The 71727-nt window shown below is 44.6% G+C and overlaps 2 protein-coding genes across 2 annotated transcripts in view; one reads left to right on the top strand and one right to left on the bottom strand.

Annotated features, from left to right (window-relative positions):
• The window catches only part of LOC115643590 (anomalous homeobox protein-like), a 12322-nt gene extending 11151 nt beyond the window's left edge, over positions 1 to 1171 (bottom strand). The window contains 2 exon segments of the mRNA XM_030547603.1: positions 1 to 111; positions 827 to 1171. The exon segment at positions 1 to 111 is cut by the window's left edge and continues 14 nt beyond it. Coding sequence (XP_030403463.1) covers positions 1 to 111; positions 827 to 1171 — 456 coding nt within the window.
• A 21930-nt stretch (positions 1172 to 23101) lies between these two features.
• Positions 23102 to 62207, top strand: LOC115643589 (E3 ubiquitin-protein ligase TRIM71-like). Its single transcript, XM_030547602.1, has 4 exons — positions 23102 to 23824; positions 30416 to 30583; positions 57879 to 58013; positions 60756 to 62207. The coding sequence occupies exons 1-4, from the start codon at positions 23102 to 23104 to the stop codon at positions 62205 to 62207; spliced, it is 2478 nt and encodes an 825-aa protein (XP_030403462.1).
• Positions 62208 to 71727: the final 9520 nt, after the last annotated feature.

Below are 71727 nucleotides of genomic sequence, written 5' to 3'. Positions count from 1 at the left end.
GAATTTCTGCATCGATGTCAGGGAATCTGTGTGGTTTTTCTCCATGTCTTCGTGGTAGTGGATCTCATTCCAAAGTTGCACCAGCTCCTTCTTCTCTTTCACCCTGCAACACTAAGACAATAGCAAGGGCTTAGCACACCCTCTCCAGACAGTCAACCAATGTCTTTTACAGAAGGGATAAAACCCCTCTGTACCCTGAAAGTACTGAAAGGGATTCACGCTGGATCAGCTGAGTTGGTAGCCTTCCCCAAAAGTATGAGTCTCTTGCATGGACCACTGTTACTTCTCAACCCTGCACAGGGCACTCCATGCAAGAAAAGAGCTCATTATGCACCTGTGGCTTTTTAAAAAAAAAAACAGCGAATTTAGACCTCATGAATGGTCCAAAGCCGACAGCTCTGGAAACTGAAGTCTCTTCTCGCCACAGAACACACACAGCAAGCTCACTAGCAGCCCAAGCTTCCTCACACCATCCCATCCATGGGCTTCATCCTACAAGGGGTTGAGCACTCAGTACCTGATCCAGCAAGACACTTAAGGACATGATGAGCTTTAAGCACTAGAAGAATCTCAATTCCAATGGGAATTGCACTTGTGTGGTCCCTGGAGTCTTTTACATTCCAAAAAATGCTTTCTTTTGCTAAGATATGTTTTGTCCATGATTTCCCTACAGAACTCAGCACTGTGTACCCCTCCCCAAAACTCCTCAGGGACCTCAACAGGGATATTCTGACTCCTGATATATATGTTATCAGAGCTTGTCTAACATCACTTCTCCACCTTCCCTGTAGTTCCACTGAAGTGACCACTGATTGCACATTCCTACCTCCAGGAGTCTGCAGGCTGTGTCATGCTGTCCCTTGTGGATAAGGACAAGCACACAGGCTCTGACTATATTGATGTTGGTGAGGAAATATTCCTGAAGTTTGCACCCCATCGTTACCTCGACCAGCTTCTCCAGGCTGCGAGACACGCTCTGAAGATCGCCACAGAGTTGTCCTGCTAGATCTAGCAGCTTGGCCTGTGGAGGGTCCTTGTTTTCATTCTTACTAAGCAGCGCCATGAATCGCTTCATGATTACAGTCGTCCAGACACCTCTTTTATGCAACAATGAAACAGCATCTGATGTGCGAGCTGCCAGACAAACACTCCCCTCCCTATCAAGACACATTGCTAGCTTCTAATCCTCCCTTATGCTATATGTTAAAATACTTCACTGCACTTCTATAGCACTTTCTACCTGACTGTCTCAAATTACAAAGAGTAATTAAGCCTCTCAATCTTCCTGTTAAGACAAGAAGCGTTCCAGGTTTGCAAGTGGGAAAACGGAGACACAGAGAGGTGCAGTGACTTGCCCCAAATGACAAGACAGTGGAACACTTTGTAATCATCAAACTTAGAGAACAAAAGCCCTTTCTTGCTAAAAGACAGGGCAAAGGAGCATCAGTAAAAGTTAGAGAGAGCAAACATTGAACATGTGGGATCTTTCAAATAATTATTTATGAAAATGATCCTCCCCCGAAACACATGGTCTGCTACATAATTATAACCACCGACCAGGTGGTGCAAAATCTAATTATCCAGCAGAATGGGATAACTAAAACCTCAGTCCGGATAAGTGAGATCAAGTTACTGGCTGCCCACTGGAAAAACACTGACTTGGAGCATCTAAAATTCCACAGTACAATAAATTACAGGGACACGTGGCTTGTAGCTGATTCACTGGTCTCTTGTATTCTTGTCAAGTATCAGAGGGGTAGCCGTGTTAGTCTGGATCTGTGAAAGCAGCAAAGAGTCCTGTGGCACCTTATAGACTAACAGATGTATTGGAGCATGAACTTTCGTGGGTGAATACCCACTTTGTCGGATGTGAATACCCACTTTGTCAGATGCATCCGACGAAGTGGGTATTCATCCACAAAAGCTCATGCTTCAATACGTCTGGTAGTCTATAAGGTGCCACAGGACTCTTTGCTGCTTGTATTCTTGTAAATGCCATCAAGTGATAACTGCCCTGCACACTGGCCTTTGGAAGGAGTACCTACAGAATTAGCCATATATGCATCTCTTGAAGGATAGGACAGAACAATGGTTCTCAAACTGTGGGTTGGGACCCCAAAGTGTGTTGCGGACTCATTTTAATGGGATCGCCAGGGCTGGCGTTAGACTTGCTAGAGCCCAGGGCCAAAGCCCGAACCCCACGGCCCAGGCTTTGGCTCTGGCTTTGCCTTTGCTCTTGCCACCTGTGGCAGCGGGGCTTGGGTGGGCTCAGGCTTCGGTCCCCCTTCCTGGGGTCATGTTGTAATTTTTGTTGTCAGAAGAGGGTCACAGTGCAATAACATTTGAGAACCTCTGGGATAGAATGCAACTGGCTAAGAACCAGAGAAAGAGTTTAGCTTAGTAGACTAGACCACATGGGCAAGTCATCCATTGTGGACCCTCAGGCTTTGTCTTCACTGCAAAAAAGGTGTGTTTTTGCATTCAGCTGGCCATCTCACTGTATAATCCTAGTGGAGATAAGGCACAAGGACTTTTAACTCGATGCAGCTAGCTGGGGTTGATCTCAGGTTTCATTGAGGTGAAAACGTCAGAGCCTGGTCTCTATTAGGATTTTACACTGAGATAACTACACTGATTTAAGCACACACTTTTTACTGCAGTGAAGACAAAACTGTATCCCCTTTCTTGATGAGGAAAAGGGTGTATTTTTAAATCTGTTAACTAATCTGTGTTAAAATCCTAGGGAAGACAAAGCAGTTGGAGGTTTTAAACGTATTAGCTGGTCAAGGTAAACCCTAGCATTGAACCATTGTTGGCCCATTCTTAAGTCTTCTCCCTCCCCTTTCTCCCCCGCCTTTTTATTTAAATGATGCCTTTATTTGGCTGCTTAGCATTAGTTTTATATTTTATTTTTAATCTATTGCTTGAAGATTAGGACATTCAAGTTTACCTTGACTAGCTAACATGAATTAAAACTACAACACCCTTGTCTTCACCAAGATTTTAAACACAGGTTAGCTTAACATGGGTTAAAAATGCACTTTTCTTTTCCTAGTGGAGACAAAGCCCTAGCTGCATTTACATTATGAAATGGGCGTCCAGTTTTCATTTTCAACCTCAAGTCATACAGGAATAAATCCAACACCAACTGAAGTCAATAGGAATCTCTCTACTGACTTCAAGGGGCACTGGACCAGGCCCTCAGCATGCACAGGAATTATAAGTGCTGATTGGCTTAGCAGCTTGTCCTTTGAGGTAGGACGTGCAATATCCGTACAACAGATTCATTTTAATAACTCATTTTGGCTCCAAAAATAATCAGGATAAACACTTCATCATCAGACAACCCCGCTGTCGATCCCAGCTGTCCTTGAACAAGTCACCTTAAAAAGAACTTCCCAGCCTGCAACAAAAGGTGAAAACTAAAATATAAACCCAAAAGCAAATAAAGGGATCATTTACAAATCAAAACAACCCCCCCCCAAAAAAAAAAACCAGGTGGGAGGAAGAAGTCATCCTACTTGCGGCCACAGCGATTAAAACAGAATGCACATCTGAAATTGTGTCTTTGACTATGTTCAAAGTTGTGAAAGAATGGTGTGGTGCCTGTCCAGTGGTTGGAAGTTCCACATGCTGTGGGCCAAGAACAGTCTCCTGGTTCTCCAGGGCACAATGGGGAAACCCAGGGCTGTCTCTAGCTATTGTGGCATGGGGGGGCGGGGGTTGGCAAGTCCTGGGGAGTGGTTCCCCACTCCCCCCAAGCCTGGGAGCCAGGGGAGTGGAGCAGGCTGGGGCCGGGTCACTCCACTTCCTGCAAGAATTAGCCAGCCCCCAGCCCCCTCAGAGGCCTGGGGCCCCAGCTTGCTCTGCTCCCCAGCTTGGGGGGAACCTCCCCCAGCACTCGTAGGGGGCACAGCTGGGAGCCAGGGGAGCAGAGCAGGCTGGGGCCGAGTCACTCCACTTCCCGCAGGAATTAGCCAGCCCTCATTCCCCCTGAAGGCCTGGGGCCCCAGCCTGCTCTGCTCCCGGCTCAGGGGGAACCCCCCAGCACTCGTGGGTGGCGGGGCTGGGAGCCAGGGGAGTGGGTCGCTCCACTGCCCATGCGATGGGTGCAGGATCAGGCCTGGCTGCAGTCTTCAGAGGAGTGGGGGCACTGGGGAAGAGCTGGAGCAGGGGCTGGAGCAGCTGCCTACGGGGAAGGCCGGCCCTGGGAACCCCCCCACCCCACCAGTGGGGTCACACAGCTCATACTGGTCTGGTGGAGGCACAGTAATTTCCCACGTGACAGCCACGCACTTAGACCCAAGAAGCTTCTCCTGTGATGCGGCAGATGCCTCGCACCCCGCGGGGATGGAGGGGCAGGTTGTGAAGGAGTCCCCGTGGCCTGGCACAGCAGGGAAGCTAATGCCGGCAGCGGGGGCAGGGGTCTCAGACGCATCCAGGACCTGCAGGCAGAAGCCCACCAAGGTGGTTGGGTGGGTCTGGAACAGCCTCTTGTCCAGATGCTTCTCAAGCGCCAGCAGAATGGCTGGTGCCGCTGCCCCCTCCTGCCCCCTCTCCCCACAGCAAGGCTGGCACGGGCCGGGGTGCGCAGCACACGTGTCCGGGCTCCCGGCTTAGGAAGCCGTACCTCCCGGGGTCGGACATCGCTGTCTTGGCGCCGCTCCCAGTCCCTCTGGATCCAGCAATGCCAAGCGGCGCCAGGACCTGCCGCAGGGAGGAGCTCTGGGCCACACGCCACCCCCCACCCAGCCAGGCGCCCGCAGGACCCACCTCAGTTCAGCCCGACTTCCTGCTGGGCCGTCATGTGTAAACGCTGCACGGACGAGGGCCGGAGCGCTCTTCCCCCCACACAGCCCAGCATGGGGCGAGACAACAGCCCCCTCGCCCAGTGCTGCAAGGGAAGCACGCGAGGCCCTAGCTGCACTGTGAGCAGAGGCTTAACCCACGTGCACCAGGGAGGTGTCAGGAGTGGGATTAAACTATGTAGATGGTTGGGTTAGGCCAGTTGAGAGAGTTAAGCCATCTGCGCTGGGAAGGAGGGGCCGAGGGGGTGATGGAGGATTAAACTATTTGCACCAGGGGAGAGTGGGTCACAAAGCTGAGGGGCACCTGCTGTGCCCCCTATAATTCAAATCCAACCAATGTTTCCATCTCATCCCCCTTTTCAGTTGTTTGCAACTTTGCATTGAGGAGCCCTGAAACTTCCCCCCTCTGGTCTCTGCGCAATGCCAGTGTTTGTCTGTATTTATTTTAAAGTGAAATTGGAGAGGAAACATTTCTGTTAGCATAACGAAGCCTGAGCTGTTTCAAACGGTTCTAGGACCTGAGTAGTTTGGGGCCTAATCCTGGATTGCATCAAACCACAACTCCCAGGTTGAACATGTGCTTCTTGGAATCATGGTGGAAATCCACCTTGATTTGCCCAACCTTAAAAAAAAAATTCCTATTTTGCTCATGCAAGTGGGATTACAGAAGGAAAATGATAATACAAATTTCAAAACATGTAAGGCACTCCGTTATCCCGATGATGAGCACAGTACATTCAGATAGGCAAATCCAAAACCAGGTCAGCTACATGGTTATGCATGGCAATTCTCTCTCCTTGTGACAATGTCATAGAATTTAATAGAAATCAGAAACTTTTCCATCATGTTTTTGAACTATACTAGCAAATACAATAAATAATGATAATCCTGTTATATAATTGTATAGGATTGTTAAAGCAGCAGTGCCCTTTCAGATTTCAATGGGGAGGGGGCAACTTTCAGCAGGAATCCAGAGGCCGTTTAGGTACCTGGAAGTTCTTCGATTATTTGAAGAAGTATAAAAATAAGTCTATTTCAGGATTGTTTGTTGTGATTATTTCCTATATGTTTAATAATTCATGAAGGTTTACTGCAACAAAATAATCAATGCAGGACAAACAAGAAACTAAGCAAGTTAAGCAATCTGCACCCAGTGCCAAATAAAACCTAATTTCAATCTTAGAAAACAACCAGGGTCCGAGCATACAGAATTTCTTCCATGGGAATGAGGATTACTTGTGGCCAGTGGCGTAGCCAGGTTCTAACATCAGGGGGAACAAACACATAAATAAGGCGCCACCAGACATATCAAATTACTAATTACATACTTTTAAATTTGTTATACATATTTATCTGTACTTCAAATAAAAACACAAGAATGATCCAGCCATGGAAGGGTTTGCACAGCCTGAATTTCACAGGAGAACTTTAGATTATACTTAGATATACTTTAGAGATTCTAGAAAGTAAATGACAGAATACAGTAGTTCATAATTGTCCCAGATTTAAAAAAAATACTGACCATTTTTTCCAGTTACTAATTTTATTTTAAAATCAATCAGTGAAATGCACTTTATTTATAATAGATCGTAATATTAAAGCCACCAAAAACACATGACAAATACAAGTTTTATGAAAATTGGTGAGCAAAGATCTCATAGCTCTTGGGGGTTGGAGGAAGCAGTAATTTCCCTTAAAGTAGCTTTATTCATGGGGGTTTTTAAACAAAAGACATCTCTATGACACGGGTTGGCAGTCTAACATTTTTGAAACACTGAGTACTGAGTCCCTCTAGATGACTTAGATGGAAGGCTCATCCACCAAGCATGGGGCGGGGGGACCAGTTGTTCCTCTTTTAAGAAACAGCAAGAAAAGGACAGAGAGAGACCCCAATGGGACTGGTTTGTGCCAACCCAGAGAGAGTGGGGCTGTTTTACTAGCTTTAGCAGAGGCTCCTAACAAGAAGGCCTCTGCAGGGGGGAAGTTCAGGAGGATTGGATTGTTTACTAGATCTGTAAACAACTCGTTATTTAGTGACTAAAGTGACACCACACCCTCCTGCCAGAGATATTAGGACCAACAGGCAGAGCCAGAGAACTTGAGACCTGCCTGTTTTCAGCCAAACGCATTGTGCAGCGCTTTAATGAGGACTGCTCAAAAATGGGTGCCAGGCTACTACGAGGCCATGTTATAAACCCCAAAGCAAAGGGAATCACTTCATATCTGTAGCTTTCAAACCACAGGGCCGTAGAAAATTCCTCACCACCCCGGATTCCGGAATTCACTCCTCGCCTCCTTTCCCAGCACCCCAGCCCGACCTGAGAGGCTGGGAATGACCTTGGTGTGGAAACCTTGTGCTGTGTTTTTTGCACACCAACTAGCAGGGAACACATTTGGGCCGCAGCCTGCTCTACCTGACGAGCCCCAAGTCCAGGTGTGTAAATCAGAAGAGAAAACAGCCCTTGATTATTTATGCTCAGACGCGTGGAGGGAAAAACAACAACAAAAGTCACTGGGTGTTCTTTTTGCGGATACAGACTATCATGGCTACCACTCTGAAACCTGTTTCCAAAGGAATGACACTCAAAGCAGACACCCCAAACCAGTAACTAATGAAGTCAACTAATAGCATCTAAAAAAAAACCCTCCAAAAAACAATCACTGTCCCCCAAGCAGAGTTTTCACACTGAAAAGAGTGAAGTGTCAGATTGTCCATATAATTTACTAGGGACTGCGCTAATGCTCTTGATTTTATGTGAGAGACAGAGGTGAAAGGAAGCTGGTGCGCCCCAGTACAGCGTACCGGCAAGAGCCAGTGCATGGCACCAGGGTGGCCTGGCTTCCTTAGGAGGCAATTTAAAGGGCCTAGGGCTCCCAGAATTGGCTGGAGCACCAAGCCTTTTAAATTGCCACCAGAGCCTTGCTGCCGGACCCCTGGGGTAGCAGCAGCGGGGCTCTGGAGGTTATTTAAACAGCTTGCTCAGGAAGGATAGACAGAAGAAAAAGGGAGGAGGTGTTGCCTTATATACTAAAAATGGACACACTTGGCCTGAGGTGGAGATGGACATAGGAGACAGAAGTGTTGAGAGTCTCTGGGTTATGCTAAAAGGGATGAAAAAAAAAGGGTGATGTCATGCTAGGAGTCTACTACATTGCAGACAACTCTTTATTCCAGAAGGTTGAAAAAGGTACCGGAGGGAAGCTGTTCTAGACTTGATTTTAACCCCTGCTTGCTCATCTCCACTCCCCCTCTGTCGCTAGCCCTAGCACTGGAGACACAGCTTGGTGCTGCAGGTGCAGATACACATAAGACAGCCAGCGGATGGCAGGTCGGCTGCACATTGATTCTGGTGGTTGCAGATCCACATTTTTCTATCCACGCAAGGCTCTATGCATCAGGCAAGGTATTTCCATGAGAGACAGGGAAATGTTATTACCATTCTAGAAGGCACTAGTGAGACCTCATCTGGAATACTGTGTGCAGTTCTCGTCTCCCACATTTAAGATGAAATAAAACTGGAATAGGTGCAGAGAAGGGCTAGTAGGCTGGTCAGAAGAATGGAAGACCTACCTAAGCCAAACTCTTTGATTCTCCTCTCCTGTTTAACCTAGCCAAATGAAGGGTCGGGGAGATAGGATGGCTTTCTATAAATACATGGTTAGAGGGATACATGCCAGGGAGGGAGAGGAGTTATTTAAGCTAGAGGCCAATGCTGGCACAAGAACAAAAATATAGAAACTGGTCATCAACACGTTTAGGCTGAAAGTAGACAAAGGTTTCTACGCATCAGAGGAATGAACTTCTGGAGGAGCCTTGAGGTAGCTCAGGCATGTGTGTGGCGCCACCTGCTGTCATGTTGGGTGATGACAGGGCCTGGAGAGTCTGGCTGAATCACCAGCAGAGCAGTGTGAGCGAGACCAGCCCAGCTTAATGGTTACGGGGGCAAAGCGATTCCCATGGCTTCCAGTCTGCACCCTGGGCATGACAATCTGACACGCCTTGCAACACCAGTTACAAAACTGCCCTGTGAATGCCTATTCCCAATGTCAGGTGACACTGTAAATAATACATTTCCTATAAATGAAACAAACTTGTTTATCTTAGTGGTTGGCTAAACAGGAAGTAGGACTGAGTGGACTTGTAAGATCTAAGGTTTTACATTATTTTGGTTTTGAGTGTTTAACCATGGGATTAAAACTGCCATTAACTCAAAACAAAATAACTAGATTGAAAAAAAGTCATGATTAATCACTTGACTTAAATGCAATTATTTGACAGCCCTACTCCCTCTTCGTTCTGACGAGCTGCAGTAGCTCCCTCTCTGCATTCCCTTCTCCATGAGTATGTGAGTGGGAATCTCCAGGTGTCCTTCCAGCTTGTTCTCCCCTTTTCTGTTCCTGATGTTTTTCTTTCTCTGTCCCAGCAGGTGCTGGGCTAGGGAGTGAGACCATGGAGCAGAATCCTCAGGAGGAAGATGAGGAGGAAGTGGAAGCACATGGCACATTATTGCAAAGATGCAAAGGGAGTGTGTTCAGGAATTGTGATCAGGGAAAAGCCCATGAAAGTCAGCACATTCCAGAGAGGTGGCAGGGAAACCAGCCAACACTGAAAGTTGGTCAATCTGCTTATTATCAGGGAACTCACAATCCTCTCAAGGAAACCACAGCCCAGCAGAGAATCTCCATGGGAGAGAGAAATAGCACGTGTGTTGTGTGGGAAAAGCATCAGTAGGAACTCACACCTTTTTGGACATGAGAGCATCCACATCAGGGGGAAACCCTCTGGATGTTGAGAGTGTGGGCAATTCTTCTGTCAGAGCTCAGCCCTTATTTGTCATCCGAGAAGCTGCAAGGGGCGTTAAAGACCATAAAAACTTTGTCTAGGGCTAAAAAAAATTTTGCTTTCCTTTTCTAATTCCCACATACTGTACTTTAAGTCAGCATTTGTGTCACCATGGTGTCTCAGCTCCTCCACCTGAGTTGTCTACTTTTTCCTTTTGCAGATCACCTTTGTTTGGGAGGAGTCCCACACTCTTTTTCATCAACTCCTTTGTGCTATGTCATGGTGGTGTGTGTCCCTCCTATAGGAATGCCCATGAGCCGCAGGTGGGGGAACTAGGAGTGACTTCAACTGGATACATGGAGGTTAAATTTACCTGGATCTTGACTCCACTAGGATTTTCCAGGGAGCTAGCTAGCTTGAGTTCACTATTCTGATATTAAAAACTAGGGCTGTGAAGCAATGAAAAAAATTAAACACACTTAATTGTGAAATTTAAAAAAGATGATTAATCGCATTTTTTAATCACACTATTAAACAATAAAATAATACCATTGATTTAAATATTGCAGCTGTTCAGTCTCATTCCAGACAAGCCCTGCAACTCCAGGTCAGCTGGCCTGGGCCAGCCACACATTTTAATTACATTGTATACATATCCTTAGGGTCAAAATTGCAGCTTTCCCAGCAGGAAATCATGCCCCAATCTCTCCTGTGACAAGTGGGCCTCTCATGATACTCATGTGGTAGGAATTTGCTGCTTCCCCCACACAGTGACTTAGGAAAACAGCCCAGGCAGCTCAGCGCTGAGCTGGCTCCCAGCCCATTGGCAATGGGAACGGCAGGGGCAGAAGCCAGAGCTGGCTGGCTGCGCCTCCACAGCAGGGAGTGGGAGGGAGCCGCAGGCAGAGAGAGACTCAGGAGTCTGTCCCTGTCAGATGGAGACACAGTCACAGCCGGTAAGCCAGGGGTGGGGGAAAGGAGCAGGGATGGGCACCCCGGGGCTGGCATAAAATACATAGGACAGAGGGGGCTTCCTGAGGAGGCTACAGAAACACTCCCCCCCTGCAGAGCAGAACCGGGCTGCGGCTGGCTCTGTCCATCCCTCCCCCCAACTCCACAGAGACCCACACAACCCTCTGCCCCACCAAGAGACCCCCAATGGCCCCTGTCACCCCCTCCGGAGAGCTCCCTCCTTGTGCCAAACAACTCCCCTCCCACACTGCCTCCCCTGCTCCAGAGCTCCCTACAATCTCCCCCTTTGCCTCCCCCCCAGCCCATTGGCCGGGAAGGTCCCAGTCTATTGGCTAGTGTGGCCAATGGGAGCTGCAACTGAGGCAGGGTCCCTGCTTGCAGATGCAGACCTGCCTGGCCGTGCTACCACAAAATGGGGAGGGGGAGCCACAGGGGAGCAAGCCCTGACCATCATCATCACAGGCCCAGCAATTCTCTGGGTAATGAATTTCACTGAGGTGAGTAATTCAGCCTACTCTTCCTTTCCAGACAGTTTGTGGCTTTTCCTGTAAGAAAACGTCCATGTTCTTTGCCAAGAAGTCCATGTATAGTTTTTTCACCTGAGATGTATATGTTCTGGTTGTTCATAAGCTCATTTATGTTGTTAACTCTGTTTCATAGGCAATTTTAAAAGTCACTTGAATTGTACCTGTTTTTTCCCATTGGTCCAAAAACACATGGAAGATGTGCAGATTTTCAGTTCTGTGGGCCAAACCACCCTGTGTAGAAATGTAAATGTCAGAGCCAGAAAAGCTCTGCAAGGGTAAGGGTCCCTCCAGAAATTGTCCTCAAGTCATTCATTCTTCTGTGCATTCCATTCCACTTGTCCCTCCTACAGCGATAGTGATCAGTGTTTCCACCCACAGGGGAGAGGCAGAAGACTGGGTCAACCCTGCAGTGACTCTGCCTCTACCCTTGTTCTCTGTCTGCTCCCTCTACCAGCCCCTTTGGTCTCCCTAGGATTCCCCCTCCCATTACTCCCTCTGTGTCTTCTTTCTCTGGAGCTTCTCATGAAGTAAAGTCTGTCATGATAGGTTCTTATCTCTGTAATGTATTTAATTTTGATGTATTTATTAAGTGTTAATTAATGCACTATGGGAGTCCCCTTCAGCCCTCTGTATAAGTTGATCCTCTTCTTTTAATATGTTTTGCCCATAGGGTTTTCTGCAGCCCTAGGGCAGCCAGCAATAACCCCTGGACCTTGGCAATGGGGTGAGGGAAGGGGACCCTGGATTCCCTAGTTATGTGATTTGCAAGAAGTGTTATCATTACTCAAGGTACCAAATGTGTTTAAATGATGTTTAAATGATGTAAGTGCCTTGTAAAATCCCAAAGCAAGCTCATTTTCATTTCTCATATAATCTCATATACAGTATACACATAAAGCAGCAAAGAATCCTGTAGTGACATGACTTGAATTTATTGTTGTTATTATTAGCTAGGTTACTGGTTTTGTTTTGGTTTTTTTTCAGTGTGGCAAAATGTGTGCTATTTTGTGGGTTGAATGATTGAATGACATAATACCCACCTGGTCCCATTGTCCATCACTAAGTCTGGTAATTTTGTCAAGTGTTCATCACATGGCATGGTGGTGCCTACCCCTGCCTTGTGCTTCAGGGGGTCACGGGGTCCAGGGTGGCCTGGGGAGTTAGCAGGGGGCCTGGCACTGGCAGCAGCAAGCAACCTAGCCCAGCCCACTCTGCTCCACCTCACCAGCTCCCGGCATTGCTCAGGGGCAGGGGCTTTGGGGAAGAAGTGGAGTGGGGGCAGGTGGGAAGAGGCAGGGTGGAGCAGGGTTGCTCGCTGCTGTCGGCACCAGGCACCCCGCTAATCCCTCAGGCCACCCTGGACCCCATGTCCCCCTGAAGCACAGGGCTCCCCAAAGTACAGGGCCTGGGGCAGTTGCCCTGGTCTATCCTATGGATGGGATGGATCCACTTGGGCATCACCAAAAATTATACAAACCCATGGCTGTGGGGAAGGTGAGTTCACTGCATCCTTTCCTGTTTGTGCCTCTTCCTCCCTCATACAAATTCTCTCAAGTTTTTCCTCTTTTCTGTCATTATCATACATGCCTGTAAAATCCAGGGAGATTCCCCCTGAATGATCAGCTCTCTAATCTCTGATTTTGCCCTGGTCTCTCCATACTTCTCAAGTGTCAATTTACAATCTCTCCAATGTGGCAGATTTCCCCAGCCTTTTTATCTGCAGCGATTTGTCCTTATTTAGGTGGGAAATTGTTGTCCTGAGTTATTCCCTGAAACATGACTACCCCTGGAGTAGGTATGGGATGGATATTGAGTGTATTGCAAAGGAAAAATCTAAGGACTAGATATCCAAGAGTTTAAGTATTTGTGCTAATCAGTTATTTCCCTGATGGTCAGGATGCTACCTTCCCTACCTTCTGTTTCCAGAACCCCCAGTGGAAAGTTGAGGCCTGTTAAGGAAAGCCAGGGCAGATTTCTGTTCTTCACTTAGCTGAATACTGCCAGATGCATCACACATCAGTAACTCTCGAATCAGTTGGATCTGCCACTCCTGTAAAATGGAAAACATCAGTAGTAGCTAGGAAAGAAAGCTTCACTTCAGATTGATGGGAGACAGGCAGACCATAAGACATTTAATACAGCTAATGCAGGTAGGCTTTGAGGAAGTCTGCTACTCCAACAGCATATTAAAAGCCCATAAAGCAGACACTGGTGTCCCAGCTTCCAACAGGTAACAAACTCAATTTAAAGTAGCAGCAGTGAGATTCTTCTGAATTAAACCACTATTCAAATGAAGGCTATACTCCCTTGCAGTAGAAAACAATTTATTGATGTTTTATTAGGTACCAGTCATTGTCTTCCATAAATCCTTTTTAGACTGCTGAGAAATGCACAAAAGGATGGCACAGTGTCAAACAATTCCAGTCTGCTGAGGAAGCCCATATGGAATCTTCCAAACAATACATTAGGATGAATTAAACTCCAGTCTAGTCTTGCCAATATGCTTCAATTCCTACCTGCATGGTTTTAAATGTCTGTAGTTACTAAACCCTAAAGAGCTGGAGAGTCACTGCAGCGAATGGCCTCACAGAAAGTCACAAGATTTCCAATGGAATTTCCTGGAATTTGTGGATGTCTCACAAGGCTGGAGTGATGCAAGAAGTCATGTGGTTCTCTGCAAATCCATGAACTTAAGCAGTCATAGAACCACACTGAACATTCCTAATATTGTAATCAGATGAAGGTGCCTCATGTGCCATTTCCTATTGCCTAGTGTCATTAAAATCAGTGGAGTCTTCCATGTTGTTATATTTGAAGGTGATGGTACTGTGGGAGACATGTATAGCTATTAACTATACTACAGGAATTAATATTTTTGTGCCAACACATTTAGGTATATAGAAGTCCTTTTTGTAACTTTCCAAATCCTTATCTGAATGGATTTATCTATAGCATGGAAACACTCATTTAGGTGAATCTGTAAGGAATTAGAGCAAAGCCTGTTTCATACAGGAGTCACATCACAGGTAGCATGATACCCACCAGCTTCTCACAGTCTGCTTCAGCTGGCTGTCTTCGCTTGATTTCCACATCCACCTGACTACGATCATGTTTCAGCTTCACATCCAGTGCATTATGTTCAGTTTCTGCTTTCATCAGAAGATACTTGTACCTGGCCAGCTCATGATCTGCCTTCTGCCACTTCTTTCGGAACTCTTAAAAGTTCTTCGCCAACTGGATAAACTCTAGGAAGAGGATGCTTAGTCTTAACAACAGTGAAGAATGGAAGCAGAAGAAATACAGCATCTGTTCCTTTATGCAGGAAGAACCTTCCATTAATGATTGCCTTCAAGTAAAGATAACAAATCAGCTGACCTGTTGGCAAATCAGCTGAAGAGAAAAAGTCTGCAGAAGAGCCTAGAGGCTAGCTCAGTGGTCTCCAACCTTTTAACATCCAAGATCACTTTTTGAATCTAAGAGCAACCCAGGACCTACTCTGCCCCTTCCCTGAGGCCCCACCCCTTCCCCAAGACCCTGACCCGCTCACTCCATCCCCCACTCTCTCTCCCTCACCCTCACTCACTTTCACCGGGCTGGGGCAGGGCGTTGGGGTGCCGGAGAGGGTGAGGGGTCCAAGTTTTTTAAAACAGTATTAAGCACAACTATAGTTAAAATTGTTTTTATCTTGGCCTGGTGGTAAACTGCAGGTTAAAGTTACTGGTTCCATGCTAAGCAGATCACACTGCAATGAAGATAGGCACCATTATTTTACTAAGACAGCATGGGCAAAGAGTGGCAATATATAATATATATTTTCAGAGTTAGAAACAGTGTACATACCATCTCTTGCAGTCCAGCAGCAGCAGCTGCCATTCAAGAAAGTTTCTGTTGAAAACGACAGTCTCCAGTATACCTGAGGTTTTTATACTATCTTAGCCCATTGTTTCAACATAGCAGCTAGCAGCTCTGAAGTAATAGATCCTTAAGGACTCTAGGCATGACCCCCATATTATACCCTTTTGTGATCTAGGGTGGGGGAACCAAGTTGTCTGCACAACAGGGCTTTTTTTTTCTTTCTGTAAGTTAATATATATTTTTCTGTAGGGCCTTCTTACAGTATTAAACAGTACCCATTTCCAAATGGGGGGGGGGCCCTTTGCAGATATCATTTAATGTCTTGGGCCTTGTTTTTTTTTAAACATGTTTCTTTCATGTGTAACCCTTCTGCCCCTCTGAGTTGGCAGCAACAAGGACTGGGTTCAGTATCCAGGGGTTCCGTTTCAATAACACAATGCATAATTGGCTCGAGCCTTCACCCAGTGACCTGGGACACTTACAGACCCCTACCCCCCCGGCACCTAGAGGAGGCAATACTTCCCCTCTCTCAAGCATGGAGTCTGAGTGTAGCAAAATCCTTTTAATAAAGGAGGGAAACAATGCAGCATCACATTGGAGAAACACTAGAAACAGGATTATAACACAAACCATAAGCAAAAACCCAACCTCCAAGTATGTTTGGCAATGTCCTTTCCCCCTTAGGGTCTTAAGTCCAATCACCCCAAAGTCCAACAACCCGAAAGCCTCTGGTCAGTGCCACCCCAGAGTTATAAAGTCTATCTGCAGAGTTTTACCCCCCCCCAGCCTGGGTGGAAATGGGGGGGGGAACCACACAGGGTATTAAGGGGCACCTTACATGGGTCAGGGCCAACTGCTCCATTTCTCCGTTGAGTTCTGCTGCAGCCTTCACCACAACCAGCTCCACTACACCAGCTGTGCCGCTCCTCCAGCCGACCCGTGAGCCACGCCAGCTGTCCCCGCAAAGTGCTCCACTCCGCTCACTGTTCCACGGGCTGCTCCAACATGCTGCAAACTGCTCCGCTCTGCCAGCTGCTTAGCGATAGGTCTTCAGGCTCCCTCACTAGTTGACACAGCACTCAGTGATCTCAGCTCAGCTCTTTTAGTGATTTCAGCTCTTAGTGATTTTAGCTTGTAGTAGGGGAGCCCCGGTGCTGGTGCACCATTGGCCCAATGTGAATTCAGCTCAGCCGCCTCTTGATGGACTCCTAATGGATTCAAAATTAGCTCTACTCTCTAACAGTGGAGAGAGAAGGATGTGCAATTGGTGTTCCAGGCCCTCAAAAGAGGCCCATACTATCAGGTACACACACCAGTCCCCAACCTCACTCACTTCACTGGGTTTTGGAACCCATGCCCCTTGTCTAGCAAGTACTACTTAATTGAGGTTGAGTCGTCTCTGTCATAAAGCAGTCTCATAGTTCCTCATTCACATAATCAGGGTGACAACACTTTATTCCTCCTGCCCCAATAACAAAGAAATTGGGGATCCCAGAGCTGTTAAAATAACCATCCCATGCTTCCGTGGGCTATGCTAGGTGGGTGGGTGTGCCAATGCAAATACCTGAAATTCTTTTCCACACTCCCTGAAATTCTTTCCACACACCCCATAATTCACCGCCGGATGTCAGGGTAGAGCTCATCCTGACTCTGCTTACACATGCTTAAAATTTAGGGTGGAAGTGTTTTCTAGAAAGAATGACCCATAGCATTCAACCAACTCCAGGACCATATTTAAACTGTCCAGTACAGTTCTGCCATCTCCAGGGGTAATATTTTAACTGTCCAATAGCATCTGTGAATTCCTGAGGTTTTATTTCTTTTCATATTAATCAGAACTCACCATCCCCCCCCACCTTACTATGGGTGCACCCCCATCAAATTTAACCCTATGGCAACAACGGTAAGTTATCGCAGTCACCCTGGCTATCCAGTGAGTGGGGTGTGTGGTTAAACCCATTCAGTTCAACAGGATAAGTCAACTCTATTGTACTCAAACACATGTCTGAACAAGCCCTGTTTGTTTTATTGTAAGCTCATTTTTTAGGATTTTTTTCCCTCCCACAACATACATTTCAGCTTTTTGCTATGAATGGGTCTCTTTTACACACACACCCCTGTCATAAACAGATAGCTAAGGGTTAATGTTCTTTTATCTGCAAAGGGTTAACACAGGGAACCAAACACCTGACCAGAGGACCAATCAGGAAACAAGACTTTTTCAAATTTGGGTAGAGGGAAGTTTTGGGTGTGAGTTCTTTGTTCTTTGTCTTGGGTCTGTGCCCTTTTGGCTATGAGAGTGATTTTTCTATCTCCAGGCTTTCTAATCTTCTGTTTCCAAGTTGTAAGTATAAGGATAGTAAGACAATAGGTTTATATTGTTTTTTTTGTATTTACGTGTGTGTAGTTGCTGGAATGTGTTAAATTGTATTCTTTTTGAATAAGGCTGTTCTTTTTTCTTTTAAGCAATTGACCCTGTATATTGTCACCTTATTACAGAGAATATTTTTAATGTATTTTTCTTTCTTTTTTATATAAAGCTTTCTTTTTAAGACCTATTGGAGTTTTTCTTTAGTGGGGACTCCAGGGAATTGAGTCTGCAGCTCACCATGGAATTGGTGGGAGGAAGAAGTCAGGGGGAAAATCTCTTTGTGTTAAATTTACTAAGCCTGACTTTGCATACCCTCTGGGTGAGGGGGGAGAGAGGTTAGCTCTCTGAGTGCTTGTGTTTCAAAGACTTGAAACAGGGAGGGTGGAATCCCTCTGTTTAGATTCACGGAGCTTGGTTCTGTATATCTCTCCAGGAACCCAGGGGGGGAACACCTGGAGGGGCAGAGGGGGAAGGGAAATGGTTTATTCCCCTTTGTTGTGAGATTCAAGGAATCTGAGTCTTAGGGTCCCTCAGGGAAGATTTTGGGGAGACCACAGTGAACTAGGCCCTGTATAATTCCTGGCTGGTGGCAGCAATTACCAGGTCCAAGCTGGTAACTAAGCTTGGAGGTTTTCATGCTAACACCCATATTTTGGACGTTAAGGTCCAGATCTGGGAAGAAATGTTATGACATGGTGTGCAGTGTTGTGGGAAAGATAGAATCCAGAAGCCAGTAGGAATATTATATTTTTCTTTTCTCTGCTAGGGGCTTTTAAGCAGAGAGGGTTTGGTTTTAAAAGGAACCAGAGAGAATTTTTTTTTCTGTTCTCTCCTGGCAGTAGCTTGCATATTAAGGAAGGAACTATCAAGCTGTGACAAAGGGTCTTTTGTCAGACAATAGCACTCTGATTGAGAGTCAAGTACCCAGCACAATACACGTGCAAATAAAGTGGTTTTTCTGGTTTACTTTACATTTAAAAGATTAGCTAGAGAAAAAAAAAGGCACTGTTGCTAGGGAGACCCCAGGAGGCAACAGAGAACCTGCAGTTCAGATAATAAACACCAGAGGGCACCCCAACACAAGAAAACAGGAACCATGACTTCTAAGGCACAAATGGAGGTGGAAGAACAAATCAAAGAAGCAGACCACAGGCAACAACTGGAAAAAAGAGAAAAAGAGATGGAGACAACCCCGACAAGAGCTAGGTTCTCACAAACTATTTATTTTTTATTTAAAAGACATTCAGCTCCTTGAAAACAAACAAGATGCTTCATTAAAACTTCTAGCTCACTTAAGGGCCAAAGGCCTTCTAACAGAAACACAGATAGTCACAAAGCCCTTTTTGATAGGATTTTCTATTTTTTTAAAATTTACAGCTACCACTGACTTAACATTTGCAGCCAAACACAAAAGTCTCTCAAGAATGCAGTTTCATAGAGCTCTATGTTTCTCATCTTATTCTTGGAAGAAAAAGTCTTCAGGCGTCCCCATGAACTAAAGATGGTCAGAACAGCTTGTACAGAAGCACTACATTTCCCATCCACATCCCCTCCACACACTCCATGCTTCAGGTAACTTGCAATATACTGTAGGGCCTCATACCCCAACAAGACAATCAGGGATTTCTTGTCGATTTATTATTTTGAGGGTATACAATCTTGTTCCAATTCCAGCCTAGGAGTAAGATAACTCTTCAAAGGACACCATTATCCATACACTTTCAGAGCTAAAGACATCAAAAATAAAACAGAGATGTTCTTGGGAGAGCTTTGGATAGATCTGGATTTTGCTTTGTTTTTTAAATGACTATTCTTATGGAAAAGATCTTTTAAAATGCTGGCAATGGCAGTACCAATTACAGCACAGAAGAGATTAATACAGAAATTGCTAGTTCAGAAGTGCAGAAATTACTTCTCTAATGCAGGTTTGTGCTGGAATGCTTATGGGAACTCTGGCTAATATGTTAATACCAAGTACAGGCCGATTATACGGAATATGATAGGGAATAGCCAGCATGGATTTGTAAAGAACAAATCATGTCAAACTAATCTGATAGCGTTCTTTGATAGGATAACGAGCCTTGTGGATAAGGGAGAAGCGGTGGATGTGATATACCTAGACTTTAGTAAGGCATTTGATACAGTTTCGCATGATATTCTTATAGATAAGCTAGGAAAGTACAATTTAGATGAGGCTACTATAAGGTGGGTGCATAACTGGCTGGATAACCGTACTCAGAGAGTAATTGTTAATGGCTCCCAATCCTGCTGGAAAGGTATAACAAGTGGGGTTCCGCAGGGGTCTGTTTTGGGACCGGTTCTGTTCAATATCTTCATCAATGATTTAGATGTTGGCATAGAAAGTACGCTTATTAAGTTTGCGGACGATACCAAACTGGGAGGGATTGCAACTGCTTTGGAGGACAGGGTCAAAATTCAAAACGATCTGGACAAATTGCAGAAATGGTCTGAGGTAAACAGGATGAAGTTCAATAAAGATAAATGCAAAGTGCTCCACTTAGGAAGGAACAATCAGTTTCACACATACAGAATGGGAAGAGACTGTCTAGGAAGGAGTATGGCAGAAAGAGATCTAGGGGTCATAGTGGACCACAAGCTTAATATGAGTGAACAGTGTGATACTGTTGCAAAAAAAGCAAACATGATTCTGGGATGCATTAACAGGTGTGTTGTAAACAAGACACGAGAAGTCATTCTTCCGCTTTACTCTGCGCTGGTTAGGCCTCAACTGGAGTATTGTGTCCAGTTCTGGGCACCGCATTTCAAGAAAGATGTGGAGAAATTGGAGAGGGTCCAGAGAAGAGCAACAAGAATGATTAAAGGTCTTGAGAACATGACCTATGAAGGAAGGCTGAAGGAATTGGGTTTGTTTAGTTTGGAAAGGAGAAGACTGAGAGGGGACCTGATAGCAGTTTTCAGGTATCTAAAAGGGTGTCATCAGGAGGAGGGAGAAAACTTGTTCACCTTAGCCTCCAATGATAGAACAAGAAGCAATGGGCTTAAACTGCAGCAAGGGAGAATTAGGCTGGACATTAGGAAAAAGTTCCTAACTGTCAGGGTAGTCAAACACTGGAATAGATTGCCTAGGGAAGTTGTGGAATCTCCATCGCTGGAGATATTTAAGAGTAGGTTAGATAAATGTCTATCGGGGATGGTCTAGACAGTATTTGGTCCTGCCATGAGGGCAGGGGACTGGACTCGATGACCTCTCGAGGTCCCTTCCAGTCCTAGAGTCTATGAGTCTATGATTACACAGTAGTAGATCCTGGCATCCAAGCTACACAATGCACCACCTCCACAATTAGAAGGGTAAAAGCAGTTCACATATAAGGCACTGTGAATGGGCATGCTTTAATCTCATTCAGAAAGGAAAATTCAAACTTTATAGAAATCTGCTGATGCCTCATAGAAGAAAGATTCTACTGAAAGAATGCTATTCTATCTGTTCTTTCACTCTACACTCTTCATTAGTAGGGACACCTACAAGAAAGGGGGACATCAGTTTTTAAATGTTAATATGTTCTCCTGCTTAATTCTCTTAGTTTCACCATGACTGATGTCAAACCAGTGGTACAGTGCAGCAAAGGCTTATTAGCAAATAATCTTTAGTTACAGTAGTAAGGCTTTGTGAGGACTGGATCTGAATTACGAGTTCAGATACCAAACCAGCATCAGAAGCAGATGGCTCCTCAGAGATTTAATTTTCATGAAAATGATCTTGATAAGGGTAAGGGGAGATACCCTTATGATAGCAGAAGCGAATGAGAATATGGCCTGAAAATTAGGACAATTTTCATAAGCAAATTTTAATTATCTTTCTATGAAAAAATTAATAGAAAAATGTTTCCATTCCAGCTTTCGACCCAGGAAAGTGGAAGTTCTTAAGCTGCAGCCATCACCTTTAGACTATTACATCCACTTTTGCAAGATGATGGTTTTAGTGAACAGTAAATGATTTAACACATTGGAGGAAGAAATGTTTTTTAATGTAACAAAAGGTTGCTGATTCAAAAATTGGGGGGCAAGCATGCTCAGCAAAAAAATCCATTAAACTATTAATTACACAGTTAAAGATAGATGAGGTGTATATGAATGATCAGTTAGCTAATACTGGAGTGTGGATATCACCACTTTTAGAGTTAAATGCAAAACTAAGTTTAGCTTTACTTCAATAATTTTTTGTACTCAAAATAAGAACCAACCCTTAATCAAAAGAAGCACCTTGCTCTGATCTTTAATGGGTAAGGAGGAGATAGAATTTCAATTTAAAATAAATTGTAGGTGTTCAGCTCTGCAGGTGATGATTGTGGCCTAAGAAACCCTGTAGGTAGCTAATTGTTTACAGCAGTTTACATGCTCTGTTGCTGAAACAGGAAGAAACTGTGCTGTAAGGATTAGAAGGTTTAGCACAAATGCAGTGGACCTTGTAAGTGTTGAGGAGTTTACAGAATGTGTGTGTAACACTGGGACCCTATTAGAGGCACTTGGAGGAGGAAGGGGCAAAATTCCTTTGTTCAAGTTTGTTAGCTGAAAAAACCAACTAGTATCAATGTGCAAAGCATGGGTGTGAGCTGTACATGGAAATAGTCCACCTTGGAAATTCTGTCTGATTAGATGATTATTTCCAAATGAAGAAGCTGACAAGATCCACTGAGGAAGCTGGTGGAAACTCTTATCTGATCTGTATGCGTGGACTTTTATGTTCTCAAGGAGTCCCACTCTTGTCATGAGACTGTGCAAGAGAGAAGGTCCTTCTCCTTTGCAAATCTCTTTGCAGCATCCAGGACCATACAGAGCAAAGCCCCTGTTCTCCAAATACTTAAACATATGCTTACTTCTTGGCACAAAAGGAAAGCGTGCATAAATATTTGCAGGACAGAGCTAAAAGATGAGGCTGAACGACATACAATCTGTTTACCCTGTTTTTCTCTTTCCTATTTTGCTCATTTATTTTATTAGCATTTGCCTTTTAGCTGTTTATTTCATACCCTGTTTATGTCAGATTTTGACAGTTTCAGCACTTTCCTAACATTTTCATTTATAGATTTGTACCCTTTCTGGCTTTGTAGCTCATTTCTAACTCTAACCCTACCTCCTTTTCATGTTTTAAAACCTCTGCGGTATTTGCTCTTTCCCTTACTATATGTAAAGCACCATGTATCTTTTCATGTCTGGTGCACTCAAGCACACCATATCTACGGAGGACAAGCAATCTAGCTGAGCTAAGAGTGAAGCAGCAAGTTTAACTCTTAGAATTTCTTGCCTTTGGAGAGTTTGGTTAAAACACCAAACCTTTTATTTCTTTATTTCTTTCTGTCTTTTGCAATCTACATATTACATTAAGGCTAGTTTGGTGTATTTACTTCTCTGCTTAACGAGTTCTTAAATACTAATCCTAGAATCCTTGCACCCACGCCTCACGTTCACACTGGAGGAGGGGCAGGAGTAGCGCCAGCCACTGGAAGAGGCACGTGGCCATCACGTTGTCGAAGAGCCCACCGGGGTAGGGGGGGACACGCAGACTCTGCTACACTGCGGCCAGGGCGCTCCCGGGCGCGAAGTAGAGGCGGCCGGGCAGAATCTGTTGCGCAGCAGCAAACTGGACACGATCCCGGGCGCTGGGCGCTCCGAGGATCCGGCTGCCCGCGGACACGGTCTAATCGTCGGTGCCAGGAAGTGATTCGCAGCTCGGCTTCTGCACGAGTCCCTGCTGCTGGGGCGCCTGCCCCGCGCCCGCCTCCCCCGGCAGCCAGGCCGCTTGCAAATGGCTTCGTCTTCCGAGGAGGACTTTCCGCGTTGCCCGCTATGCCAGGAGCTGTGCGGCCCGACTCGCCGCCCGCAGATCCTGCCCTGCCTGCATGCCGTCTGCTGCCAGTGCCTGGAGGCGCAGCGCCCAGCCGGGGCCGCGTTCCCCGCGCCCGAGCTGCGTTGCCCCCGCTGCGAGCAGAAGGCGACGCTCCCGGAGCTGCCCTCCTCCAGCTTCCTCATGGGCAAGCTGCAGGAGGCGGTGGAGGCCGTCGCCGAGGAGCAGAACCACAGCGGCGGGAGCCCCACTCCCCTCCCGCTGCAGCAGCGGGAGCGTTGGTCCAGCAGGGACTCGTCCCCCGCCTCCACCTCTGCGGCCTCCCCGGCCCCGGCCCCGGCCCCGGCCCCGACTCCCTACGGCGGGGGCGTCCTGGCCCCGCTGCTGCTCGGGTGGCCGCAAACCCGGCAGGACGAGCCCTCCTGCAGCTCCTGGAACGAGGGCAACGCTGCCACCTTCAGCTGCCTGGACTGGCCGGAGCTCCTGGGCGCCAGCTACATGCAGGCGCCGCGGGGCGTCAGCCGCACCATGGACCACGTCATCGAGCGCTTCGGCCGGGCTCCCGACCCCGAGCCAGCCGCCCGGACACCCGCCGCCGCCGCCGCCGCCGCCGCCGCCGCAGCGCCCGACGGAATCTTCGCCTTCTCGGACGGGGCCAGCTACTGCCAGCATCACACTGACGAGGTGAGCCCTGCCGGCGCCTTGGCAACTCGGGGCTGCCTCTTCCTTCCCGCTCGCCCTGGCCCCCTCCTGCCCCCCTGCTCTCGGGGAGCTGCCTTCGAACCTACCCCCGCCGGGCTCAGGTGTGCGCCGGCCGCCCGCCCGCTCGCCCTTCTCCCCGCTGGGTGCCCTTGCGGGGCGCCGGGTTCCCTCCGCCTGTACCCGGCCAGGGCTCGCCCCAGCCGGCGGGTCCCCTCTCCTCTCCCTTAGGCTGGCGATCGCCGTTAGCCCTTGCAAATACCCCGGGGCGGATTTCCCATCAGAATCAGGAGTGGAAGAGCAAAGTGTCTCTTGTGTAACGCTGGCTACGGCAAACTCCGAGAGCATCTTTGCATTCAGAACCAGCAGTTCGGGATGGGCCTGAAAGCCGGGTGAGCCTTAGGTTTCTGAGGAAGAACTTGAGTCCTGGTTGACAGGGAGAATTGCTGGTTTGCTTTCGACTGTCCTGTTCGGGAGGTTCCCGTCTCAACTGCCCCCTCCTGCCTTGAGCAAAGGGCGGGGGAGAGAGGAGATCTAACCCTTCTACTTCCATTTGGTGTCAGTTGTTTCTAGTCCCCATGAGGGTGGTTTGATTTGTGTAAGAGCGCTAGCTGTAAACTATTACAGTCTCATTGGCGCTGAACCACTAAAAGTCCCACCAATGTTCTCAACAGTTCACTTGGGATTGTAAAGGTTTCTATTTCAGAGGAAGAAGTATTGACTTTAGGATCTAACATCTATTTTTCCTAACCTAAAAGTAGGTGAAAAGTTGTCATGGGGTCCATTGCTTCCTTCAGAAGATGGTGGTGCATTTTTTAAATTTTTGTGTTTGTGGTGGGGAAATTAGTACACATAAACAAAGAGTGTAATTGTGAATCTGCCTTCTGGTCAGACCTGTGAGTTGGGGAATGTGTTATCATTTAAAAAAAATGCAGTGTTGTTGTAGCCCTGTGGGTCCCAGGATATTAGAGACAGAAGGTGAGAGAGAGTTTTTATTGGCTCAACTTCTCACCCACCTTGTCTCATTTACTTTTTTGTGGAGGAGAGGGGTGGTTGGGGAGCGGGTGGGGAACATATGCTTTCCACAGCACACACTGCTTTTATAGGCTTAAATAGTTTGAGTAACAGATTCCACTAAAACTTGAAAGCACATATAGTGAAATTAGAAACAGAGTCTTAAAGGGTCCCTGAATCTCAAGTTTATAGCTGATCAGAATTTTGGAATACATGGTAAGCTGGCTTGAAGGGATGAGGTATCATATACTTTTTTCCAATTTTTTTTTCATATCAAAATACTCTGAATGGAATGACAGTAAATTGATAATTGATGTCCCAGTGATGAGATGATATGTGCAGTTAGTTATATGTTGTTTAGGATATCTAACTTGGTCTTGGATCTCTTTTACAAACCCTTGTTCTCAGAGGAGAACATCTTAATATCTGCTCTGGGAATAAGATGCTCTGTGAAATAAAACCCAGTAATAGTTATTTGACATGAGGTGCTTGTTATACCTTTTTTCTTTTTAAGAAAGCTCTGTTTTTTAAGAATCTGATTGGTTTTTTTTTGGTGTCCTAAAAACCCAAGGTGATTGGTCTGTGTTCATCTTGTTTATTCTCAAGCTTCCCCAGGAAAGGGGGTGTAGGGCTGTGGGGGGAAGATATTAGAGGGGAGATAGGGCTCCAAGTGGTCCTCCCGAAATGTTTGTTTGAATCACTAGGTGGTGGCATCATTTACCTAAATACAAGGGAGAATTTGTGCCTTGGGGAAGTTTTAACCTAAGCTGGTAGAAATCAGTCTAGGGGATCTTTCATGTGGGTCCCCACATCTGTACCCCAGAGTTGAGAGTGGGGAAGGAACCCTGACACTGGTATTTGAAGAAGATTTGAATGTAGCTCACAATTGGATACTTTCTTCTATAGTGCCAATAAGGTAAACTAATCACCTGAATAAATGATCTCCACCAACAAACTCAGCACCTTCTCATATTTTACACGCATATAATATATTTTAAAAATCAATATAGTCTGATTGCTCCATTGAAAATGTTAAGGACCTACAAACCCAGCTTTACCACTTGTTTATGACTTAACAGTGGTACTAACTGCCAAATATCTCATAAGTGTAAACTTTCAGGGCCATATTCTCTCTCTTCCCCTCCCCTGGTATATAGAATCATAAAATCTAAGGCCAGACTGGACTTCAAGAGATCATCAATCTGGCCCCTGTGCAGAGACACGACTAAGTAAACCTAGACCATCCCTGACAAATGTTTATTCAACTGGTTTTTAAAAACCTCCAGTGATGGAGATTCTACAGCTTCCCTTTGTAAGCCTGTTCCAGAACCTAAGTATCCTTATAGTTAAAGTTTTTCCTAATATCGAACCTAAATCTCCCTTGCTGCAGATTAAGCCCATTACTTCTCATCTTACCTTCAGTGGACATGGACAGCAATTGATCATCATCCTCTTTGTAACAGTCCTTAACATATTTAAAGACTGGTATCAGGTTCCCTCTGTCATTTTTTCTCAAGACTAAATGTGCCCAGTTTTGTAACCTATCCTCCTAGGCCAGGTTTTCTGAACTTTTCATAATTGTTATTGTTCTCCTCTGGACAATCCAATTTGCCCACATCTTTCCTAAAGTGTGGCGCCCAGAACTGGATGCGGTACTCCAGCTGAGGCCTCACCTATGCTGAGTAGAATTAACAATTCCCTCCCATGTCTTACATACAGTATTGTTGGTAGTGCACTTTAAAATGAGATTTAGCCTTTTTTGCAGCTTCATGTTGTTAACTCATTCAATTTGTGATCCACTGTATCCCCCACATCCTTTTCAGCAGGACTACTGCCTAACCAATTATTTCCCATTTTGTAGTTGTACATTTAATTTTTGCCCTCTTCCTAAGTGTAGTACTTTAACAAAGTGGAGAATATTTAAAAAGAAAATCACTTATTCCTTAACTATCTTTAGAACAGAACAGCCTAGTAATAATTACAAAATCAAGCAGTAAATCCAGTAAAAATACTTCATGTGAACCCTAATTATTAGTATGATTATTTTTCATTAATTTAGGAAGAAAAGGGTATCTTTATCTCCAATTTTCCTTCTCTACACTACCCGCCCCGAACAAGATGGCCGTTTATCTCTGAGGCTATATTCACAAAATATTTGTTCTTAAATTGAGCAACCGTGGATGAATGGGCAGCAGTTAATAATGCTACCATGGCTCAGAGGTCATTCCAAAATCCTATCCGTTAAATTACAATGTGGCAATCTGCCCCTGTCCTTTCATTATCTGTGTATCTTCAAGGGGGCAAAAAATGAAGTTTCAAAGAGGGGAAAAAAATCTTATGCTTCCTGCCCTTATGGTTTTTAAAAACAAGAAAATAACAATTTAAGTGGAAGGCACCCCGAAATGTTACACCCAGTAACAGAACTTTTTGCAAAGCTACATATGTTTGGTTTCAGGGGATGTGGTTGAGTGGGGGAGAACTTGAAATCTTTTGAAACTTGTCTGAGGCAAACATAAAACATAATTCTGTACTTAAAAATGAGATAAAATGAATACATTTTGTCATGATAGAATGCTCTTCTGTAATGGAAGATTAACTTCTTATCCTTCTACAGATTGTGTTTTTACTAATCCAAGATTAGTCATAGTTTTTTAAAATGTATATGATTTCCAATAATCATGATCCAAACCCTTCCGATTTCAGTCTGGTACTCCAGAAATGGGAAGTGGGGGTGGGGTGACCAGATATCCCGATTTTACAGGGACAGTCCCAATTGTTGGGTCTTTTTCTTATATAGACTCCTATTACCCCCCCCCCACTATCCTGATTTTTCACCCTTGCTGTCTTGTCACCCTGTGTGTGGGGCAGCAGATTAGGATGGTCTTTTATATGTGGGTCTCTACAAATTTAGTACATATTTGTCTGCTTGAAAGAGAACCCTTATATGTATCTTTCTACTGGAAGAAAAAACTGGAATCTCTGCTGTGTTGGTGCAAAATCTGTGTTTGTCTGGATCTTAATCCTTCCTGATTAGAATCAATACAAAACCTTATTCTGAGCTACAGTTATCACAGTCCATTAGATTTATTGGGCACAGGGAGCCCTGTTTGGTGGGGTGGGGAAGCAAAATAAACACCACCAAAAACAAGCGAGGGATAGGAAAGTTGGCTGCTGGCCCTGAACCTTGGGGCTAGGTTCAGAGAAGGAGACTGTGAATAATAAATGATGGCAGTCAGTTTTCTGACTCTCTAATTCACTGTGGAATTGGCTGTCAGTGGGCATGGTGCTGTGCTTCTACCCACAGAGCTCCCTTCCGTCACCCAGATAGATCTGGATTCCTTACACTTATGGTAACGAAGGGGACAGGCTGGCCCTCTGATTCTTTGCGAGTACACTGGGGTGTATGCAGACGCTAACGCTCAGATAAATAAAATAACTAGTGCAGCTAAAGTGCCTCTTAATATGTTGCATTATGTTGTATGAAGGTAAAAGAAATAAAACTGAAGTTGTCTCCAAAAGAGTAATGCACTTTTTGCCTTTTCCAACTTGTGCTTAGAGCAGGGATTCTCAAACTTCATTGCACCGTGACCCCCTTCTGACAACAAAAATTACTTACTGACCCCAGGTGTGGGGACTGAAGCCTGAGTCCACCCAAGCCCCACTGCCCTGGGTGGGTGGGAGGACCAAAGCCCCAGGGAGTGGGGAGGAAAGCTGAAGCTCAAGGCTTCAACCCCAGGCCAGGGGGCTGCAACCTGAGTCCTGCTGTCAAGGGCTGAAGCAAGTTTAAGCCAGTCCTGGCAAACCCATTCAAAGGGGGTTGCAACCCACTTTGGGGTCTCGACTCACAATTTGAGACCTGGTGGTTTAGAAGATTCTAGCAGGTCATCTTGAAGTTGGCTGCACTCTATCCTCCTCCAGCTGCCTTTCACTGTCTAGCCATCTTCATTGCAGAGTGAACATATGTTGAGGTCTTTGAGGGGGAGAGTAGATTTTTTTTTAAAAGCTTAACTTTAAGAAAGGATGGTGGAGCTGGAGTAAGCATGGTCATATTAAGTGGTGGTCCCCCACTGATTCTCTTTCTCTTGTAATTAAATCTAGATTGCAAAGCCTATTGATATATCACTTTAGAACAGCGGTCCCCAACTTTTTTTCCTCATGTCCCCATCCCACCCCGTCTGCGCTCCCTCACTCCCTCCAAGCTGGGGCGAGAAGTGGGATCATGGCTCTGGGGAAGAGGGGGGACACGAATGGGGTAAGGGCCTGCGGCTGCAGGTGGGAGCAGAGCCGAGACTGGGGCCCCAGGTATGGGGCGGCATCTGGGGCCTGGGCCCAGGCTGGGAGTGGGGCTGAGTGACGCTCCCTGGATGGAATGCAAACATGCAAACAGGTACTGGTAGTGAATAAATACAGGATATGGCATATACAGAGTTTCACTCTGGAGTGAATGTGGGTTTGGGATTTAGTTTAGGTTTATTAACCAACATGATTCCATTTGTCTTAAAAACGTGGACAGGCTAATCTTTAAATTCTGTAACTAACTTACAATGTACAGTTTCTTATTCCTAATTCCAGCTTCTTCCCAGAAGTTCCACTGACACTGAAAGTGCTGGCTGGCACTGGAGAATTGCCACAGTCCTTGACTTCGACACCACCCTTGGTGATGATGGCAAGCGTTTGCATCCAGTTTGCCTTGTATGTTCTGTCTTGCAAATAGAGAGGATTGTCCTTGGTTTTTTTTTTGCTTGATGTGCCCAGTGCAACAACAGGACAGTAAATTTAAATGGCTCAGAAAGTTTATGCAATGTTTGTATATGCAAGAAAAGTTATCTGAAATGTGCAATAGGTGACATACTCAAATGGGTGAGTGTTGGCAGATGGTTTCCATTCTTGAGAGAGAGGTGGGATGGACATCCTGGTACTGTCTTGTTAAGGGTATGCTTATGTTCATTTTGGTTAAAATGTGGTTTGCAGGGTGCTTATGCATAGGGAAGCAGGCTGTTGCTCACTGCCCTAGAAACATTCTAGAGAAGGTCAGGGGGAGGGGGTGAGCTCAGCATGTGGAATGGAGAACTATGAGCATGTGATAAACAAACCCATATATGGAAAAATTAACTCTGATTGGTTAGAGGTTCATGTTATGTAGGTTGTTATGTAAGTGCCATGTGCTCTAAAATAGCAAGGGGAGAGGCTCCTTGCCGGAGGGACACTGCCTGTTTTTTTGTACCAGGGGCTCTCCTTTTGTTCACATTGAATAAAGCCGTGTTGAATTGAATCAAATCACATCAAATTGAATCGCATCAAAGTCCCTTGATTCTATCCAGCATCAGATTCATTGGGATCCATAAAATCCCAACAATTGCAAAGAAAATAATAACACTTCTATTTTATTCTTGTCCACATATGAGTGGCTGCTTACAAGAGGGATCGCTTTTCCTCTGTAGAAACTGTTGTGAACACTTGGCTTACTACCCGTAATATCACCTCTTATGGTTAAGATACTTGTTTTCTTCTGTGGGTAGCTTAGTGTGTCATACCATTTTTTCCCCCTGTGTCCTTTTCCAGGTGCCGCATCTCTACTGTGACACTTGTTCTGTCCCCATCTGCTGGGAATGCATCACGGGACCACATGTGGGTCATAACTTTCTCTACCTTCAAAGTGTCCTCCAGGATTCTGGAACCCTCACCATTCAACTGCTAGGAGATGCTTATCAAGGGCGCCAGGATATTAAGGTAAGTCACTCATGTGACTAAGGGAATGTTCCCTTTTGTCTTCCAGCTGTGCCTGCTTCTCCAATGTCCCCTGTGTGTGAAGGGCACACACCACCCTCTCTACCCCACCCTCTCCCTTGTTGTACTTGGTGATGTCTTTTCACTATTCAGGAAGGAACTTTCCTGTCAGCAGCAAAGCAAAGGAAATGCCAGCACACTATTCACATTCATCTTTGTCGCATCCTCCTTTCATAAATAGGGACATCAAGCTGTTTCCACGTGAGACTGTGCACAATTTGACTTGTAACTTGTAGGCTCTGTCATAACATATTCCCAGATTTGGACCTTAGCGTCCAAAATATGGGTGTTAGCATGAAAACCTCCAAGCTTAGTTACCAGCTTGGACCTGGTAAAGCTGCCACCACCCAAAAAATTAGAGTGTTCTAGGGCACTCTGGTCCCCCCAACAACCTTCCCTGCGGACCCCAAGACCCAAATTCCTTGAGTCTTATAACAAAGGGGAATAAACCATTTCCCCCCCTTTCTCCCTTCCAAGTGTTCCCTCCCTGGGTTCCTGTAGAGATACACAGAAGCAAGCTCTGTGAATCTAAACAGAGGGATTCCACCCTCTCTATTTCCAGTCATGGAAAACAGAAGTACCGAGAGCTAATCTCTCTTCCCCCCTCACCCAGAGGGAATGCAAAGTCAGGCTAGTAAATCTAACACACACAGATATCCCCCTGACTTCTTCCTCCCACCAATTCCTTGGTGAGCTACAGACTCAATTCCCTGGAGTTCCCCACTAAAGAAAAACTCCAACAGGTCTTAAAAAGAAAGCTTTATGTAAAAAGAAAGAAAATTACATAAAAATGGTCTCTCTGTATTAAGGTGACAAATACAGGGTCAATTGCTTAAAAGAAATATGAATAAACAGCCTTATCCACAAAGAATACAATTTAACACATTCCAGCAACTACACACATGTAAATACAAAAAAACAAACCTATGGTCTTCCTATCTTTGTACTTACAACTTGGAAACAGAAGATTAGAAAAGCAGGAGGCTGAAAAATCCTCTCATAGCCGAGAGAGTACAGGCAGAAGATAAAAGACAAAGAACTCACACACAAACTTCCCTCCACCCAGATTTGAAAAAGTCTTGTTTCCTGATTGGTCCTCTGGTCAGGTGTTTCAGGTTACTTCTTTCCAGGTAAAAGAACATTAACCCTTAGCTATCTGTTTATGACACGCTCCTCAAATTGCAGACAGTGGGGAAACTCACTGGCGGCGATTTCCTCCTAGAACTTTAAAATAAACAGATTAATACAACACATGCACCTTTACATATACCACTAAGTATATAACTAACAGACTTTTACATTTGAAGAACACTTTTTATCTACTGGATTCTGGGAAACTCTCACAGGAGAGTGCATCAGCTACTTTGTTAGAAGCTCCTGAAATGTGCTGAATTTCAAAATCAAAATCTTGGAGAGCTAAACTCCAACTAAGAAGTTTCTTGTTGTTCCCCTTGGCAGTATGAAGCCACTTTAGCGCAGCATGATCAGTTTGTAGCTGGAACCGCCATCCCCAAACATATGGGTGTAGCTTTTCCAGGGTGTACACAATGGCATAGCATTCCTTTTCACTGACTGACCAGTGACTTTCCCTCTCAGACAGTTTCTTGCTGAGAAACACGACAGGATGGAAGTTGTGATCCGTTGCTTCCTGCATGAGAACTACTCCAATACAACACTCAGATGCATCCGTGGTTACTAGGAGTGGCTTGTCAAAGTCTGGGGCCCTGAGCACAGGGTCGGACATGAGCGTTGCCTTAAGTTGGGTAAAGGCCTTTTGACACTCATCAGTCCACTTAACTGCATTTTGCTGGGTCTTTTTGGTCAGGTCGGTCAGTGGGGCAGCGATTTGGCTGTAGTGTGGTACAAATCGCCTGTAGTACCCGGCCAAGCCTAAGAAGGATTGGACCTGTTTCTTTGACCTTGGGACAGGCCACTTTTGGATAGCATCCACCTTGGCCTGTAGGGGGCTTATGGTTCCTCGACCCACCTGGTGTCCCAGATAAGTCACTCTGTTTTGGCCTATTTGACACTTTTTGGCCTTAACAGTTAGTCCGGCCTGCCTGATGCGCTCAAAGACCTTTTCCAGGTGTACTAGGTGTTCGGGCCAGGAGTCTGAAAAAATGGCCACAGCATCGAGGTAGGCAACTGCATATTCTCCCAGTCCTGCTAGTAGACCATCTACCAGCCTCTGGAAGGTGGCGGGTGCATTTTGCAGCCCGAAAGGAAGGACATTAAATTCATACACCCCCGCATGGGTGACGAATGCTGACTTTTCCTTGGCAGGTTCATCTAGCAGTACTTGCCAGTACCCCTTGGTTAAGTCTATTGTAGAGATGAACTTGGCACGTCCCAACTTCTCCAATAGCTCATCGGTTCATGGCATTGGATAGTTGTCCGGACGAGTTACCGCATTTAGCTTACGGTAGTCCACGCAAAAGCGTATTTCCCCATCTGGTTTGGGTACCAGAACCACTGGAGATACTCATGCACTGGTAGATGAGCGGATTATACCCATCTGTAGCATGTTCTGGATCTCCCATTCTATAGCAGCTTGGGCATGAGGAGACACCCGGTAGGGTGGGGTTCTAATGAGGTGAGCATTACCTGTGTCAATGGAGTGGTATGCCCGTTCAGTCCGTTCTGGGGTGGCTGAGAACAATGGGGTGAAGCTAGTGCACAGCTCCTTGATTTGTCGCTGCTGCAGACGTTCCAGGGTGGTTGAGAGGTTCACCTCTTCCACGCCACCGTCTTTTTTCCCTTCGTAGTAGACACCGTCAGGCCACTCAGCATTATCTCCCTGGACTGTAAACTGACAAACCTGTAAGTCTCTGTAATAGAAAGGCTTGAGAGAATTAACATGGTACACTCTGGGCTTTAGTGAGGAATTGGGAAATGCTATGAGGTAGTTCACAGTTCCCAGGCGCTCTTGGACCATGAATGGCCCTTCCCATGATGCTTCTATCTTATCGGCCTGTTGCGCCTTCAAGACCATACCCTGGTCTCCTACCTTGAAGGAACGTTCTCTGGTATGTTTGTCATACCAGGCCTTTTGCTCTTCCTGAGCATCCTTTAGGTTCTCTTTAGCAAGGGCTAAAGAGTGTTGGAGGGTGTTTTGTAGGTTGCTTACAAAGTCCAGAATGTTAGTCCCCGGAGAAGGCGTAAACCCTTCCCATTGCTGCTTCACCAACTGTAATGGCCCCTTAACCTCGTGACCATACACAAGTTCAAACGGTGAAAACTCTAAACTGGGATGTGGTACAGCCCTGTAGGCAAACAGCAACTGCTGCAACACTAGGTCCCAATTATTGGAGTGTTCGTGGACGAATTTACGTATCATGGCCCCCAAAGTTCCATTAAACCTTTCCACCAGGCCATTGTTTTATGGTGGTACGGGGTGGCAACCAAGTGGTTCATCCCATGAGTTTCCCACAGTTCTTTCATGGTCCCTGCCAGGAAATTAGATCCTGAATCTGTAAGGATGTCAGAGGGCCAACCTACCCTGGCAAAAATGTCTGTTAGGGCCAGGCACACAGTGTTAGTCCTGGTGTTGCCTAGAGCTACTGCTTCCAGCCATCGGGTAGCAAAGTCCATGAAAGTCAGTACGTACTGCTTTCCTTTGGGTGTCCTCTGGGAAAGGACCCAGAATATCCACAGCTAGTCGCTGAAATGGGACCTCAATTATGGGGAGTGGCTGGAGAGGGGCCTTGACCTGGTCTTGGGGTTTTCCCACTCTTTGGCATACTTCACAAGACCGGACATACTTGGCAACGTCCTTGCCCATCCCCTCCCAGTGGAAGGACTTCCCCAACTGGTCCTTGGTTCTTTTCACCCCAGCATGGCCACTGGGATGATCATGGGCTAAGCTTAAGAGCTTTCCCTGGTACTTAGTTGGAACCACCAACTGTTTTTTGTGGCTGCCATTCTTCCCGGTGTCCATCAGAAAGAATCTCCTTCTATAAATGTCCTTGGTCTATAACAAACCGGGATCGATTAGAAGAGGTGAGAGGCGGTGGGGTGCTCCGTGCCACCGCCCAAGCTTTCAGAAGGCTCTCATCTGCGTCCTGCTCAGTCTGGAACTGTTCCCTTGACGCTGGGGTCACCAGTTCTTCCTCACCCTGTGGACTTGGGCTTGGTCCCTCTGGAAGCGATGTAGGTGATGGAGTTGTTTCCGTTGCTGGTGAACCGCTCTCTGCTGATGCACCTGAGGGTATTTCAGGCTCTGGCTGAGCCTTTTGGGTATGGCTGTCTGTTGCTTCTGCCAGTTTTGGCTCGCTGGCGCCCTCTGGCGTTGAGTTTGAAGATGTGGTTGCACTTGCTGGTGCTGGTTGCTGTTCCAGTTCCGGGCCTGGGACTGGAGGTGCTGTGGCTGTTTCAGTGGTTGGCATGGAATCTGTGTCCACTACCTCTGTCTGGGTCTCTGGTAACACCGACGGGGCATCTGTGGACAGCTCAGGAACAGAAATGGGTCTGGAAGCTTGCCTGGTTTGGCTGCGTGTAACCATTTCCACTCTCTTGGCCCGCTTTACCTGGTTGGCCAAGTCTTCCCCCAGTAGCATGGGGATAGGATAATTGTCATAGACTGCAAAAGTCCACATTCCTGACCAGCCTTTGTACTGGACAGGCAGTTCAGCTGTAGGCAAGTCTACAGCTTGTGACATGAAGGGGTAAATTGTCACTTGGGCCTTTGGGTTGATGAATTTGGGGTCTATGAAGCATTGGTGGATAGCTGACACTTGTGCCCCCGTGTCTCTCCACGCAGTAAACTTCTTTCCGCCCACTCTCAAATTTTCCCTTCGCTCCAAGGGTATTTGAGAGGCATCTGGGCCTGGGGATCTTTTGGGTGATGGTGGTGTAATGAACTGCACTCGGTTGGCGGTCTTTGGGCAGTTGGCCTTGATATGTCCCAGTTCATTACACTTGAAGTATCTTCCATCTGACTGGTCACAGGGTCGAGGTGAGTTAGTGGAGTCTGGTGAGGTGGAAGAATAGTGTGTCTGTGGCTTTACTTGGCTTGTAGGTGGGTTTTTTGGCTGCCCTCGGTTGTAGGGTTTATGGTCGGTGTGCCCTCTGGGGTATTCGTTCCCCTTGACAGTAGCTTTCTTGCTTTCTGCCACTTCCATCCATCTGTCTCCAATCTCCCTCGCCTCGGTGAGATTTTTGGGTTTTCCATCTTGTATGTACCGTGTTATGTCCTCAGGAACACCATCCAAGAACTGCTCCATTTGTATGAGGAGGTGCAGTTCTTCCAAGAATTTAACATTGTGTCCTGATATCCAGGCCTCATAATTTTTCCCAACGTAGTAGGCGTGTTTGGGAAATGACACATCTGGTGTCCACTTTTGGGTTCTGAAACGCCGACGGGCATGATCCAGGGTTATCCCCATTCTGTATCTGGTCTTGGTTTGAAAAAGTTTTTAGTCGTTCATTTGCTCCTTAGGCATTTCAGCCGCCACCTCTGCTAAAGGTCCACTGAACTGTGCTCTCAATTCTACCATGTACTGGTCTTCAGAGATGCTGTACCCAAGACAGGTTCTTTCAAAATTTTCCAAGAAGGCCTCAGTGTCATCACCTGCCTTCTAGGTGGGAAATTTCTTGGGATGTGGAACCATAATTGGTGAAGGGTTGTTAGGATTGGCTGGAGCCTGTTGCTTAGCCTTTTCCAATTCCAGGGTCTGGCTGTGGGCCTCCCTCTGGAGTTCTATCTGTCTTCTGTGGGCTGCCTCTTCTTCTTCTTGTTTCCTTCTGTGAGCCACCTCTTCTTCTTCTTCTTGTTTTCTTTTGTGGGCTGCCTCTTCCTTGGCTAGTTCTACATTAATTAGTTCTATCCGTTTCTTATGTTCATTTTCTTTGTCTATGGCTTGTTGCCTTGCTCGCTCCTGCCTTAGGCTCTCCTTGGAACTCATGTTTTCTGCTTTCTTGTGCTGAGGTACCCTCTGGTGTTTATTGTCTGAACTGCAGCTTCTCTGTTGCCTCCTGGGGTCTGCCTAGCAACAGTGCCTTTTTCCCTTTCTTCCTCTAGCTAATCTTTTCAATGTAAAGTAAACCAGAAAAACCACTGTATTTGCATGTGTATTGCTGGATACTTGTCTCACAATGGGAGTGCTATTGTGTGACAAAAGACCCGTCATAGTTCCTTAATGGTTCCCTGCTTAATATGCAAGCCAGAAACTGCAAGAGAGAGCAGAGAAAAAAAATTCTCTCTGGCTCCTATTAAAACCAAACTGTTTCTTTCTGCTTAAAAGCCCCTAGCAGAGAAAAGAAAAATATAATATTCCTACTGGCTTCTGGATTCTATCTTTCCCACAAACGCTGCCACCATGTCATAACATATTCCCAGATTTGGACCTTAGCGTCCAAAATATGGGTGTTAGCATGAAAACCTCCAAGCTTAGTTACCAGCTTGGACCTGGTAAAGCTGCCACCACCCAAAAAATTAGAGTGTTTTGGGGCACTCTGGTCCCCCCAACAACCTTCCCTGGGGACCCCAAGACCCAAATTCCTTGAGTCTTATAACAAAGGGGAATAAACCATTTCCCCCCCTTTCTCCCTTCCAAGTGTTCCCTCCCTGGGTTCCTGTAGAGATACACAGAAGCAAGCTCCGTGACTCTAAACAGAGGGATTCCACCCTCTCTATTTCCAGTCATGGAAAACAGAAGTACCGAGAGCTAATCTCTCTTCCCCCCTCACCCAGAGGGAATGCAAAGTCAGGCTAGTAAATCTAACATACACAGATATCCCCCTGACTTCTTCCTCCCATCAATTCCGTGGTGAGCTACAGACTCAATTCCCTGGAGTTCCCCACTAAAGAAAAACTCCAACAGGTCTTAAAAAGAAAGCTTTATGTAAAAAGAAAGAAAATTACATAAAAATGGTCTCTCTGTATTAAGGTGACAAATACAGGGTCAATTGCTTAAAAGAAATATGAATAAACAGCCTTATCCACAAAGAATACAATTTAACACATTCCAGCAACTACACACATGTAAATACAAAAAAAAAACCTATGGTCTTCCTATCTTTGTACTTACAACTTGGAAACAGAAGATTAGAAAAGCAGGAGGCTGAAAAATCCTCTCATAGCCGAGAGAGTACAGGCAGAAGACAAAAGACAAAGAACTCACACACAAACTTCCCTCCACCCAGATTTGAAAAAGTCTTGTTTCCTGATTGGTCTTCTGGTCAGGTGTTTCAGGTTACTTCTTTCCAGGTAAAAGAACATTAACCCTTAGCTATCTGTTTATGACAGGCTCAAAGTTCTGCTCTTGTAGAGCTATCTTGTTTTGGAGGTGGCACATGCCTCATTGCTGCTGTATAGCTGCCAACATCTATCTGCAGCTTTTCAGAACAGAGACTGTCTCTTAGTATGGCTCTGACCAGTGCCAGCACAATGGGTCCCCAAGCATGGTTGGGAGTTTTGGGCAGTGCCACATGACAAGTAGTAAGCGTCAGCTACTTGGATTAGAATGATCAGAATAGGAACGCGGATGAATTTAAGCAGAGTGTGCGTGAAGGCATTTCTGCATTCAAGGATCATAAAGCATTTTGTAAGAAAGGTGGAATGCAGCAGCGCACAGCAAATCTAAATACAAGAGAAGGATGGAAGAAAATTACCATGCCCCTTCAAACTGCAGGAAGCGTTTTGGTAGGCAGAAAGGAATTTGACCAGATACACAGGTAAGGACCCAGTTCAGCTATCCTTACTCTCTCTGCGTAGTACCTGACTCTGCAGATAATCCTGCTGATGTCAGTAGAACTTCTTGCCAAGTAAAGGACTAGTCAGCGTGAGACACATGACAGAATCAGGCCCTAAACTACTATCTTCTCCTGAGCTGTAATAAGTAACACATCACTTATACAGCACTGCCCACTTCTAAAGCTCTTCAAATATTAATCTCATAACACACTTGTAGGCAGTTTAGCCAAACTCAAACATTTAAAAGTCCTAAATCAGGCCTTAAACCAGATCTTAATAAACCAGACTCTCAATACAATCAAGAGATTCAACAATTCTTGGTAGATATTTTTTATTTGCCCCATCTTACAGATGGTGGTACCGAGGCTTTGAAGATAAGTTGAATTTTTCAAAGATGGTCTCCATTTAAATGCTTAACTTTAGACATCTAGAACATCATTATCAGAGGTGCTGAAAACTTACAGTGTGTAAGTGAGACTTCAGTTAGAACTGTTGATGCTCAGGACCCTCTGAAAATCAGTCCCTGGATTTTTGCCATTGAGCATCTGAAATCCTCAAAGCACTAACTTTTATGAATGCCATGAATTAGTAGCAGAGCTTGGATTATCATTTTATATTCTACTTCCAAGTCTCGGGCCTTTGCAGTAAACCTGCTGTATTTCCTTCTGGAGATCACTTCTCTTGCCTAAGACATCGGGGGAGAAAAGCTTAATAGTTTCCCCAAAAAATACAAAAGGTGGCCAGGACCTGGGCAGTGTGAGTGCCACTAAAAATCAGCTCACGTGCTGCCTTCAGCACACGTGCCATAGGTTGCCTACCCCTGGCCTAGGCAGTCCCTGAGGCCTGGTCCACACTTAACGCTGTTAAAATCAGTTTAACAGCATAATCAATTTAACGCTGTACCCGTCCACAGTACAATGCACTTTAAATCGATTTAAAGGGCTCTTAAAATCGATTTCTGTACTCCTCCCCAACGAGAGGAGTAACACTAAAATCGGTATTAACATATTGATTTAGGGTTAGTGTGGCCACAAATCGAAGTTATTGGCCGGATAGTTATAGTGATAGCTACCCACAGTGCAACGCTCCGGAAATCGATGCTAGCCTCGGACCATGGACGCACACCGCCGAATTAATGTGCCTAGTGTGGACACGTGCAATCGACTTTATAATATCTGTTTAATAAAACCGGTTTAAGTTAATTCGAAATTATCCTGTAGTGTAGACGTGCCCTCAGTTGCCTTTACTGTGGTGTTTGACAGTAACAGGCCTGGGTCATTAGCAGAACGCAGAGGTGGTAGGCAGGGCCATTAGGGCAATGCCTTTTTGTCTTACTGAAATAAATTGAGGGGATTGCCTGTTGGCAAAGTAATAAGTAGCACCCAGATGGGATGGAACCTGACCACCTAACACTTAAGAACTTGAAAGGAATCTAGAAATACCAAAAGCAAAACAGATCAGTCTCCCCATCCCTCTTTCTCCAACTCACCAGTGAGTCTGGAAGGCCACCCTAAATGTTTACGTGCTTATCTTGCATTAGTAGGAGTGTAATGGTTGAGAGGCGTGGAACAGTACACTAGTTGGTGGGGTTCGGGGGGAGAAAGGGATTTATTTATTAGCTGGCATTGATGTCTTAGGTCTGTGGACATAAATTTTAAATCTGAAAACTCTAAAATGCTGCTGCCAATGCCCTGATGGAATAAAATGAGACTGATTTTTCAGGACAGTATTGTCCAGTACAGTTGCTAACTGTTTTTCAGTTTGATATAACACACCAGTAATTATAATTTGCTAAAGAATTGTCTGCACCACCGCTGCTGCTGCTGAACCAATTTGAGTGCTAATGTAGGCAGACAGCATTTGTTCACCAGCCTTGCTGCCTAGACCTACTCTGAGCTGCATCAAATGACAAAGGGGTGAAAATGTTGGTGCCTTGTCACATCTAGTATTAAGCTAGTGACTATGTAAGAAACGGGCCTTTAGTTTTAAGTTTTCAGATGCCACGGGCTTGTATGTGCACTGTAAAAGGGGCCTGAAAACAATAGCACTAAACTTTATTGTCGGCCAGCCTGTATTTGGTCCCAAATACAACTTTTTTGGCAAACCGGAGTGCCTTATAAAGTCTAGGACAAATAGAAACATGTCAACAATTTACAAATAAATCCACTTAACCATTTGTTTTTTAACTATCATCTCCATGTACTGAGAACCTGAAACTGACACTGATTTCGGCAGTGAAACTGGCTTGGTTTTTTCATTGCCCAAGCTGAAAGAAATGTAAAACTGTAAACACCATAAATAGTGTCACGTCAAACAGGTTTACTCAAATCACTTTTAGAGTTAAGATTTTATTTATAAAAGTGGTAGAAATGTTTGTTTACCACACATGATTTTCAGTTGATTGAATTCCTTGAATTAAAATTTTGGGGTGGGAGGAGTGTCAGGAAAAATGAATGTTGCTTATGCTGGCATTTCTGCAAATTGCTCATGGCGAAACATTTTTGGGAAAAGCTTATATATAAAAAATGCAAACCAAAGTTGTCTGCTTTCTGCTCTAAAAATGGAGGTTTGTTGCTATTTCTAGTCTGCCAATTTTCTTGCCTTTTAGCCTTATTTCCATCAAAACTCCTTGTTTTTGTTTTAGTCCCCTTTCCTTCAGCTCCCCTCCCAACTCAGAACAATTCCCCTCCACCATTTTTTCCCCTATCTGGCTGGTCTCTGGCCTAGTCTATGTTGAAAACTTGAAACTGCTGAACTAGGTCGATTTTTAGGAATAGTTTTTAGTTTAAACCCCGTAAATGTTGAGCAGAGACAAACTGATACACATCTGGGTGGTCAGTTTTTACTCTGGGGAATATCACTGGATAGGAGTTGGAGTAGGAACACACTGTGGAAGCAGTGCGAACATCCCAAATGCCAGCAAAGCATTGGAGCTTTCAGTTTTACCTTAATTTGACAAAGTATTCAAAGCCAAAACAAACCCAGAAACACAATTTGTCACTAGTTGCTATATAAAGCATCTTTGCTATTTTAACCCATCTCTTTTAGCCTCAGGCCTTACCGCTTGCAAATTAGATTTAAACTCAAAAAGGTGCCTTCTTTCACACTGTCTCCCATTGTTCCCAATAGTGATGGTGCCAAAGTTCACTCACTAAGGGCTTGTCTACACTGGCACTGTCGTAAGTCTCACCCCCACTCTGAACTTTAGGGTACAGATGTGGGGACCTGCATGAACACATGTAAGCTTAACTACCAGCTTAGGTCTGGACTCGCTGCTACCATCCAGATGTCTGAGTCATCTGGAAAGCTGTCTTCCCCTCAAAAAACCTTCCCCTCCCTGGTAGCCTTGAGAGACTCCCCCCCCCCAGTCCCTGGTGAGTCCAGATCCAATTCCCTTGGATCTGAAAAACAAGGAAGAATTACTCCTTCCCCCTCCCTTTTTCCCCCCACCAGTCCCTGGTGAGTCTAGATCAAATTCCCTTGGATCTAAAAAACGGGAAAAAAATCAATCAGGTTCTTGAAAATAAGGCTTTTAATTAAAGAAAAGAAAAGGAAAAGGAAAAGGAAGAAAAATCTCTGGAAGACAAGTCGATCTCACAGACAACAGATTTAAAACCCAGGATGTTCCCCTGGGCAAAAAACCTTAGTACACACAAGAATACCCAAGTTTGATTATTCCTCTAATTGCACAAAGACAAGTTACAAAAGATAATAAATTTACTACTCTGATAAGAGGCAGGTTCCTTGATCTTTTTTTCACTCTGGCTGAAACTGAAACTGACCAAAACAAAGGAAACTTTCCTCCTTCCTTTTGAAACATCTTGTTCCCCCATTGGTTCCTCTGGTCAGGTGTCAGCTAGGCTGTGTGAACTTCTTAACCCTTTGCAGGTAAGGTGGAGGGTACATATCTGTAGTTCACAGAATAAACACATTACAGGGGCTGTTGTTGTAATCCTCCCTAAAACAAGCATTACTAATTCAGGAAATTCAAAGTTACAGTTAAGGTGTAAATTTAAAAGAAATGCAGACATATTAAAATTTGGAAATGCTGTAGTAAAGGCACTTAGAAAATGTTGTGACCATGAGTCAAAAATGAAAAATGTTTTTTAGAAACCAGTTGAATTTAATCCAAACCAGCGAATACCATAATTATACTAATGATAATTGTAGATTTGTTTTGCATCGTGTCGTCATAGGCTAGAATTGAAGTTACTTGCAAATGCACAGTTAAGACACCTATACCTTAACATGTTTGGATTCCTTCCAAGTTTCCTGGTCTTGCAATGCTTTTTGTGGTGATAATTGTGACATCCCTGTAAGGATTTTACTCTTGAATTACTGATCCGTACTTTCAACCTTAACTCTATTTAATGTATTTTTAATATTCATAGATAACATCTATATTAGCCAGATCCTTGACTTATGTAAACTGGTATAGCTACATTAATTTCAGTGGAGCTGTGCAGATTTACAACAGCAGAATATCTGGCTCTTGAGTGTCACATATGATTCAAAAGGGACTGGAGCAAGTCCCTGTCTTTGAAAGATGCAAACTGTTTTCATGTAGTTTGTCAGTGGGATTATCAGGTAATCCTTTTATGTAGATTTTAAATGGCATATCCCTGTCAAATCTTGGAACAATAGAGAAAGACCGGTTCTAAAAAGTCAGTCATTTTTATGCAGCTGATTTAAGAAAATAAATCAAGATGGAACTGTTTTTTGGAAATGTATGCCAGCATTTGGCCCAGTTTCTAGCTTCTGGTATATTGATCAGAGAGAAGTAACAACTTGGTGCAGCATAATCGCCATATTTGGGGTCGGGAAGGAATTTTCCTCCAGGGCAGATTGGCAGAGGCCCTGGAGGTTTTTCGCCTTCCTCTGCAGCGTGAGGCACAAGTCACTTGCTGGTGGATTCTCTGCAGCTTGAGGTCTTCAAACCACAATTTGAAGACTTCAATAATTCAGGCATAGGTTAGGGGTTTGTTATAGAAGTGGATGGATAGGGTTCTGTGGCCTGCTTTGTGCAAGGGGTCAGACTAGATGATCATAATTGTCCCTTCTGATCCTGGAATCTATGAGTCTATGAGTCTATAATTTGTTATGGCATTTTATAGTGATTGGATACTGTTTTCTTCATACATTCATCTTGCCTCCTAAAGAGTGGAAAACAGATGTGCTCTGAGCTGCATGTTTGAATAATCCTAACTGTACACAACACACAGTTCATAAGCAGCTCTCTAATGTTCCTTTTGTCTTTAAAGAAACGCACTTCTTTTACTTTGAGTGTCAATCAGTTTCCAGTTTCTTCCGCCATCCAGCTGTGGCACCCTTGCCTTTATAGCACGGTGAATGTAACTGATAACACCCCTTTAATATCAAGACATCTCTGAAGGCCTAGTCCCATGGTCTCTGGAATGTCACAGTAGTAGCCTGTCTCCTATTACATTGCAGAATGCACTTCCTCAGTGTATGCAATCCAATCAGAAGATGAACTTCTCGGCTAGAGCCTAGAGTGTCCTTGAATCCCTCTGTCATAACTATAAAGGGAAGGGAACGGCTCTCCTGTGTACAATACTGTAAAATCCCTCATGGCCAGAGACACCAAAATCCTTTTACCTGTAAAGGGTTAAGAAGCTCAGGAGACCTGGCTGACACCTGACCCAAAGGAGCAATAAGGGTAGAAGATACTTTCAAATCTTGGTGCTGGGAAGGTTTTTGTTTGTGCTCTTTGTTTTGAGAGTTGTTCGCTCTTGGGACTAAGAGGGACCAGACATCAATCCATGCTCTCTAAATCTTTCTGAACCAGTCTCTCATATTTCAAACTTGTAAGTAACAGCCAGGGAAGGCGGGTTAGTTTTATTTTTGTTTTCTCAACTTGTAAATGTTCCTTTTTGCTGAGAGGAGTTTACCTCTGTTTGCTGTAACTTTGAACCTAAGGCTAGAGGGGGTTCCTCTGGGCTCTTTGAATCTGATTACCCTGTAAAGTTATTTTCCATCCTGATTTTACAGAGATGATTTTTACTGTTTGGATCTGGGCTCACCAGGAATTGGTGGGGGAAAGGAGGGGGGATGGTTAAATTCTCCTTGTGTTAAGATCCAAGGGGTTGGATCAGCGTTCACCAGGAACTTGGTGAAGAAGTCTCTCAAGACTATCCAGAAAAGGGAGCTAGTGTTTGAGAGTTTTCCAGCTAACTCAGAAATCTGGATGGTGGCAGCGAGACCTGATCTAGACTGGTAGTTAAGCTTAGAGGTGTTCATGCAGGTCCCCACATCTGTACCCTAAAGTTCAGAGTGGGGAAGGAACCTTGACAGCCTCTAATCCCCGTTTACTGTTCCTCCTTTTTGTGGCAGCTCCACTCTGGCTGTGGAGTATAGGAACTGGATGAGCAGGTCTGGATCTGTTGTCTCACCTTGAAATGGAATGTTTGATTCAAGTATTACACATTGGTCTCCTGAGCCCAGATCCTGCCTCTCACTATGTTAGTATATGCCGGGGTGTTTGTGTAGCACAAGTGCTCTGAAAATGTCAAATGTTGTCTGTGTAAGTACTGTACTAAGTAATTATGCCAATTAATAATAAAGTGAAATATTGTATATCCTCTTAAAAGCTCCCAGGTACTTGGAGAATAAAGACTGTCCCAATAGAAGCAATTGCAGTATATATAATATGTGCTTTGAAATCTGAAATTATGAACAGTACAGTATGCCCAACTTTTCCTCTGCTACTAGATTTCTGTACACTTTGCACAGTTGCTACTATGCAAGTGAGTTTGTGTCCAATCAGAGAGCTGGCAGGGCAGCAATAGCCCAGTGATTGGCAGTGTTTCAGCGCTACAGCCATCCTTCATTGAAACCAGGGGTAGGCAACTTATGGCATGTGTGCCGAAGACGGTACTTGAGCTGATTTTCAGTGCACTCACACTGCCTGGATCCTGGCCACCGGTCTGGGGGGCTCTGCGTTTTAATTTAATTTTAAATGAAGCTTCTTAAACATTTAAAGAAAAACCTTATTTACTTTACATACAACAATAGTTTAGTTATATATTATAGACTTATAGAAAGAGATCTTCTAAAAACGGTAAAATGTATGACTGGCACACAAAACCTTAAATTAAGTGACTAAATGAAGAGCCAGCACACCACTTCTGAAAGGTTGCCAACCCCTGATTGAGACTATTCTCACTTCCACAGACAGCTTGGGTTTTGGAGTGACTACTTTTGACACATGCACACGATTTATTTGTATGTGATATATTTTAAGGTTCAGGCAATGAAAACAGGAATAAAAAGACAACAGAAGCTGAGGCAGGTCAAATCCTGAAAGACCAGTCTTTGAGCACTACATTTTCATCTTCTAGGTAGGTCACTCCAAAAGAACTAGAAACAATCAATAAATAATATGACTCGGTAAACATCATTTTGGGACTCTCTATAGGAGCATATGTGTTCTATGGATCAATATCCAACCACAAATGGAGCCTATTCTTTTGTGTCCTTGACAGTAGAGTATTCCTGAGGTAATTACTGAAAACCAAGCTGATAAACGGATGCCTGAACCAAAGACAGATTTAAAAATGGACTGAACTGTGATTTCTAGAGAAGATGGATGTGTCAAAACAGTGGATAGCCGAATTTGGAAGTCTATGGAGAGCTAGGAGAGTTCGCTTCAGATAGAGTTAAAATGATTTCTTCTTGAACTGGATAATTAGATTACGAAATCAGCCTTGATTGTGTGGAGGATTCATTTTGTCTTGGATTTGTTCCTTGACTGTCTTGAGGAAAGGTAACCTATTGGAGGAAAATACAAAGATCCACATTTATCTCAATTATACACTGTGTTTAAGCAGCAGCAACAACAACAACAACAAAACCCACAAGGCTCCTAGCAGTATTAAAGTGACAGTTTTAAAAATGAGATTTCTTCTTGCTGTGGCTGGAGAACTCGAGTTCAGTTTCAGAAACAGTCACCTTTTCACTGCAGCAAAGGAAGCTGATAAGTATTTAGATTACTTGGCCAATGGTGGGTGAGGTAGAAGATGAGCAATTCATTTTGCACACCTCAGATTAGGACTGAATTAATCTGGTTCTACCTCCATAGCTTCACGGGAGAGTTACGGATGCCTTCTGCTAAGCACCTACTTTCAGATCCTCTTTAGTTTTATTGTTTGTTTAAATGTAAAACTGGAATCATCTTCTTCTGAACTGTATTCATTTGGCCAACACAGCTTACAAGTGCGCTGGTTCTTAGTTCTCAGAGGCCATTTGGAAGGCTGTCTAAAGCAGACTCCTAAAAGGAAGTAAAACTTTCTTCTCCTCTAACCCACATATTCCCGCTCTTTCATTGAAGGGGACCTCTGTCTTGCTTCTGTGGGAGAGCTCACAGACTAGCACACTGTGATTACAGGAATAAAAATGGGCTGCTCCCATCTCCATGCATCTTTCTCAGAATCCTCCTCATCACTCCATTCTCTCTGAGGCTGCAGTTCTCTGACCTAATCTACTGAGCCACAGAATCTCCACTGTTCCTACAACACAGAATATTTGTTAATTTGTTCCAAGTTATCCAGGCTTTGAGAGACCAAATTTAGGTGCCTGGAACTTTAATACCCCTCCCCCCCGTTTTGTTTTGTTTTTGTTTTCTGTTTCCTTTTTAATGTAACTTCCTCTCTTCTCTTATCAAGGAGATCTTCTACCAGTCAGGAATATTGCTCCCCTTGTCTTAAATTTAGACGTTACCCATACTTACAAGCAGATTATAGATTCTAGCATGACATTCTTTTACTGAAAATGATGTTCTTAAAAGTTTGTAACCCAAGTCAGATTTGATCCAGATGTCCTAAGATTCTATAAACATCTTTCCTACCAGCCCATCCGATGACCGTTACCACAAGACTCTCTATACCTAGTTTGAAGCCCTTACTAGCTAGATAGCTACTGTGGCAAATTGCCGGTACTGTTATGCTGGGTCTTGCGCTTTCTCTTCTTTGGGGAAGGTTCAGGGCGTCATTGCTTGCCTCTGAATCGATATTTTAATTACCCCACTAGTGTCCTTGAGGAGGGGAGTGGAGAGGGAGGGACCTGGGCCCGCCCTCTTCTCCAGGTCCCAACCCAGGGGCCCTGAGGTTTGTGGTGAACCACCTGAACTAGCGGTTCCTTCCCCTGGGCTACTTCCCTCTCCTGCCCTTCAGCTTGTGAAGGGGCTTCTTGCCCTCCTTCTACACAAGCCAGGTACCCCTTACCTAGGGTTTTTTTTGGATTTCTCAGCCAAGCGCAGCACTCCTCCAAACTTTCCTTTTGGTCTCTCTTCAAAACTGTTCTCTGTTCCAACTCCTTCAAACTACTCTCTGCTCCAACCAAACCTTCCTGCTCCAACTCCCACACTGTCTGACTGAAGCAGGGGGTTTTATCACATGACTGACTGCTGATGCTCTGATTGGCTTCAGGTGCTCTAATTGGCTTCAGGTGCTCTAGTTAATCTATAGCAAACCTTCCTCCCCTTTCAGGGAATAAGGCTTCCTGCTAACACTCTCCTGCTGCTCTCTGGCCATGCTGTATCACATATCGCCCCACCCTGCTCAACACCAAGGGGTTGGGCTACTTGGGATGAGAGGCAGTGCCGTCACGATAGGCCATCAGCACTGCCATGTTGGCTTCCAGCTCCATGCTGGACCCGAAAATGGAAAGGCTGCAGAGAGAGGAACCATCTTGTCACTCTGGCTTTCCTCTCCTTGTTCCTGTGCATCCACTGGAGCGGGGTGTGGTCTGTCACAAGGGTAAACCACCGCCCCAGGAGATAGTAGCGGAGAGTCTCCATAGCCCATTTTATCACCAGACATTCCCTTTCGACAACAGCGTACTTTTGTTCCCTGAGGAGGAGCTTCTGGCTGAGGTACAAGATGGGGTGCTCCTCCTCCCCTACAATTTGGGAAAGGATGGCACTGAGCCCCACCTCCAAGGCATCCGTTTGTAGGATGAATTCCTTTTCAAAGTCTGGGACTATGAGTACTGGATGGAAGCATAGGGCTGTCCATAAGTCTGCAAATGCTTCTTCTGTCACATAAGTGCACTTTACTATCTCGGGGCCCCGAGCTTTTATCAGATCCGTCAATGGCCCTGCTCTTGTGGCAAAATGAGGAATGAATCTCCGATAGTATCCTACTATCCCTAAAAATGCTTTGACCTGTTTTTTGTGGATTGGTCGAGGCCAACCTTGTATTGCCTCCACTTTGTTCCACTGGGGTTTTACCAAACCTCTCCCTACTACATGCCCGAGGTATCTGGCCTCAGCTAGTCCTATCACGCACTTGAGAGGGTTAGCAGTGAGACCGGCCTTTCGCAGGGCGTCGAGCACTGCTTCTACTTTTTCTAGGTGCATTTCCCAGTCAGAGCTATGTATGACTATGTCATCTAGATAGGCGGTGGCATACTTGGCATGGGGTCGTAGTAACTTATCCATAAGTCTTTGGAATGTTGCAGGGGCCCCATGGAGTCCAAAAGGGGGGACAGTGTATTGAAACAGGCCATCGGGTGTAGAGAAGGCAGTCTTTTCCTTCGCATCCTTGGCCAGGGGAATTTGCCAATATCCTTTGGTCAGATCCAGAGTGCTTAGGTATCGGACCTTGCCTAACTGATCAACTGACTTGTCAATCGTGGTATCGGGTAGGCATCGAAGTGGGATACTTCATTCAATTTCCGGAAGTCGTTACAAAACCCCAGGGTGCCATCAGGCTTGGGGACTAGGATGATCAGACTGGACCACTGGTTGTGGGATTCTTCAGTGACTCCAAGTTCCAGCATCTTCTTCACTTCCATCCTAATTTCTTCCCTTTTAGCTTCCGGTATTCAGTATGGTCTTATCGTCACCCTTACTCCGGGGCTGGTGACAATATCATGTTGGACTAGTGTCATTCAGCCCGATTGTGTACAGAATACGTCCTGGTTCCGGTGGATCATTTCAATGACCTCTGTTCATTGTTCTGGGGTTAATTCAGGAGATATCTTTACCTGTCCCTGTGGGTTGTCTGTCTGAGGTAGAGCTCTTCGAATGACCAGACACGTCTCTCTGTCATGCCAGGGCTTCAGTAAGTTGATGTGGTTGATTTGCTCTGGCTTTCGATGGTCTGGTTGTCTAACCTTATAGTTCACTTCCCCAATGGCTTCCACTATCTCATATGGTCCATGCCAGCTGGCTAGACGTTTACTTTCTGCTGTTGGTACTAACACCATCACCTGTTCCCCCCGCTGAAATCTCCGTACTTTCGCCCGATGGTTGTAATATGTCTGCTGGGCCTCTTGTGCTTTTTCCAAATGTTCCCGTATTATCGGGGTTACTCGAGTTATTCGCTCTCTCATCTGTGTCACGTGCTCAATGACATTCTTTCCTGGGTTGGGTTGTTCCTCCCAATCTTCCTTGGCGATATCTAGTATCCCGCGTGAGGGCGTCCATATAATATTTCAAAGGGAGAAAAACCCGTGGACGCCTGGGGGACTTTCCGTATAGCGAACAATAGATACGGTAGAAGGGTATCCCAGTCTTTTCCATCCTGTGCCACCACCTTCCGGATCATACTTTTAAGGGTAGAACTAAATCACTCGACCAGTCCATCTGTTTGTGGGTGGTAGACTGAGGTCCGTATGGCCTGGATGCGGAGCAGGGCACATAAGTCTTTCATTAGTTTTGACATGAACGGAGTTCCTTGGTCTGTCAGGATCTCCTTAGGGATGCCCACTCTGGCGAAAACCTGTAGTAGTTCTTTTGCTAGTGCCTTGGATGTGGGGTTTCTTAAAGGAATGGCCTCTGGATACTGCGTGGCATAGTCAAGGATGACTAGTACGTTTCGGTGGCCCCGTGCTGATTTTTCTAATGGGCCCGCTATGTCCATGGCTATCCTCTTGAAAAGGGCATCAATAATAGGCAAAGGTAATGATGGAGCCCGCGAGTGAGGTCGGGGGCTATGCAACTGGCATTTAGGACAGGAGGCACAATAACTCTGGACTTCTGCACGTATCCCTGGCCAATAAAACCTTCTTAGGATTCTATCCAGTGTCTTGTCTACCCCTAGATGTCCCCCAAATAGATGACTGTGAGCTAACTCTAGTACTGCCCTTATGTGTTTCCATGGGACTAAGAGTTGCTCTACTTCTTCCCCTCGTATTTGCTCTATCCTGTACAAAAGATCGCGTTTGAGCACATAATATGGCCTTGGGCCTTTGATCTTTCCTTCCACAGGCACACCATTTACTTCCACTACCTCCTCCCTCACATTCGCATATAATGGATCTTGAGCCTGGTCCTGCCCAAAAGTCTCACATGCAGTACCGAACTGACCTAATTCTAGGGGGCCTATTTCTGCTCTTCCCCCTGGGGTGCTCCCACTTGGGCTAGGAACCGCCTCCGAGTCTTCTTTGGCCTGAATTATCTCCTGGCCTCCTGAGTGGGTTCGCCTACCCACAGGGGAAGTTTTTTGATTCTCTGCTAGAATCCTCGTCCCTAATATTTTATCTGCCCTTCGTTCTCACCTACACTTTCGGGGTTTTCCAGGGGATGAGAATAACTCTGGAGCAAATTCGGCAAACACTGGGGTGAGGCTATCTGTAGTTGCCTCCATCTCAGCCTGGGGGTTGCTACCCTCCCCTGGCTCTATTGGAGTAAGTAAGCTCTCAAACCCGGGGAAGTCTCTACCAATTAAAACAGGGTAGGGGATCTTAGGGATCACCCCTGCAGAAACCCTGGTAGTATTCCCCTGGATCTCAATCCATACCGGAATTGTAGGGTAAAAATTCATGGTGCCATGTACACACGTTACCCCTGTGTTTTTGGCCCAAGTTAGTTGGTCAGTTCCCACCAACTTCCCCAAGACCAGTGTGACAGCACTCCCGGAATCTATTAATGCTATGGCCTTTATACCATTCATTTTTACTGGTCTGGTATATCCATGTGAGGTTGTTATGACCCCTACCAGGCCGATTAGGCCACATTGCTCCCTGTAATCCCCCAGATTACACTGCATAGGTTCTTCCTTGTTGGGGCATTGGGCTGCTATGTGCCCCAGTTCCCCACACTCATAACACCGCCCCCTTATTCCGATTGTCACGCTCTGCCTGGGGCTATTTGGCCAGCCCCCCCACCTCTCTCCCCAAACCCCCAGGTCCCTTCCTGGCCTCGAGCCATTCCTCGGTGTCTTTCCTCCCAGTTACAGCTCTCCTGTAGTTCTCGACAGCCCGGGGCATTGGGTTTGGGGTTGGCTTCCTGGATTGCCATGTCTCCCCGCCTGGGGTATGGAACAGTTCGTGGGCTGCCAGCTGTCTTTCCATGAGGGAGACCAACTCATCGTAGGTAGAGGGATCATTCTGGCCAACCCAAGACCTGAGACCTGGTGGTAGCCCCCTCATATATCGGTCCAATACCAGTACCTCCATCATCTTCTCAGAGCTAAGGGCCTCAGGGCGCAGCCATTTCTGGGTCAGGTGGATCAGGTCAAACAATTGTGATCGGGGTGTCTTGTCCTCCATATACCGCCACTCATGAAACCTCCGGGCTCGCAATGCTGTCGTTACTCCGAACCTGGCCAGGATCTCTGCCTTTAGCTGGGAATAATCTGCTGCAGCCTCTGCAGCCATATCGTAGTAGACCTTCTGGGCTTCCCCACACAGAATGGGGCAAGGATACTAGACCACTGATTCGGGGCCAGGCCTCCTGCAGGGCTGCTCTTTCGAAAGCCAGGAGGTATGCCTCCACATCATCCTCCTGTGTCATTTTCTGTAGGCAATAGCTAGCCCGTACGGTCCGGGTCCCTTCACAGTTGCGATTCTGCTCCATAAGGGCCTTCATCTGGTTCACCAGGTCTTTCAGCAGGGCTAGGTCCTGAGCAGCCTGACTCATCAACAGATGATTGGTCTCCTGCTGCATTCCAGTCACCTCCTGTTGGGCGGTTGCTTGGACCTGGGTACCCTCCTGCTGGGCTGCGGTGGCTTGTATAAGGGCCTTGACCACGTCATCCATCTTAAGGATGGGAGGGTTTTGCCTAACCCTGGTCTAAGTCCCCAGCGCGCAGATCCCACCCCTGACACCACGTGTGGCAAATTGCCAGTACTGTTATGCTGGGTCTCGCGCTTTCTCTTCTTTGGGGAAGGTTCAGGGCGCCATTGCTTGCCTCTGAACCGATATTTTAATTACCCCACTAATGTCCTTGAGGAGGGGAGTGGAGAGGGAGGGACCTGGGCCCGCCCTCTTCTCCAGGTCCCAATCCAGGGGCCCTGAGGTTTGTGATGAACCACTTGAACTAGCGGTTCCTTCCCCTGGGCTACTTCCCTCTCCTGCCCTTCAGCTTGTGCAGGGGCTTCTAGCCCTCCTTCTACATAAGCCAGGTGCCTCTTACCTAGGGTTTTTTTGGATTTCTCAGCCCACCGCAGCACTCCTCCAAACTTTCCTTTTGGTCTCTCTTCAAAACTGTTCTCTGTTCCAACTCCTTCAAACTACTCTCTGCTCCAACCAAACCTTCCTGCTCCAACTCCCACACTGTCTGGCTGAAGCAGGGGGGTTTTATCACATGACTGACTGCTGATGCTCTAACTGGCTTCAGGTGCTCTAACTGGCTTCAGGTGCTCTAGTTAATCTATAGCAAACCTTCCTCCCCTTGTAGGGAATAAGGTTCCCTGCTAACACTCTCCTGCTGCCCTCTGGCCATGCTGTATCACACTACTTACCACACTTTTTCTCTAGTCTGTTATGAGGATTGCATTTCAGAGATTATTAGCCTCAGCTGTCAAAACATAGATTCATAGACTCTAGGACTGGAAGGGACCTTTAGAGGTCATTGAGTCCAGTCCCCTGACCTCATGGCAGGACCAAATACTGTGTAGGTCATCCCTGATAGACATTTATCTAACCTACTCTTCAATATCTCCAGAGATGGAGATTCTACAACCTCCCTAGGCAGTTTATTCCAATGTTTAACCACCCTGACAATTTGGAACTTTTTCCTAATGTCTAACCTAAACCTCTCTTGCTGCAGTTTAAGCCCATTGCTTCTTGCTCTTTCCTTAGAGGCTAAGATGAACAAGTTTTCTCCCACCTCCTTATGACATCCTTTTAGATAGCTGAAAATTGCTATCATGTCCCCTCTCAGTCTTCTCTTTTCCAAACTAAACAAACCTGATCCTTTCAGCCTTCCTTCATAGCTCATGTTCTCCAGACCGTTAATCATTCTTATTGCTCATCTCTGGACCCTCTCCAGTTTCTCTGCATCTTTCTTAAAATCGTGGAATCATAGAATATCAGGGTTGGAAGGGACCTCAGAAGGTCATTTAGTCCAACCCCCTGCTCAAAGCAGGATCAATTCCCAAGTAAATCATCCCAGCTAGGGCTTTGTCAAGCCTGACCTTAAAATCCTCTAAGGAAGGAGATTTCACCAGCTCCCTAGGTAACTCATTCCAGTGCTTTTCCGCCCTCCGAGTAATATCCAACCTAAACCTCCCCCATTGCCACTTGAGACCATTACTCCCTGTTCTCAGGTACCATTGAGAACAGTCTGGATCCATCCTCTTTGGAACCCCCTTTCAGGTAGCTGAAAGCAGCTATCAAATCCCCTCTCATTCTTCTCTTCTACAGACAAAATAATCCCAGTTCCCTCAGCCTCTCCTCATAAGTCATGTGTGCCAGCCCCCTAATCATTTTTGCTGCCCTCCGCTGGACTCTTTCAAATTTCTCCACATCCTTCTTGTAGTGTGGGGCCCAAAACTGGACACAGTGCTCCAGATGAGGCGTCACCAATGTCAAATAGAGGGGAATCATCATGTCCCTCAATCTGCTGGCAACGCCCCTACTTATACAGCCCAAAATGTCGTTAGCCTTCTTGGCCACAGGGGCACACTGTCGATTCATATCCAGCTTCTCATCCACTGTAACCCCTAGGTCCTTTTCTGCAGGACTGCTGCCTAACCATCCGGTCCCTAGTCTGTAGCAGTGCATGGGATTCTTCCATCCTAAGTGCAGGACTTTGCACTTGTCCTTGTTGAACCCCATCAGGTTTCTTTTGGCCCAATCCTCTAATTTTTTTTAGGTCCCTCTGTATCCTATCCCTACCTTCCAGTGTATCTACCACTCCTCCCAGTTTAGTGTCATCTGAAAACATGCTGAGAGTGCAGTCCACGCCATTCTCTAGATCATTATTGAAGATCATGGACAAAACCGGCTCCAGGACCAACCCTTGGGGTCACTCCACTTGAAACCAGCTGCCAACTAGACTTGGAGCCGTTGATCCCTACCCATTGAGCCTGACGATCTAGCCAGGTTTCTATCCACCTTATAGTCCATTCATCCAGTCCATACTTTTTTAACTTGCTGGCAAGAATACTGTGCGAGATTCTATCAAAAGCTTTGCTAAAGTCAAGGAATAAAACATCTACTGCTTTCCCCTCATCCACAGACCCAGTTGTCTCCTCATAAAAGGCAATTAGGTTAGTCAGGCATGACTTGCCCTTGGTAAATCCATGCTGACTGTTCCTGATCACTTTCTTCTTTTCTAAGTGCTTCAGAATTGATTGCAGTCCTGCTCCATGATTTTTCCAGGGACTGAGATGAGACTGACTGGCCTGTAGTTCCCCAGATCCTCCTCCTTCCCTTTTTTAAAGATAGGCACTACATTAGCCTTTTTCCAGTCATCCGGGACTTTCCCTGTTCGCCATGAGTTTTCAAAGATAATGGCCAATGGCTCTGCAATCACATCCTCCAACTCCTTTAGCACCCTAAGATGCAACACATGCAGCCCCATGGACTTGTGCTCGTCCAGTTTTTTAAATAGTCCTGAACCACTTCTTTCTCCACAGAGGGTTGGTCACCTCCTCCCCATGCTGTGCTGCCCAGTGCCGAGAACTGGACATAATAATCCAGCTGAGGCCTGACCAGCCCAGAGTAGAGCAGAAGAATGACTTCTCATGTCTTGCTCACAACATACCTGTTAATGCATCCCAGAATCATGTTTGCTTTTTTTGCAACAGCATCACGCTTTGGACTCATATTTAGCTTGCGATCCACTATAACCCCTCGATGCCTTTCTGCCAAACTCCTCCCTAGACAGTCTCTTCCCATTCTGTATGTGTGAAACTGATTGTTCCTTCCTGAGTGGAGCATGTTGCATTTGTCTTTGTTAAACTTCATCCTGTTTATCTCAAACCACTTCTCCAATTTGTCCAAATCATTTTGAATTATGACCCTGTCCTCCAAAGCAGTTGCAATCCCTCCCAGTTTGGTATCATCAGCAAACCTAATAAGCGTACTTTCTGTGCCAATATCTAAGTTGTTGATGAAGATATTGAACAGAGCCGGTCCCAAAACAGACCCCTGCAGAACCCCATTTGTTATACCTTTCCAGCAGAATTGGGAACCATTAATAACTACTCTCTGAGTTCAGTTATCCAACCAGTTATGCACCCACCTTATAGTAGGCCCATCTAAGTTGTATTTGCTTAGTTTATCGATAAGAATATCATGTGAGACCGTGTCAAATGCCTTACTAAAGTCTAGGTATACCACATCCACTGCTTCTCCCTTATCCACAAGACTCGTTATCCTATCAGAGAAAGCTATCAGATTGGTTTGACATGATTTGTTCTTTACAAATCCATGCTGGCTATTCCCTATCACCTTACCACCTTCCAAGTGTTTGGTCTTCCTCTTGCTTCTAATGTACTGATAAAAAGTCTTCTTGTTTCCCTTTATTCCCGTAGCTAGTTTGAACTCATTTTGTGTCTTTGCCTTTCTAATCTTGCCCCTGAATTCCTGTGCTGTTTGCCTATATTCATCCTTTGTAATCTGTCCTAATTTCCATTTTTCTATGACTCCTTTTTATTTTTTACATCATGCAAGATCCCATGGTTTAGCCAAGGTGGTCTTTTGCCACATTTTCTATCTTTCCCACCCAGCGGAATAGCTTGCTTTTGGGCCCTTGATAGTGTCCCTTTGAAAAACTGTCAGCTTTCCTCAGTCGTTTTTCCCCTCAGTCTTGATTCCCATGGGACCTTACCTATCAGCTCTCTGAGCTTCCCAAAATCCGCCTTCCTGAAATCCATTGTCTCTATTTTGCTGTATTCCCTTCTACCCTTCCTTAGATTTGCGAAATCTATGATTTCATGATCACATACACCCAAGTGAGGCCCTAACCATACAACTCTGGTGTATTATACCTTTCATGCTTCTGAAAATGGTATTTAGATAGGAGTTTATTCTTATTGTGAAATCGAATGGTCCTTCACAGAGTAAAACACATTTTTTTCTAATTTTTCAATTATAGTAACATTTAGGTGTCACTTGTCTGAATTTTTTTCTGTCTCCTGTGTGCTCCAAGTTTGCCTTCTAAGTTGACTCTTCTTTTAATGTTTTCACCACACTTCTCTGACTGCATTGTATAAATGCTGATAGTTTCACTTTATTAAATAGAAAACAGGAAAGTTGACTACACTTGTGTCTAGAGGACTTGAAGTTTCAGTCTCTATCTAAGACTTGCTCATGTCTCTCCAAGTTTCAAGTGCCAGTAGGCTTAATTTTATTTTCATGTGCCACCACTCCTTTCTCCAAGTCATATATAAAAAGTATTGCTGTCTACATAGAATTGACTTGCATAGATTAATACAGTGGTCCCCAAATTTCTGCAGGTCGCAGCTCCTAACCCTAATCCTTACCCCTGTCCGTGCCTCACCCTCCCCAGGTCCGGGAGCAGAGCTGCCACTCGGGGTAGTGGTGATAGTGGAAACACAGACAAGGGTAAGAGGGCTGGGGGTGGGTCTGGGGCCATGGCCAGGGGCCGAGGTTGGGGGTGGGAGTGGAGCCACAGCTGGCCTGCGACAAGGTGTGGCTCCGTTCCCAGCCTCTGCTCTGGGCCAGGAATGGAGCCGAGGTTGAGAGTGAGGCCAGGAGCCAGGGACAGCTGGGAGCAGGACCGAGCAGAGCTGGGGCCGGGGAGGGACTGAGTGGCACACCCTCCCTACCTCTGTGTGGACTGGCCCGAGCCCACTGCACTCCCTGCAACTGGACGTTCCTTCATAGCCCCCTGCGGGGACATGCTCCGCACTTTAGGGACCTCTGCATTAGTGGAAAGCAGAAGTCTTACTAGAAGACTAGACTTGTATCTTGTAGCAAATGTATTGTTAGTCTAAAGTACTTCGGGATAAGAAGGTCATTTTGAATTCTCAACACACATGTCTAAAAAATATAGGTTTGATATCGGACTTAATCAACATGTACATTAACTTGAATCCTGTGTCAATGCTAGTATCAGTGGCGTTTGCACAGGCTATACTGAGGAAGCATTTGGTCCTATGTAGTGAATTTTGTATAAATTCCAGGATCTAATATGTGAAACTGACATGAACTCAGGAAAACTACATGAAAACAGCTGCTTTGAACTTCGTAGTACAGCAGCATTGTGAGAGCCCATTGACCTGTTTCTGTTCTAGTGCTGGAAGCATTGGATTAAGTGTAAGCACCATCACCTAATGCAGCTTAAGTTGGTTTGACTAAGCAATATGTGTGTTCTGTTTATTCTCCAGCTGAGTATTGAACAGGTCCAAGCTGTGGCAGAGCAGGTTGAAATGAAAGCAAAGACGCGACAGTCTGAAATCAGAGCTATGACATGTCGACATAAGAAGGCCCTGGAAAACCGGGAGCGTGAGCTGCTGTGGAAGGTTAAAAGCTTTTTATATAGATATATTTATCTGTTCTAGTTACTAACAATTAACCTTTAATATGGAAGTCTGACCTGTCTTTAAGTTAGAATAGGGCCATGTTATGATACCCTTGTGTTGAGTTGTATTTTGCATGGTATTTACAATACAGGTAGTCCCATTTTAAAATTGAGTTGAGGTTTAAGGTATTTTCATCATGAATGAGGATGGTAGAATCTGGCACATGCTAAATATATATCGGTTAAATTCAAAATATGTACTTTTAAGAACAAAAATTTACTGTGTCAGAGGAATGAATAGGAAATGCGGTAGCCCTGATTATTGCTGGATCCGCAAACAGAGTTGGGCAGAACACAGAATTCCTGGTTCACAGAGAAATACTGAAATTCAATTTCTGTTGGACTTTCTGCGTGGCCCTGCAGGAACACTGCACAACTCTGGGAAAAGGGCTTCTTCAGTTATTAAACAGAGGAATTCTGACTTCTTCTTTGAGTGATGGTCCCTGTTATATTCCACTGAGGATTTAAACAGGCGCACCATGCATCTGCAGCTGGAGATTTTGAAATTCATAGTATCCATTGTTTCGCACTGAGCCCTTGTCTTGCCTCATAGGTTCGTCCAAGGTGCTAAAGGGCAGGGCGGACCGATCACATTTCCAGTTCCTTCTTGCTGCTGCATGGTCTGGGTTGAAACTTTAGTGTCCTCTTCTGTGTGTGATGCACTGAAAAAATACACAATTGCACATAGCTAGTTTTAGAGTGGTTTATTGTTTTTATAATTGTTTTATAGTTTTAGGAGTAGAACTGCGTTTTTGGAGTCATTTCATTCTCTTCCGCTCCCCCTCCCCTCCAATGCGGAGATCTCAGGCTTTAAAATATGTGCCTCCTGCCTGTGTTCCTCCTCAGTTCAAGCCTCTAGGGTGATTGCAGACAATTTAGTGGAGGACTGTAAATGACACAAGTGATAAAATTAAAGACTTTGCTCAACCATTTTATATTAAATAAACAGGCTTCACTATGTAGCCATTCATTGCATTTGTACTCTCGTTCTAAGGTGAAACGATCCATTCATGGGTGATCAGTCTCTGAATGAGAAGAATAGGTATAAACCTTTCTCGGATGGATGGGTGTACCTATCCAAAACCAGTGTAGTACTCTTTTTATAATCAGTAACAATAACGGCGTAATTAGCATTAAATCCAACTTTTTTACCTTAATTAAACATTTTCTATTTTCTCATTGGCTATTTATGCCTTAATTAGCATCTGAATAAATACATGTCAGTAACTATCAATGTAACATTTTTCCAAAATATTTGCATTTTATCTAAAACACTTGTAAAAACCAGTTAGGAACAAAACATGTTTACAATATGACCTGGGGTTATTTCCTAACTTCTCTTCAACTTGCCTCTGAGCTGTCTCACTTATTTCATCCAGCATTAGGCCTCACTGTTGTCAAGCTCCAAACTCCAGCCCAGCAACATGTTCTTGACTTCCATGATAGCACATTTCTATTTCAGAAAAACAAACACCCCTTTGACAGGCTACACATCTCTAACTTTTGAATGTTGCTATTGTGACATAAACTAAGCTTTTGATTTTCCTCATTTAAAAAAACTAAACAAACAAACAACAAAACCCAGCAGAGAATATGTTTTCCACTTCCCTGCAGTCCTTTGTACAGGTATGAGTCCACATGTTCACCAGACACAGACACCAGAAACATTTTCAGAATTAATTTTAAAATAGCTTGCTTTTTTTGAAATATATCTGTAAAAGAGGAAATAACCAACTGCTGACAGCTTTGACAAAGTTTTTCTTTTAACTCAGTACATCCAGGAAAAAAAAATGTAAGTAGCATTTTAGGCCTAACTTTTCAGAAGTGATTAGTGACTTTCTAGTCACTTTTGAATATTAAGCCTTTGGGATCTGTTCTGAGGAAGGGAGAAACTGCACGCCTTGTAAGTTTAACAACACATGTCCACACTTCACCCTTGCAGGACTTCTTCCTTCATCTGTTAATCAATCAAGCAAACATATAACTGCAGTCGTCAAACACTATGCACATTGAGCAGCTGGACACACTACTGGACATTTCTGAATGTTTGCTTGGCTGCATAACTGTTGGTGGAGTACATTCTGCAACAATGAAATGATTGCACATATCATTCACTTTCCAAGGCATGTGTGTTTGCCATTAACATCTTGAATGGATTGCTGAAGTACTGAAGAAAAACATGTATTAAAATAAATGGGCAAAAAAATTGTCACTCTGCCTATAAATCCTATTATGCCAGTAACTTAGTGCTCCTTGTGACTGGAAGATGGGAAAACTGCAAAGCAAGGAGACTATTTTTAGTTAATAATAATAATAATAAATAATTAATAATAACCTTTGTTTTAAATAGCAAACTGTTGCAGCAGAACTTAATGGCAGAAGTGTGTGTTGCTTTTAATTAAGGCTGTATTTGTCAGAGGAGGGACCAGTGATTCTCAGCAGGTTCATTTTGTAATAAACATCCACATTTCCCCTAATCATTTTCCTCATATGGACCACATCTTCATAGAGAGTTTGTCCTGCAGACCACTTCCCCTTCCATTCATGATCTCTTAACATCCCTGTGGCAACTACAACAGAATCTTTTATGTAGGAATTAAAAAAGCACCACTAGAAAAATATTTCTGCACTGCTAGCTGTCTTTTAATATTAATGTAATGCTTTTGTTTTGTTTGTTTTTAAGGTGGAAAAGATTAACCAAGTCAAAGCCAAGTCCCTTTACCTGCAAGTTGAAAAGTTGCGTCAGAATCTAAATAAACTGGACAACACTATTAGTGTGGTTCAGCAGGTCCTAGAGAAGGGTCGTAGCACGGATATTTTCTTCGCTCGGGATTGCATGCTGGCTCAAGTGCAGGAGCTGAAGAATATGAGAGGCCTTCTACAGCCGCAGGAGGATGACAGAATCATGTTCACTCCTCCTAACCAGGCTCTGTATACAGCCATTAAATCAATGGGGTGTGTCAGCAGTGGGGCCTTTGCTCCTCTGACCAGAGCCACTGGGAAAGGTCTCAAACGTGCACTACAGGACAAAGTGGCCTCCTTCGTAGTGAAATGCTATGACCATGATGGTGACCCATGCCTTTCAGGGGGCGATATGATCTCCGCAGTGATGATGGGTCCTGATGGAAACCAGTTCAGCACAGGTGTCCATGATCAGCAGAATGGAACCTACCTGGTCAATTACAGACCACAGCAGGAGGGAGAACATCTAATCTCTGTCATGGTGTACAACCGTCACATAGAGAACAGTCCGTTCAAGGTCATGGTAAAATCTGGGCTCGGTTACGTTGTCATTGACCTACCAGAGCTTTCATTTGTCAGCGAGAAAAACAACAATGGCAAGTGGTGTCACCCCTGGGGAGTTTGTGTAGACAGAGAGGGGTACATTATGGTGGCTGATCGCAGTAATAACTGCATTCACATGTTTAAGCCCTGTGGCAACTTTCATCACAGATTTGGCATGTGGGGTTCTGCGCCTGGTCAGTTCGATCAGCCTGCTGGTGTTGCCTGTGATATCTCGCATAGGATTGTCGTGGCTGACAAGGATAATCATCGCATCCAGATCTTTACATTTGATGGGCAGTTCATTCTGAAATTTGGGGAAAAGGGAAACAAGAATGGACAATTCAATTACCCATGGGATGTGGCAGTCAACACTGATGGCAAAATCCTGGTCTCCGACACAAAGAACCATCGGGTTCAACTGTTTGGACCTGATGGTGAGTTTCTGAATAAATATGGCTTCGAGGGGGCACTCTTAAACCATCTTGATCATCCCAGAGGTGTTACCTTCAATCAAGAAGGCTACCTGGTGGTAACGGATTTAAATAATCATCGCCTTGTCTTTATTGATCCAGATTTACAGTTGACACACTTCCTTGGGTCAAAAGGCACCAGCAACGGCCAGTTCCTGCGCCCGCAAGGCGTGGCGGTGGATCAAGAGGGGTGCATCATTGTGGCTGATTCTAGGAACCACCGAGTGCAGATATTTAAGTCAAATGGTAGATTTTTGTGCAAATTTGGCAGTCAGGGAAGTGGCGTTAGTCAAATGGACCGACCTTCAGGTATAGCTGTCACCCCTGATGGCAGGATTGTTGTGGTTGACTTAGGAAACAATCGAATTCTCATCTTCTAATCTGTGTTACCTGAATTAGGAAGAAACTGTCTCATGGAAATTCTTTTTAAGAGAACAAAAAAATACTTTAATTCCAACCCATTTCATCTTTAATTTTTTTTACAGATGAATGTACTTACTTTTTCTGCAGGGAATTATCCTGTAAAGTTATAAATTCTGTTTACCTCATTATCTTTGTGTTCTCCGCCTCACTCCTGCCCCCCAGCAGTAAGTTTGACCTCTTCCGCACATGGGGCATCATGCACAAACGTGTTACTGTGCACATTAGGTAGTTGTGTGATGAAGGATTTGTATTCTTGATCATACTGTGGTTTTGTGGGGGGCAGGTTGTTGGGAGGGGTTTGGTTTTGTTTTAAATGCTGCTGCAGGAGATAACTTTTTCCTGTTCTCCTTTTTATAACTCATTGTGTTTTTAGCATAGAGATGTGAAGTCTGGTGGAATTTCTGTTGACCTTCGCCATGTCATATTATGTTGCTGCACAAGACTGGAGAAGCCCACACACCTGTCTTTATTTGTGGGAGGCATACTATCTTCCTTTACAGTTTCTGTTTACTTAATTCACTGGATCTGATTACAGGACAACAAGACTATTTGATTTAGAAGTATTTCACATCACGTTGGGAAGCTTTTGGTTTTTCTTTTTTTAAAGGGCTGTGTGGCTACCCAAACAATTTCCTGTACTGTTACTGTAATAGATAGTGCTTAAGCACACTTGCTCCCGTTTAAAAATATTAGTGTAGCATATAAAATGGAGTGCTTATAATCCAATGAGAATAAGTAGTGTAATATTATTATAGGAAAAGTTTAATACCAACATCATATGCCCCATAGGGGCTTGGTTATTTGGTGTATCATTGGTAGGATTTCAAATCGAGTGCAACATTTATTCTGTGTATGTTCATGGAAAATTGTTGGATAATGCCTCCGGTGTCCTGATACATGTAGAAAACGGGCGAATAGACATACAGGACAGGAGTGTAAGGAAGGTGAGCAAAGGTCTGACACTGGGTTGCAAACTCCTGCATTTTCTTAAACTGCTCAGTATAATCTCCTGAACTGGTAGAAGTGGATTAGGGGAAGGAGAAGCTTTGTTTGTCTCTTCACCCCTACCCCAGGCTCTAGCTTTGGAGAAGAATAATTGATTTTGATCTACAGACTTGTACACTGAATGCTCCCAAAGGAATGTAACTGTACCAATGTTGGCTGTCAGTACATTTTCGCTTTGTGAAATGTTATCATCAGTTAACTCTCATCATCTCCTAATTCAGCCATATGAAGCAGTCCTGTTATTTCAGAACTGTTTTAGTGAGCGTTTCAGTGTTGTCCTAGCTGAGGATTTATGAGGTAGCCATGGTGTTAGATGATGCAGTACCAGTCACTCCTTTAATTTGTACCCTTTAAGTATAACTGATGTAGGGAAATCCAGAAGTGCATACCATAAAGAAGGGAAAAACCTAAAATTTAATGTATATGAGGGCCAAAAATCATCAAGTTGGAAACAGAAGGAGCCACTTCGTTGTGGCATTCCATTGGAATTGCTGGCGATTGACTCAGTCTAGTTATAGTTAAGCCAAATTCATTTATTTCCAGAGCAGTCTTTAGGCTTGATCCAGCCAAAGGTTTTACTTCTTTTGAAGTTCATAAAATTTCTATGTTCAGTTCTGGGTTTTAAAGAAATGTGCCAAAGTGGTGGTGTTTTTATTTGGTAAAAGAGTGTATCCAAATGGTGCCAAAATGTAATAGGGTATTTTTCTTAAAAAAATAAAAAATAAATAAATAAAAGAGAGACAGAGAGAGAGAGGTATTTAGAGAAACAGTTTAGAGCTGTCTAAAAAATTCAGCACTGGTACTTGCGTTAGATATTGTACCTCAGGTCCTCAAGTCCTTTGAAGATTGGTGGAACCCAGTTTGCTGTGGTACAGAATGCACAAATAGAGACCCAGTTGTTTTTGTTTCTTAAAGTTCTACCTTACCATGGAGAAGTGAAGCATTTACCTCAGTTTAGTATCAGATGGTCTCAGACAAAAGTGTAAGGCTGCATGCAGGGGAAGGGCACATCCTGTCTGTAGGATACGCAGTTTTGTTTAAATGGAAATATTAGATGTGTACAGGTGGCTATTTTTTGTTGTTGTTGCCTCCCTGTGGAAATAGTAGGCTGTCCTGGCTAAAGAACCATAAATAAAAAACAAATATTCTTACACTCGGGCAAATTAATTCTAATCCTCCTCCTGTTAATTGGACTCATTTTCATTAGGAATTATGCAAACTGAAACTGATTTTTTTTTCAGTAGTATGACACTGCCAGTTGAAATGACACATTTTGTGTCTTTATTTGCAGAGTTCCTATGTCCTTAAGACCTTTACGTCTCTCTACAAAAGAAAAATATTTTATCTATTTTTGCATGCCCACAAATGTATCCTGTCAGAAAAGACTCTAAGAGTATAATTTCTTTAAACACCATGCTATACCAAATGCTTGAAGGGAATGAGATAGATTACAAGTTTCTGTTCCTGGAAGGCAATTCAGACTGAATGTTCTTACCAGAGGCAGCCCTTGTATTGAATGTGTATTTGACTTTAATAGTGGCTTTCAATAGATCCATGATTTTACATGTGGAATAAAGTTTAGAGAAGCACATTATCATTTTACTGTATTAAAAATTCTTGTTTTTCTCCCCTAGTCATTGTTGAGTGACAAAAGTTGGAAGAGGTGGGTATAGAAAACCACTAATGGATATATGCTGTGTTGGGTTTGGTAAACGTTATGATGGAAAATGTACCTTGATGTCTTTCTAAGTGATCTTAGGGGTTAACAAGCCAATTTGGCATCTTCTTCCTTCTCTTAATGATTTTATCAGCTTGCAAACTCAGGTAGATATTTTTGTTTTAAAACTCTTTTTTACAGAGCCTTACTGACTGTTATATGTCTGCGTAGTGAAGTAGGGTAGATACTTTTTTTTAAATTACCAGACCCGTAAACTCCTTTATAGATTTGTAGAATACTTCTCAGTCTATGTAGTAACTTCCTTATGAAGAAGAGATGTCTTGTTCCCGAGTTTTGCTCTGTTTCCCTCCTAAAAGGACTAAAAAGTTTTTAACTAGTCTGTAAAGTGTGTTTAGTCACCTTGATTGGAGGGGTGAGGGGAGGGTTCTTACTGTATGTGACTATTGTTTGTATTGTGCATTACTTGTCATGCTTATCTTGGTTGGTGGTTGATATATTTTAAGTAAGAAGAGTGAGGGCCCATACATACTATTTAATTTGTTACTTTTGTTGAGACATAGATTCCTAGAAAATGGAAACATCAAAAGCAAATAGAAGCTCTGTCCAATTAAGACCAGTGTAACAAATTCTGTAGACAGTTTTAGTCCTCGCTTGATTTACTGCAGATACAAGCCCATCTCATAAAATGTAATTACTCAGTTAGAAGTATTTGTCATCTTGATCTAGTTCAGCACAGTAAAGCCACAAGCTTCAAGAATGATTCTGTCAGTTCTTGGCAGTTGTGCACCTTGAACCAATTGCTCTTGTAGTTTCCTGTTCTGCTGCTCTCTACTTTTCTATTTTGTGATTAATCGTGCTGTTTTCTTACTAAGAAAAAATGCTCAGTGGGACAGACATTGCTCTGAGCAGCTCATTAAAAACAGCATTTATAACTGTTAATGGAACAGGTCATGTCAAAAAACCCTGCCATTAACACAACCCCCTATTATCCAAAAAAGGGTTCACTTGTCTATTTCGACAAAAATTGCTGGGCTTTGTAACTTAAAATGTTACGTACTGCAAAGAAGAAAGCATGACAGGTTATGGGCAAACTGTTACGTAGAACAAACTAACAGTGTTAGAGAACTCTTGTGTTAATGGAGGCTTCTGAATGTATCTTTGTGATCCATAGAGAAGGCTGAAGGATGTAGCAAGGGGATGATGTATCAGCTACTGGCAGCCTTAAAACAAAGTCAGTGTCTCTGTGGACTTTAAAATGTTCCTATGCAGTTTTTTTTAATTTTTGGTTAACCAAATAAATATGAGGTTTTTTCATGGCAAGGTTGGGTCTCGTGTATGTGTGTGTTATCCATTTAAAAAAACGTTCTGTTGCATCCTATAAAAAAGGACAGAGCACATTGTGGAGAAAGTGAAACTGGTTCTCTGTAAACGATAAAGCTTCTAAAACAAAAATTGAGGAAGTGTATGTCGTGTTCTGAAAGACCAAAGGAATAAAGTATAGGAAATATGAGACCTTTGTTAAAAATACCAAACTCTTTTTCCCAAAAATATGCAGGTAATAGTAACTTGTTGCAAGGCCAAAATATTTTCAATTTAACAAATAGATTGGTTTTGCACCGTGCCTTGATAAATCAATATCACTTTTGTGAATGAAGGACGATCTTTGGCTAAGGCATGGGCCTTATATCAGAATATATTCTCAGTTCTTCCAGAGATTTCCAGTGTAGCCATGGGCAAGTCGCTTAATTGTGGTGCCTCCATTTCTTCATCAGTAAAATGTGGGCGATACTCCTTTACCTCTCGGGGTACTAAATTTGTTGTTTGTGAAGTACATTGGGGATCCTATGGCAGGCACAAGTGCCAGGCAGCACAGTCTAGTTTAAAAGTTGCATCATAATTGGTTATGCAGGCAGCAGCCCTCTTTAGCCCCCATGGCTTTGGACAAATGTTGGGGTCTGCAGTATACTTGGAGATGAGAGACAAACATCTACCCAAGCTCCTCTGTCCTCTAGACCCCCTGCCCACCCCCTCTTTCCTCCTCTAGCCTTCAGAGATGAAACGGGTCTCGTGTCTGGGGCCTCTGCCATCACCCCTGGTGGTTTGAGGACAGGCTGGCCCGTGGCAGGGAGTTCCCAGTACAGTTTAACCAGCTGAGACTGAGGTGGAAAGGGGGGGGAGTGGACCCTGTCAGTAAGCGGGGGAGCCATGGTGGGTGAGTGGGGCAGGGGTGGGGGGGAAGCTGGACATCATGGCGTAGTGTGGGGTTGGTAGGAAGGGCTGGGGTTGGATGGATGGTGTGGCATAGTGTAGGGCGAGGGTCTGTCTGGCTAGGAATTAATGTCAGTTTAGAATACAGACATCAAGAGCCAAATTCTAAATGGCTGTGTACTGTACACACCTTCCCAGAAAACGGATCCATAGGGTGTGTGCCCGGCTCGCTCCTCTGAATGTGAAGGGCCTGTGCCGCAGGAAAGCTGAAAGAACATTCTGGTCTATAAGGAGTGAAGGGAGGTCTGGTTGTACGTGTGTGGCTGTCTACATCAATGAGCTCTCTGTCTACAATCTAATCTCTTTTCGAGTATAGCTCAGTGGTAGTTCTTCTAATTATTAACAGGAAGCACCTTAAACTATTTGAATTTTCAAAGCTTTTTGTATACAGGCAACAGAGATCACTAGTACATAGGTGTGCTCCTATGAGTGATGTGTTGCCTTGGCTAAATGCTACATATTCCAGGGTTCATTTTTCACGTCTTCTACCCTTTCTTTGACATGCTCTGTGAAATTCTTCCAGTCAATTTCTCCAGTTATTTCTTCTCCATCCCCCCGCTTCCTTTAGGGGAATGGATGTGAGATTTATGACGTCCGTTACAGGCCCTTTTACACGATTATGATGAGACAATACAAATAACTGTGTAGAGAGACCGACACCCTTGCATATTAGTTATGATTGGCTATCACTGCTTCAGGGCCACAGTGGACACTAGTCATTGCTTACTAATGTTCTTCTTTAATAATGGAGTCAGACCACAGGTCTGTTACCTCTGCTCAAGGTGCATTATGACACAGACCAGAACATAATATGGAAAAAAGCAGGATTTCATACTTAAAAAACACAACAACAAAAAAACAGAGTCCAGGCATTCACAGTACAAAGTCAAGGAAGATCACCACCAATTAATTTTTAAAATGGACTCTGTAGCCTTGCCTATATTTTCACAAAAGAGAAGCAGGACATAATTTCATTGAACTGAGTCCTTGCAGACTGAACTGTGTTTGAATACCTCTTCACGCTGTGTATTTAAACCACCCTCTTGTCTTAGGTTGGTTTTTTGCCTTTTTTTTAATTTAATAGAAATATGTTTTGCTTTTAATTGTATTAAAAGATAAAATGAAATTCACAAATCAGTGTGTAAGTTTAGGCTTATAAAGAATTATGCAATGTTTTTATAAACTCGAATTTTAAAAATGTGTTTATAATATTTTATTTTCTGTGTTTAATTACATTTTCTTCATACTATTTTTGCTATATAAAATTACAAAACCCCTCTATGTTAAAAGAACATTCATGTTATGAAGTCAAATACTTGGAAGTTAGCAAATGCCAGAATACTAAAGTTGCCTAGGGTCGACTAAAAATATTTCAGCCCCCTTTACTTCCCAGTCCATGAGAAACTAATATTATCCCAAACCCAGGGATAAAACAAAATACAACAGAATTAAAAAAAAAGGCCCTGAACCTATAGAGTGTGGCAAATTTCTTTGAACCCAAGTCCTTGGTACGTATATCGCACATGCAGTTTTTTTTATTAGGCCTGCTTTCCATCCACAAAGTCTACCACTGAAGCTGATAGGGGCTGCAGGCATTCAGCACCTTTGAACATCAGGTCACTTTTTGTAAGTACTGAGTATCTGTGAGTCTCACTGACCTCAGAGGGATTTGTGGGTGAAAATCAGACCATTGTTGTTTACGTGCCTAAACGTGGTTTAAAGTGCCTAACTTTTAGGCAGACAGGTTAAATATATACTGTGACAAAGTTCCTCCTCTATCTTGGTGGGTCCTGCGCTTCTTGGCAGATTTGCTCACCTCAGTGATCTTCCCCACAGTCTGGGTCAACTCCTCCTGTGTCTGATCAGGAGTTGGGAGGTTTGGGGGGAACCGGGCCTGCCCTCTATTCTCGGTTCCAGCCCAGGGCCCTGTGGATTGCAGCTGTCTATAGTACCTCCTGTAACAGCTGCATGACAGCTACAACTCCCTGGGCTACGTCCCCATGGCCTCCTCCAAACACCTTCTTTATCCTCACCACAGGATCTTCCTCCTGATGTCTGATAACGTTTGTACTCCTTAGTCCTCCAGCAGCGCATCCTCTCACTCTCAGCTCCTTGTGCCTCTTGCTCCCAGCTCCTCACACACACTTCCGCTCCTCTGGCTCCTCCCTGGCTGGAGTGAGCTCCTTTTTAAATCCAGGTGCCCTGATTAGCCTGCCTTGATTGGCTGCAGGTGTTCTAATTAAAGCAGCTATCTCCACTGCCTTCTAGAAAGATCTTAATTGGCCCCAGGTGCCTTGATTAACCTGGAGCAACTGCCATTTGGTTACCAGGATCCTAGGGATTTGTTTAGCCTGGGGCTAACATACCTGTTTCTCAGTACTTTACTGTAGCCATCTGGCCTTGCCCCATCACAATACAGATATGTAATATGTTGGCCTGGATGACTACATTAGAGAAGGAAGCTCGGACATAAATCCTGTCTACCGCAGAGGTTCTATGGAATGTTTCCCAAGGGAGCTTTCATCCTTCAGATAGATCTTAGTGTAAAATTGCTTGATTGGTTGCCTTTCAGAGCCAAGTCTTCATGAAGAAGGTATTGCAATTGATCCGTTACGCAGAGGAAAGTAGTACCTTAGAGGCCTTTCTGAACTTGTTATTGCTGTTTCAGTTCCGCTACATGGTCAGCGGATATCCGGTCTCAGAAGCAAAGCTGTCCTTATGTTCAGTACAGTGTCTGTGCTTTGAAATAAATCAATGGCCTTCATGGAGGTTTCTCATTGATTTTACAAGAAATGATGAGAGACTCATGCTCTTCTTGGCTGACATTCACACGTCAGACTGTGCAAATTAATGAGGGGGTTGTGGTTATATAAAAATGAAGCTAAGATAATCAAAGGAAATAATACTTTTAATTATAATTAATGATCAAATTAATTCAAATCGTTTTGAGAGTAAGCCAATGTATTACATTTGAAAGGCACATTATCCGATTGACTACACCACTGAAGCTGCTAAAAGTTTTATTGTGCTAAAAATACAGTGAGATTTGATATTAAATTAAAAATGTGACCAAACACTGCTTGTGAGGTGCCAAGTAAACCGTTGGTGCTATTTAAATAATAATTAGGGCTTCGCGTCTGTCACGTAGGTTGCAGAAGTCACAGATTCCGTGACTTTCTGTGACCTCCATGACTTCAGGGGCCAGTGTGGCTGATCCCAGGGCCGACAAGCAGCTGGGTCCGAGGCCAGCTGCACAGGGGGTTGTCATAAACAGATAGCTAAGGGTTAATGTCTCTTTCACCTGGAAAGGAGTAACCTGAAACACCTGACCAGAGGACCAATCAGAAAACAAGATTTTTTCAAATCTGGGTGGAGGGAAGTTTTGGGTGTGAGTTCTTTGTCTTTGTCTTGGGTCTGACCCTCTCAGCTATGAGAGAGATTTTTCTATCTCCTGGCTTTCTAGTCTTCTGTTTCCAAGTTGTAAGTACAAAGATAGTAAGACAATAGGTTTATATTGTTTTCTTTTGTATTTACATGTGTGTAATTGCTGGAATGTTTAAATTGTATTCTTTTTTGGATAAGGCTGTTTATTCATTTTTTTCTTTTAAGCAAATGACCCTGTATTTGTCACCTTAATACAGAGAGACCATTTTTATGTCTTTTTCTTTCTTTTTATATAAAGCTTTCTTTTTAAGACCTGTTGGAGTCTTTCTTTAGTGAGGACTCCAGGGAACTGAGTCTGCAGCTCACGAGGGAATTGGTAGGAGGAAGAAGTCAGGGGGAAAATCTCTTTGTGTTAGATTTACTAAGCCTGACTTTGCATACCCTCTGGGTGAAGGAGGGGGGGCAGAGATTAGCTCTCTCGGTACTTGTGTTTTCCAGGACTGGAAACAGGGAGGGTGGAGTCCCTCTGTTTAGATTCACGGAGCTTGCTTCTGTATATCTCTCCAGGAACCCAGGGAGGGAACACCTGGAGGGGAGGAGGGGAAAGGGAAATGGTTGATTCCCCTTTGTTGTAAGACTCAAGGCATCTGAGTCTTGGGGTCCCCCAGGGAAGGTTTTGGGGAGACCACAGTGAGCTAGGCACTGTATAAATCCCTGGCTGGTGGCAGCATTATAAGGTGCAAGCTGGTAACTAAGCTTGGAGGTTTTCATGCTAACACCCATATTATGGACGCTAAGGTCCAGATCTGGGAAAAATGTTATGACAGGGGTCCCCAAGACAGTCACACGGGCCATTGCTGGAGTGGCCCTGAAAACAGCCACAGCAGCCGCTTCTCTGGCGGCCCCCCACAGGGGCCCAGGGTGGCCGGAGCATCCATGGTCCACTGACCCAGGCAGCAGTCCCTGGGCGCCAGCCAGATCAGCTGCAGCCTCTGGCAGCTGGGGCTGCTAGCCCCAGGCACTCCCCCTCAATAGTGTCTCCTCCCAGCCCTCCCTGCAGTGACCCCCTCGTGCCCCCCAGCATCATCCCCCCCATGATTTAATCACAGGTATTTTTAGTATAAATCAGGGACCAGACAGAG

This window comes from Gopherus evgoodei, unplaced genomic scaffold (genome assembly GCF_007399415.2).
Source record: "Gopherus evgoodei ecotype Sinaloan lineage unplaced genomic scaffold, rGopEvg1_v1.p scaffold_63_arrow_ctg1, whole genome shotgun sequence".
NCBI lineage: Eukaryota > Metazoa > Chordata > Testudines > Testudinidae > Gopherus > Gopherus evgoodei.
This window is presented reverse-complemented; position numbering and strand designations above follow the sequence as displayed.

Bases quoted from the DNA above. Each gene is read 5' to 3' on its own strand.
- LOC115643589 (XM_030547602.1), top strand. From the start codon at position 23,102: ATGGCTTCGTCTTCCGAGGAGGACTTTCCGCGTTGCCCGCTATGCCAG. The intron at 30,584-57,878 runs GTAAGTCACTCA...TTTATTCTCCAG, and splicing joins AAGGGCGCCAGGATATTAAG to CTGAGTATTGAACAGGTCCA. The intron at 58,014-60,755 runs GTTAAAAGCTTT...TTTGTTTTTAAG, and splicing joins AGCGTGAGCTGCTGTGGAAG to GTGGAAAAGATTAACCAAGT.